This window comes from Lolium perenne, chromosome 6 (assembly GCF_019359855.2).
Source record: "Lolium perenne isolate Kyuss_39 chromosome 6, Kyuss_2.0, whole genome shotgun sequence".
NCBI lineage: Eukaryota > Viridiplantae > Streptophyta > Magnoliopsida > Poales > Poaceae > Lolium > Lolium perenne.
Genome location: NC_067249.2, coordinates 135,653,909 through 135,725,997, shown reverse-complemented (window position 1 = coordinate 135,725,997; position 72,089 = coordinate 135,653,909). Strand labels below are relative to the sequence as shown.

The window sequence follows — 72,089 nt, the reverse complement described above, 5'->3', positions numbered from 1 at the left end:
TGATCCAAACTGTAGGATGGTACATGATCACTCATTTTTCCAAATAATGCAAATGAAGGACAAAAATGAGCGATTTCCCATAAGAACAAGGAGATATCAAATAAAATTCAATTAAGATCCAAATAACTCCAACTCTTCACAAAGAAGAGTGTGGTGGCCTAGGCCACCATATATGAGTGTTATGGCATGGCACCGCGAAGATATATCTTGGGTTCAAACCACTACTCATAATTGAAGCTCACATATCAACATATGATATAACGAGAATGATTTCTTTAATGTTGGCATTATGGGGGGAGGGATAGCTCAATAATTTAAACCGCACTCCCCCTATTTCCATGCCCACATCTAAACCAAATAAAGTTTTGAGACAAAGGTGTGTTTCCAAGATGGTCAAGCTATACTCCTTGAATCAATGATATTTAGCTCATTCCTCAAATAGCAAAACCTTGCTTCATCAAGAGGCTTCGTGAATATTGATAACCCACAAGTATAGGGGATCGCGATAGTCTTCGAGGGAAGTATAACCCAAATTTATTGATTCGACACAAGGGGAGGTAAAGAATACTTATAAGCCTTAACAACTGAGTTGTCAATTCAGCTGCACCTGGAAAAGCACTAGCAACAGGGGTGATGTGAAAGTAACAGTAATATGAGAGCAGTAGTAACAAGATAACACAGCAAGAATAGCAATATGAGAGCGATGGCACGAGAAGATAGTTGATACTACTTCCAATGACATGTAGAACAGGTATATTATGATGAGAGATGGACCGGGGTTCCCAGCGATCTACACTAGTGGTAACTCTCCAATAACAAGTGTTGGGTGAACAAATTACAGTTGGGCAATTGATAGGAATCAAAGGCATTAAGAAAGAATATCAGGCTTATTAATTATGTAGGCATGTTTTCCGTATATAGTCGTACGTGCTCGCAATGAGAAACTTGCACAACATCTTTTGTCCTACCAGCCGGTGGCAGCCGGGCCTCAAGGGAAACTACTGGATATTAAGGTACTCCTTTTAATAGAGTACCGGAGCAAAGCATTAACACACCGTGAAAACATGTGATCCTCACATCACTACCATCCCCTCCGGTTGTCCCGATTTCTGTCACTTCGGGGCCATTGGTTCCGGACAGTGACATGTGCATACAACTTGTAGATACAATCTAAGCAACAATATAGAGCTTAAATCTAAGATCATGGCACTCGGGCCCTAGTGACAAGCATTAAGCATAACAAGATTGCAGCAACAATAACTTCACAAACTTTATAGATAGACTAATCATAATGTATCATCCATCGGATCCCAACAAACACAACACCGATTACATCAGATGAATCTCAATCATGTAAGGTAGCTCATGAGACCATTGTATTGAAGTACATGGGGGAGAGTATACCGACATAGCTATCGCTAGAACCCGTAGTCCATGGGGGAACTACTCACGGAGCATGATGGAGGCGATGGCGTTGATGGAGATGGCTTCCGGGGCACTTCCCCGTTCCGGCAGTGCGGAACGAGTTGTCCCCGAATTGGAGTTTCGCGATGGCGGCGGCGCCCTGGAGTCTTTACGGAGTTTCGTCAATTCGTCCGGTGTTTTTAGGTCGAAAGGGATTTTATAGGCGAAGAGGCGGCGCAGAGGGTGCACAGGGGCTCCACACCATAGGGTGGCGCGGGCCCAGGCCAGGCCGCGCCGCCTTATGGTCTGGTGGCCCTCTGGCCCCTCTCCGACTCCCCTTCGGTGTTCTGGATGCTTCCGGGAAAAATAGGAGGTTTGGCGTTGATTTCGTCCAATTCCGAGAATATTGCCCGAACAGCCTTTCTCGGAACCAAAAACGAGAAAACAGAACGGCACTGTGGCATCTTGTTAATAGGTTAGTTCCAGAAAATGCATAAAAACATCATAAAGTGCAAGCAAAACATGTAAGTATTGTCATAAAACAAGCATGGAACGACATAAATTATGGATACGTCGGGGACGTATCAGCATCCCCAAGCTTAGTTCCTGCTCGTCCCGAGCAGGTAAACGATAAAAAGAATAATTTCTGTAGTGACATGCTACTTACATAACCTTGATCATACTATTACAAAGCATATGAAATGAATGAAGTGACTCAAGGCAATAATCTATAGTTGCTAACAAATAGATAACATATAGCAAAACTTTTCATGAATAGTACTTTCAAGACAAGCATCAAAAGTCCTGCACAAGAGTTAACTCATAAAGCAATAAATTCAAAGTAAAGGCATCGAAGCAACACAAAGGAAGATATAAGTTTCAGCGGTTGCTTTCAACTTTCAACATGCATATCTCATGGATAATTGTCAACATAAAGTAATATGATGAATGCAAATATGCAAGTATGTAAGAATCAATGCACAGTTGACACAAGTGTTTGCTTCTAAGGTGGAAGGAAGTAGGTAAACTGACTCAACATAAAAGTAAAAGAATGGTCCTTTAAAGAGGAAAGCATCGATTGCTATATTTGTGCTAGAGCTTTGGTTTTGAAAACATAAAGAGAGCATAAAAAGTAAAGTTTTGAGAGGTGTATGTTGTTGTCAACGAATGGTAATGGGTACACTAACTACCTCGCCAACCGGACTTTCAAGAGCGGCTCCCATTTTATTTAATTTTTGTGTGGCACTCCTTCCAACCTTTCTTTCACAAACCATGGCTAACCGAATCCTCGGGTGCCTGCCAACAATCTCATACCATGAAGGAGTGCCTTTTTATTTTAGTTTTATTATGATGACACTCCTCCCAACCTTTGCTTACACAAGCCATGGCTAACCGAATCCTTCGGGTGCCGTCTAACAATCACATACCATGGAGGAGTGTCTATTTAGTTTGATTAATTTGGGACTGGGAATCCCATTGCCAGCTCTTTTTGCAAAATTATTGGATAAGCGGATGTGCCACTAGTCCATATGAGAGTCCGTCAAAAGTAAATGACAAGGTTGAAAGCTAAACACCACATACTTCCTCATGAGCTATAAAACATTAACACAAATCAGAGGTAATAAATTTTGAATTGTTTAAAGGTAGCACTCAAGCAATTTACTTTGGAATGGCAGGAAATACCACATAGTAGGTAGGTATGGTGGACACAAATGGCATAGTGGTTGGCTCAAGTATTTTGGATGCATGAGAAGTATTCCCTCTCAATACAAGGTTTAGGCTAGCAAGGTTGTTTGAAGCAAACACAAGTATGAACCGGTACAGCAAAACTTACATAAGAACATATTGCAAGCATTATAATACTCTACACTGTCTTCCTTGTTGCTCAAACACTTTTACTAGAAAATATCTAGACCTTAAGAGAGATCAATTACGCAAACCAATTTTAACAAGCTCTACAATAGTTCTCCACTAATAGGTTTAAACTACATGCAAAAACTTATGATCTACTTGAGAGCTCAAAACAATTGCCAAGTATCAAATTATCCAAGACATATGAGGCATTTTCTTTTTCCAACCAAACAATAAGTATTGTAGCTTCCAACTTTTATCATTGAACATTAAAAGTAAAACGAAGAACAAGTGTTCATATGAAAAAGCGGAGCGTGTATCTCTCCCAATCAAGGATTGCTAGGATCCGATCTTATTCAAACAAACAAAACGAAAATAAACACACAGACGCTCCAAGTAAAGCACATAAGATGTGACTGAATAAAAATATAGTTTCAGGGGAGGAACCTGATAAGTTGATGAAGAAGGGAATGCCTTGGGCATCCCCAAGCTTAGACGCTTGAGTCTTCTTGAAATATGCAGGGATGAACCACGGGGGCATCCCCAAGCTTAGACTTTTCACTCTTCTTGATCATATATCATCCTCCTCTCTTGACCCTTGAAAACTTCCTTCACAACAAACTTCTCATAAACTTCATTAGAGGGGTTAGTACTCAAAAAATTTGAATCCACCTTGGTCCTATAGTGGCACATTGCAAGAACTCAATAAAACATTAGCTACAGCTCTCTATGTCTAGAAAAGCTCGCTTAAAGTCCACAAGAGACAATGCAAAAAACAGAGACAGAATCTGCCAAAACAGAACAGCCAGTAAAGACGAATTTTAATAAAATACTTCCGTTGCTCAAATCAGAAAACTCAAAACTAATGAAAGTTGCGTACATATCTGAGGAACACGCACGTAAATTGGCATAATTTTCTGAGTTTCCTACAGAGAATTGGACCAAGATTCGTGACAGATAGAAATCTGTTTCTGCGCAGAAATCCAAATATAGTATCAACCTTCGATTAGAGGCTTCACTTGGCACAACAAAACACAAAACTAAGATAAGGAGAGGTTGCTACAGTAGTAAACAACTTCCAAGACACAAATATAAGACAAAGTACTGTAGCAAAATAACACATGGGTTATCTCCCAAGAAGTTGCTTTCTTTATAGCCATTAAGATGGGCTCAGCAGTTTTGATGATGCACTCGCAAGAAATAGTATTTGAAGCAAAAGAGAGCATCAAGAGGCAAATTCAAAACACATTTAAGCCTAACATGCTTCCTATGCAAAGGAATCTTGTAAATAAACAAGTTCATGAAAAGCAAAGTAACAAGCATAGGAAGATAGAATAAGTATAACTTCAAAATTTTAAGCATATAGAGAGGCGTATTAGTACTATGCAAATTTCTACAACCATGTTTTCCTCTCTCATAATAATTTTCAGTAGCTTCATGAACAAACTCAACAATATAGCTATCACATGCAGCATACTTTTCATGATCCACAAACATATAATTTTTATCAAGTTCAAGAATAGTGGATTTAATGCTTTCAAACTTACTTTTATTAATAATATAACAAGGTAGTTGATCATTCTCAAGAGATATGGGACTCATAGAATAAGTCAAGAACTCTCCAATCCCATTTTCATTAGTAGCACAATTAATATTATCAAGTAACATAGGACCATCATCTAGAGATTTATCATAAACATTTGCCAAGCAAAATTCTTTAGTACCATGCATTTCGACATCGTGCACAAACAAAGCATTATCATAAGATTTATCAAAGTAGCATGGATTATCATAAATAACAGTAGCATAATTATTCTCACAAGTATTACTCATAGGTACTATTTCAAGAGAATCCACAGGAACATAACATTCAACCTCTTAGGTAAGCATGGAGGACAATCAAATAGTGTAAGGGATAAAGAGTTACTCTCATTAGAAGGTTGGCATGGGTAGCTAATCCATTCTTCCTCCTTTTGTTCGTCGCTCTCCTCTTCTTTTTCATCCAATGAGCTTTCAGGTTCATCAATTTCCTCCTCTTTTTCATCCAATGAGCTTTCAGGTTCATCAATTTCTTCTTCCACCGGTTCCTGCAAATTGTGAGTGCATTCTTGTGCATTAATGTGTCTCTCTTTATAATCAATGATATAAGGATTATTACCGAAGCATTCTATGCAACAATTAAGGATAGAAGAGACATAATCTTTAAGGTCCTTACAAACAACACAAGTTTCATAATTCTCAACCATGAAGGATTCGATCTCAGAGGCTCCCATAAACACGACAAATTGTTCTACCTCTTCGAACCCATAATGAATATAGCAATTCCGATTATAGTTCTTAATTAAAAATTCCTCACTAAAGCCACATTGAAATTTAAGATGTTTAGTATCCTGTTGAGAGCAACAGTTTATATCATGGCGTTTAAGCAAGATTTTAGCAATTGTATCCACTTTTTCTATCATAGCACTCATTATTTCACCAGCTCTTGATTTCCTATAATTATTATAACATTCTATGAGCTCCAAGTAGGTTGTTGGTTCTCCCATAACAGTAGTTTTTAATTTTTTGGTTTTTCAAATTTTTATGGATTTTTGGGTATATGAGACAAATAAAACAAGACAAAAATAAACTAAGCAAAAGTAAACTACGCAAACTAATACTAGACAGAAATAAACTAAGCAAAAATAAACTAGACAAAAGTAAACTAAGCAAAACAAAATAAAATAAAACAGAGAGAGAGGTAGAGTGTACTCCCCAGGTGAACTTATGAGTAGAGCTATGCCTCCCCGGCAACGGCGCCAGAAAACAGTCTTGATAACCCACAAGTATAGGGGATCGCGATAGTCTTCGAGGGAAGTATAACCCAAATTTATTGATTCGACACAAGGGGAGGTAAAGAATACTTATAAGCCTTAACAACTGAGTTGTCAATTCAGCTGCACCTGGAAAAGCACTAGCAACAGGGGTGATGTGAAAGTAACGATAATATGAGAGCAGAGTAACAAGAACACAAAGAAAGTAATAGCAATATGAGAGCGATGGCACGAGAAGATAGTTGATACTACTTCCAATGACATGTAGAACAGGTATATTATGATGAGAGATGGACCGGGGTTCCCAGCGATCTACACTAGTGGTAACTCTCCAATAACAAGTGTTGGGTGAACAAATTACAGTTGGGCAATTGATAGGAATCAAAGGCATTAAGAAAGAATATCAGGCTTATTAATTATGTAGGCATGTTTTCCGTATATAGTCGTACGTGCTCGCAATGAGAAACTTGCACAACATCTTTTGTCCTACCAGCCGGTGGCAGCCGGGCCTCAAGGGAAACTACTGGATATTAAGGTACTCCTTTTAATAGAGTACCGGAGCAAAGCATTAACACACCGTGAAAACATGTGATCCTCACATCACTACCATCCCCTCCGGTTGTCCCGATTTCTGTCACTTCGGGGCCATTGGTTCCGGACAGTGACATGTGCATACAACTTGTAGATACAATCTAAGCAACAATATAGAGCTTAAATCTAAGATCATGGCACTCGGGCCCTAGTGACAAGCATTAAGCATAACAAGATTGCAGCAACAATAACTTCACAAACTTTATAGATAGACTAATCATAATGTATCATCCATCGGATCCCAACAAACACAACACCGATTACATCAGATGAATCTCAATCATGTAAGGCAGCTCATGAGACCATTGTATTGAAGTACATGGGGGAGAGTATACCGACATAGCTACTGCTAGAACCCGTAGTCCATGGGGGAACTACTCACGGAGCATGATGGAGGCGATGGCGTTGATGGAGATGGCTTCCGGGGGCACTTCCCCGTTCCGGCAGGGTGCCGGAACAGAGTTCTGTCCCCCGAATTGGAGTTTCGCGATGGCGGCGGCGCCCCTGGAGTCTTTCTGGAGTTTCGTCAATTCGTCCGGTGTTTTTAGGTCGAAAGGGATTTTATAGGCGAAGAGGCGGCGCAGGAGGGTGCCTGGGGGCTCCACACCATAGGGTGGCGCGGGCCCAGGCCAGGCCGCGCCGCCTTATGGTCTGGTGGCCCTCTGGCCCCTCTCCGACTCCCCTTCGGTGTTCTGGATGCTTCCGGGAAAATAGGAGGTTTGGCGTTGATTTCGTCCAATTCCGAGAATATTGCCCGAACAGCCTTTCTGGAACCAAAAACAGCAGAAAACAGGAACTGGCACTGTGGCATCTTGTTAATAGGTTAGTTCCGGAAAATGCATAAAAACATCATAAAGTGCAAGCAAAACATGTAAGTATTGTCATAAAACAAGCATGGAACGACAGAAATTATGGATACGTCGGGGATGTATCAAATATATCGGCAAGTTGATCTTTGGTAGGAACATAGATAAGCTCAATATCACCACGGGCAACATGATCCCTAATAAAATGATTCCGGATCTCAATATGCTTCGTTCTTGAATGTTGCACCGGATTATAGGCAATCTTGATAGCACTTTCATTGTCACATAAAAGAGGCATTTTGTCACAAATGACACCGTATTCCTTTAAAGTTTGCCTCATCCATAACAATTGAGTGCATCCACTTGCGGCGGCAACATATTCGGCTTCGGCGGTGGAGAGAGATATACAATTTTGCTTCTTAGAAGACCAACACACCAAGGACCTACCAAGGAATTGGCAAGCGCCGGAGGTTGATTTCCTATCATCCTTGTCTCCCGCCCAATCCGCATCGGTGTATCCATTGAGAATAAACCTTGAGCCTTTAGGATACCAAATACCATATCTTGGGGTATCAACTAAATATCAAAAGATTCTTTTGAGAGCCATCATGTGACTCTCATTAGGAGAAGCTTGATACCTTGCACACACACCAACACTCAACACTATGTCCGGTCTAGATGCACAAAGGTAAAGTAAGGATCCAATCATGGAGCGATATACCTTTTGATCCACCTCTTTACCATTGGGATCTAGTGCAAGATGACATTTAGTAACCATAGGAGTGGCTACACCTTTCATCTCGGTCATCTTGAACCTCTTGAGCATGTCTTGGAGATATTTTGCTTGATTGATGAAGGTCCCTTCTCTCAATTGCTTGATCTCAAAACCAATAAAGAACTTCATCTCTCCCATCATAGACATCTCAAACCTATCGGTCATAAGCTTTGAAAATTCATCATTGAAAGCTTTGTTAGTAGAGCCAAAGATAATATCACCAACATATAATTGGCAAACGAAAAGCTCCCCATTGACCCTCTTAGTAAAAAGAGTGGGATCGATTAGCCCAACATCAAATCCACGGTCTATCAACAATTCTTTAAGGTGCTCGTACCAAGCTCTAGGAGCTTGTTTGAGACCATAAAGTGCTTTATCAAGCTTATAGACTTGGTTAGGAAAGTTGAGATCCTCAAACCCCGGGGGTTTCTTAACATAAACCTCATTCAGGCAAAGGACCATTAAGAAATGCACTTTTCACATCCATTTGTTGTAACTTAAAGTTATGATGCGATGCATAAGCAAGAAGGATACGGATGGACTCAAGGCGAGCCACAGGAGCATAAGTTTCTCCAAAGTCAATTCCTTCAACTTGAGAGAAACCTTGAGCCACCAATCTTGCCTTGTTCCTCACAACATTTCCAAACTCATCTTGCTTGTTCTTGAAAATCCATTTAGTGCCTATAACATTGCGGCACCCCTTTGGCTTCTCTACTAAAGTCCATACTTTATTGTGCTTGAAGTTGTTGAGTTCACATGGTTCAAAAAAGCGTTCCTGAGCGTACGCTTAAGCGTAGATTAGAGCTAAGCGGAGCCCTTCCGCTCAGCTTTCGGCCTGAGCGAGAGGAAAAGCGAGGAGGAGCTGTGGAGGCAGGCTCTCACGCGTTGTCGAGGCAGAAGCAAGAGGGTTAGGGTTAGGAATTCCGTACGCATCCCAATTCTACTCCCGCGTCGAGGCAGAAGCAAGAGGCTACAACACTGGAGCTCCTCCGCGCCAGTGGTCAAGCTACTCTTTCGTGCCGCCCTCTAGATCTTCCTCAAGGCCGCCTAGACAGGGTCCCCTTCCTCCAGCAGCTCGTTCCCCTCGTCCCCTTCTAGTCCAGATCGAGGGGATCAAAGTGAGAGAGGCAGGCGTGCGTGAGTGGCGGCTATGACCTGGGATCTGGAAGGCTGGAAAGCACGAGGGGATCGATTTATTTGCAGTGCGTGAGGTTATTGGGCCTTTTGGAGGGGGTCATGTGTTTGGCTACGACCTGAGAAGCAAGAGGCATCATGTTGGGCCTTTTGTTGGACCAGAAATAACACAGAACTAAGTGAGGTTATTCAATATTTTCTATTTTAGATTTACATATGCCTGTTTTGCCATGCACGCTTAAGCGGCGCTTAAGCTCGCTTAAGCAGTAGTTCCTCTAGGCAGAGCCTCACCGCTCACTTAGCGCTTAGCGCTTTTTTGAACCTTGTGAGTTCATCGTGCATAGCTTCCAACCAATCCGAATCTTCGAGGGCTTCAAGTACTTTCTTGGGTTCCACTAAGGAGATATAGGCATGATGATTGCTAAAGTTAGCCAATTGCCTTCTTGTGGTAACACTTGCCCTTAAATCACCAAGGACCTTGTCATGAGTGTGTTCACGAATTTCAAGGTTCCTTTCTCTTCTTGCCAGACGACGGGCCTCGATCTCCTCCTTGGTTCTTCTTGGCCTTGGAGGTATCACTTGATCAACTTGATCATTTGGGTCCCCGTCTTGACCTTCAACTTGAGCTTCCTCAATTTCTTGAGATTGCTCAATATCATGTGCTTGATCTTGGACATTATCCGGTGAGAGGAGAATATTGAATGGATATTCGTCGGATCCATCATGAATCCTTGATTGGTCTTGTCCTTGATCTTGTACATGAGAGGGAGGGTTTTGTTCTTGTTCTTTGGTTGGTGCATCATTAGCTTCAAGAGATGGAGTTTGTTGATGTTGAGAAGATGAGGGCTCCACCGTGGTAGAGCATATTCCTTCCCGAGACGCCACACCGTGTCCCTCAATGGGGTGGAAAAATCCCACACCCATTCTTACTATGGCATCTTGAGGTATTTCATCACCTGCACATACATCAACTTGCCCCACTTGGGAGCCATCATTTTCTTCGAACTTCACACTACAAGATTCGATGATAATCTTGGAAGATATATCAAAGACTCTATAAGTGTGAGATTCGGCACCGTAACCATCAAATATACCCTCCAAAGATTTTGGAGCAAATTTAGATAAACGAACTCCTTTGATTTTATAGAAATACTTACACCCGAACACCTTGAAGTATGAGATATTAGGCTTGTTGCCGGTGAGTATTTCATATGGAGTCTTGTTCAAGCCCTTACGGAGATAGAGCCGGTTAGAAGAATGGCAAGCGGTGGAGATAGCTTCGGCCCAAAAGTTATAGCGGGATTTGTATTCCGCCATCATAGATCTTGCCATATCCAAGAGAGTCCGGTTCTTCCTCTCTGCAACACCATTTTGTTGAGGGGCGTATGCAGCGGAATATTGATGTCTTATCCCCTCATCACTAAGAAAATCATTGAGTGTGTAGTTCTTGAACTCGGAGCCGTTGTCACTTCTTATTGCCATAATGAGGAGGTTGTGTTGGCGTTGCACCTCGGTAGCAAAGTCAATGAATATTTGTTGAGTCTCATCTTTCGTCTTGAGAAAGTAGACCCAAGTATATCTTGAATAGTCATCAACAATTACCAAGCAATGTTTCTTCGCACCAAGACTGGCATGAGAGGTAGGACCAAAGAGATCCACATGAAGGAGCTCCAAGATCCTCTTGGAAGAGATGATAGTCTTGCTTGGGTGCGGAGAGTCATGCATTTTGCCTTCAACACAAGCCCTACAAACACGATCTTTGGCAAAAGAAACATTTTCCATTAGTCCCACAATGTGGTTCCCCTTGTGAAGACTTTGCAAAGTTCTCATGTTGACATGGGCCAAGCGGCGATGCCACAACCAACCCACATCCGCCTTTCCGAATAGGCACATCGCACTTGAGGTGGTGGCCCCCGAGAAGTCCACCACATACAAGTTATGTTCGCGATACCCAACGAAAGTGACTTTTAGAGTCTTGCTCCACAAGAGGACCACAATATCATTATCAATAAAGACGGTGAAACCCATCTTGCCAAGGGAGGAAACGGAAAGTAAATTGTAACCAAGGGTTTTGACAAGCATGACATCCACAAGAGTAATGTTGTGTGCAACCACAACCTTGCCAAAACCGAATACCTCGGATGTAGATTATCGCCAAAGGAGACGGTGATATTATTTATGTTGGGCCTCAACTCCTTGACGAGGTTCTTGCCGCCGGTCATATGACTTGTACATCCACTATCAAGTACCCATTTTGAACCTCCGGCGGCATAGTCCTACATGAGATCAATTCTTGGATTTAGGTACCCATTTCTCAATGGGTCCTCTTTTGTTAGCAACAAGGGTCTTTGGGACCCAAATAGACCAAGCAACATAACCATCATATGGGCCAACATATTTTGCATAGACATCACCATAATAATCTTTAAATAGAACCTGCATCATTATCATTAATGGTTTTGCCCTTGAAGGCTTCACCATTAGTGATAGCTATTTTCTTTTCTTGTGCGGGCTTGGCCTTTTTCTTGTTTGCCTTCTTTGCCATGGCATTATAACCAAGGCCCTCCTTCCCATTGTTTGACCTTTTCTTACTCAAAAGATCATCCAACGAAAGTTTACTTTGGGGAGAGGAGGCCTTAGCAAGTTTATCCTTCAACCTAGCATTTTCCTCAATAATATTTGCATGATCACATGAAGAGGTAGAGGAACTAGGTATGTCATATGAAGCAAGCCTAATTTGAAGTTGCTCATGAGACTTGGAGAGTAGAGAGTATTCACTCTTCAAGGCCTTGTGAGCCTTGTCTAGTTCATCTAGATCCTTCACAAGTTTCTCATGATCAACACCAAATTTGGCATTCTCCTTTTTAAGCACTTTAGTCTTAGCCCTAGCAAGAACTATAGCTTTAGTGATCTTGTTAATTTCATCTTGAGGTTCTTCAAGGTCTCTAGCCTCTCTTCAAGAGAAGCTATAGTTTCTTGACTTTCCTCAAGAGCATTTTTAAGAGCATGTATTTCAAGAGAGTCTTCTCTCTCTATTTGACATTTTTTTATCAAGAGTATCATCTAGTTGTGCTAGATGAACCATGAGATGTGAGACATGCCTTTTAGTGTCACCTTGTAAGTTAAGAATGAACTCATCAAAATCAAGCATTTCTTGTTTCACTTTTAAACTAGCATGATCAACCCCTAGATCGTTTGATATGTTAGGCAAAGAGGGGTAAGGCCTAAGGGGATGATACCTCGGAGGATTTAGCCATGAGGCAACTTTCTTCCTCCACATGAATGACTTCATTGGGGGATACACTTGGTGATGAAAAGTTTGTGGAGAGGGAGGCAAGAGCGACCAATCCATTTGAAGTTGCATCTTCTTCATCATCAACATCATCATCTCCGGAGGTATATTCTTCTTGAGTTGATAGCACAATAGATGTGTCCAAGGTGGACCTTGCCATGAAGCAATGTGCATTCTTGGTATGAGGATTCTCATTGGGGGATTCAAAGAGAAATGAAGAAGGAATGTTGGTGGTTGATGTCTACTTCCCCCTCCTTTTCCTGTAGACAGTGTTGGGCCTCCAAGAGCAGAGGTTTGTAGAACAGCAGCAAGTTTTCCCTTAAGTGGATCACCCAAGGTTTATCGAACTCAGGGAGGAAGAGGTCAAAGATATCCCTCTCATGCAACCCTGCAACCACAAAGCAAGAAGTCTCTTGTGTCCCCAACACACCTAATAGGTGCACTAGTTCGGCGAAGAGATAGTGAAATACAGGTGGTATGAATAAGTATGAGCAGTAGCAACGGTGCCAGAAAATAGCTTGCTGGCGTGTAGTTGATGGTGGTAGTATTGCAGCAGTAGTAACGCAGTAAAACAGTAAACAAGCAGCGATAGCAGTATTTAGGAACAAGGCCTAGGGATTACACTTTCACTAGTGGACACTCTCAACATTGATCACATAACAGAATAGATAAATGCATACTCTACACTCTTGTTGGATGATGAACACATTGCGTAGGATTACACGAACCCTCAATGCCGGAGTTAACAAGCTCCACAATAATGCTCATATTTTAGTAACCTTTAGTGTAAGATAGATCAAAAGACTAAACCAAGTACTAGCATAGCATGCACACTGTCACCTTCATGCATATGTAGGAGGAATAGATCACATCAATATTATCATAGCAATAGTTAACTTCGCAATCTACAAGAGATCATGATCATAGCATAAACCAAGTACTAACACGGTGCACACACTGTCACCTTTACACACGTGCAGGAGGAATAGAACTACTTTAATAACTTTGCTAGAGTAGCACATAGATAATAGTGATACAAAACTCATATGAATCTCAATCATGTAAAGCAGCTCATGAGATTATTGTATTGAGGTACATGGGAGAGAGATGAACCACATAGCTACAGCGGAGCCCTCAGCCTCAGGGGTGGATTACTCCCTCCTCATCATGGAGGCAGCGATGGCGGTGAAGATGTCGGTGGAGATGGCAGCGGTGTCGATGGAGGAGCCTTCCGGGGGCACTTCCCCGTTCCGGCAGCGTGCCGGAACAGAGACTCCTGTCCCCCAGATCTTGGCCTCGCGATGGCGGCGGCTCTGGAAGGTTTCTGTGGTTTTCGTCGAACGCATCAGGGTTTTCGATCCAGGGGCTTTATATAGGCGAAGAGGCAGCGCAGGAGGGTCGAAGGGGCGACGACACCATAGGGCGGCGCGGCCAGGGCCTGGGCCACGCCGGCCTAGGGTCTGGGGGCCCAGTGCCCCCCCTCTGGTCCTTCCCGGGTGTTCTGGATGCTTCCGGTGAAAATAGGAACCTGGGCGTTGATTTCGTCCGATTCCGAGAATATTTCGTTACTAGGATTTCTGAAACCAAAAACAGCAGAAAACAGAAGCGGCACTTCGGCATCTTGTTAATAGGTTAGTTCCAGAAAATGCACGAATATGACATAAAGTGTGCATAAAACATGTAGATAACATCAATAATGTGGCATGGAACATAAGAAATTATCGATACGTCGGAGACGTATCAGCATCCCCAAGCTTAGTTCTGCTCGTCCCGAGCAGGTAAAACGATAACAAAGATAATTTCTGGAGTGACATGCCATCATAAACTTGATCATACTATTTGTAAAGCATATGTAGTGAATGCAGCGATCAAAACAATGGTAATGACATGAGTAAACAACTGAATCATAAAGCAAAGACTTTTCATAAATAGCACTTCAAGACAAGCATCAATAAGTCTTGCATAAGAGTTAACTCATAAAGCAATAATTCAAAGTAAAGGCATTGAAGCAACACAAAGGAAGATGAAGTTTCAGCGGTTGCTTTCAACTCATAACATGTATATCTCATGGATATTGTCAACATAGAGTAGTATAATAAGTGCAATATGCAAATATGTAGGAATCAATGCACAGTTCACACAAGTGTTTGCTTCTCGAGGTGGAGAGAAATAGGTGAACTGACTCAACATTGAAAGTAAAAGAATGGTCCTTCAAAGAGGAAAGCATCGATTGCTATATTTGTGCTAGAGCTTTTATTTTGAAAACATGAAACAATTTTGTCAACGGTAGTAATAAAGCATATGTATCATGTAAATTATATCTTACAAGTTGCAAGCCTCATGCATAGTATACTAATAGTGCCCGCACCTTGTCCTAATTAGCTTGGACTACCGGATCATCACAATGCACATGTTTTAACCAAGTGTCACAAAGGGGTACCTCTATGCCGCCTGTACAAAGGTCTAAGGAGAAAGCTCGCATTGGATTTCTCGCTATTGATTATTCTCAACTTAGACATCCATACCGGGACAACATAAACAACAGATAATGGACTCCTCTTTTATGCATAAGCATGTAACAACAATTAATAATTTTCTCATATGAGATTGAGGATATATGTCCAAAACTGAAACTTCCACCATGGATCATGGCTTTAGTTAGCGGCCCAATGTTCTTCTCTAACAATATGCATGCTTAACCATAGGGTGGTAGATCTCTCTTACTTCAGACAAGACGGACATGCATAGCAACTCACATGAAATTCAACAATGAATAGTTGATGGCGTCCCCAGTGAACATGGTTATCGCACAACAAGCAACTTAATAAGAGATAAAGTGCATAATTACATATTCAATACCACAATAGTTTTTAAGCTATTTATCCCATGAGCTATATATTGCAAAGGTGAATGATGGAATTTTAAAGGTAGCACTCAAGCAATTTACTTTGGAATGGCGGAAAATACCATGTAGTAGGTAGGTATGGTGGACACAAATGGCATAGTGGTTGGCTCAAGTATTTTGGATGCATGAGAAGTATTCCCTCTCGATACAAGGTTTAGGCTAGCAAGGCTTATTTGAAACAAACACAAGGATGAACCGGTGCAGCAAAACTTACATAAATGACATATTGTAAACATTATAAGACTCTACACCGTCTTCCTTGTTGTTCAAACTCAATACTAGAAATTATCTAGACCTTAGAGAGACCAAATATGCAAACCAAATTTTAGCATGCTCTATGTATTTCTTCATTAATGGGTGCAAAGCATATGATGCAAGAGCTTAAACATGAGCACAACAATTGCCAAGTATCACATTACCCAAGACATTAATAGCAATTACTACATGTATCATTTTCCAATTCCAACCATATAACAAATTAACGAAGGAGAAACTTCGCCAAGAATATTAAAAGCTAAGAACACATGTGTTCATATGCAACAGCGGAGCGTGTCTCTCTCCCACACAAGCATGATGTAATCCAATTTATTCAAACACAAACAAAAATAAAAGCATACAGACGCTCCAAGTAAAGCACATAAGATGTGACCGAATAAAAATATAGTTTCAAGAGAAGGAACCTGATAATTTGTCGATGAAGAAGGGGATGCCTTGGGCATCCCCAAGCTTAGACGCTTGAGTATTCTTGAAATATGCAGGGATGAACCACCGGGGCATCCCCAAGCTTAGAGCTTTCACTCTTCTTGATCATAGTATATCATCCTCCTTTCTTGACCCTTGAAAACTTCCTCCACACCAAACTCGAAACAACTCATTAGAGGGTTAGTGCACAATAAAAATTAACATATTCAGAGGTGACACAATCATTCTTAACACTTCTGGACATTGCATAATGCTACTGGACATTAGTGGATCAAAGAAATTCATCCAACATAGCAAAAGAGGCAATGCGAAATAAAAGGCAGAATCTGTCAAAACAGAACAGTTCGTATTGACAAATTTTAAAATGGCACCAGACTTGCTCAAATGAAAATGCTCAAATTGAATGAAAGTTGCGTTCATATCTGAGGATCATGCACGTAAATTGGCTTAATTTTCTGAGCTACCTACAGGGAGGTGGACCCAGATTCGTGACAGCAAAGAAATCTGGAACTGTGCAGTAATCCAAATCTAGTACTTACTTTTCTATCAACGGCTTTACTTGGCACAACAAAACACAAAACTAAGATAAGGAGAGGTTGCTACAGTAGTAAACAACTTCCAAGACACAAAATAAAAACAAAGTACTGTAGCAAAATAACACATGGGTTATCTCCCAAGAAGTTCTTTTCTTTATAGCCATTAAGATGGGCTCAGCAGTTTTAATGATGCACTCGCAAGAAATAGTATTTGAAGCAAAAAGAGAGCATCAAAAGGCAAGTATGAAACAAATTTAAGCCTAACATGCTTCCTATGCATAGGAATCTTGTAAATAAACAAGTTCAAGAAGCATAATGCAACAAGCATAGAAAGATAAAACAAGTATAGCTTCAAAAATTTCAGCACATAGAGAGGTGTTTTAGTAACATGAAAATTTCTACAACCATATTTTCCTCTCTCATAATAACTTTCAGTAGCAACATGAGCAAACTCAACAATATAACTATCACATAAAGCATTCTTATCATGAGTCTCATGCATAAAATTATTACTCTCCACATAAGCATAATCAATTTTATTAGTAATAGTGGGAGCAAATTCAACAAAGTAGCTATCATTATTATTCTCATCAAGTGTTGGAGGCATAGTATAATCACAACAAAATTTACTCTCCATAGTAGGTGGTACCAAAAGACTACTATCATTATAATCATCATAAATAGGAGGCAAAGTATCATCAAAGAAAATTTTCTCCTCAATGCTTGGTGGACTAAAAAGATCATGCTCATCAAAACCAGCTTCCCCAAGCTTAGAATTTTCCATATCATTAGCAACAATGGTGTTCAAAGTATTCATGCTAACATGTTCCATGGGTTTTTTAATTTTCGCATTAAACCATTCATGTCTTGACTCAGGAAATAGTACAAAGAGCTCACAGATGTTTTCCATTATGCCTAACTAGTGTAAACAAGAAACAAAAAGTTGCAATTGCAGGATCTAAAGGAAATAGCTTCGAGCACAAACACAATGGCGCCAGAAAAGTACTTAACCTGGAACCGAAGTATGAGTGCCTTTTACCTTTCCTCCCCGGCAACGGCGCCAGAAAAGTGCTTGATGTCTACTTCCCCCTCCTTTTCCTGTAGACAGTGTTGGGCCTCCAAGAGCAGAGGTTTGTAGAACAGCAGCAAGTTTTCCCTTAAGTGGATCACCCAAGGTTTATCGAACTCAGGGAGGAAGAGGTCAAAGATATCCCTCTCATGCAACCCTGCAACCACAAAGCAAGAAGTCTCTTGTGTCCCCAACACACCTAATAGGTGCACTAGTTCGGCGAAGAGATAGTGAAATACAGGTGGTATGAATAAGTATGAGCAGTAGCAACGGAGCAGTAAAATAGCTTCCGGCGTGTAGTTGATGGTGGTAGTATTGCAGCAAAGAGTAACGCAAAGAAACAAGAAACAAGCAGCGATAGCGATATTTAGGAACAAGGCCTAGGGATTACACTTTCACTAGTGGACACTCTCAACATTGATCACATAATGTAATAGATAAATGCATACTCTACACTCTTGTTGGATGATGAACACATTGCGTAGGATTACACGAACCCTCAATGCCGGAGTTAACAAGCTCCACAATAATGCTCATATTTTAGTAACCTTTAGTGTAAGATAGATCAAAAGACTAAACCAAGTACTAGCATAGCATGCACACTGTCACCTTCATGCATATGTAGGAGGAATAGATCACATCAATATTATCATAGCAATAGTTAACTTCGCAATCTACAAGAGATCATGATCATAGCATAAACCAAGTACTAACACGGTGCACACACTGTCACCTTTACACACGTGCAGGAGGAATAGAACTACTTTAATAACTTTGCTAGAGTAGCACATAGATAATAGTGATACAAAACTCATATGAATCTCAATCATGTAAAGCAGCTCATGAGATTATTGTATTGAGGTACATGGGAGAGAGATGAACCACATAGCTACAGCGGAGCCCTCAGCCTCAGGGGTGGATTACTCCCTCCTCATCATGGAGGCAGCGATGGCGGTGAAGATGTCGGTGGAGATGGCAGCGGTGTCGATGGAGGAGCCTTCCGGGGGCACTTCCCCGTTCCGGCAGCGTGCCGGAACAGAGACTCTGTCCCCAGGATCTTGGCCTCGCGATGGCGGCGGCTCGGAAGGTTTCGTGGTTTTCGTCGAACGCATCGTGGTTTTCGATCCGGGCGCTTTATATAGGCGAAGAGGCAGCGCAGAGGGTCGAAGGGGCGACGACACCATAGGCGGCGCGGCCAGGGCCCGGGCCGCGCCGGCCTAGGGTCCGGGGGCCCAAAGGTCTCCCTCTGGTCCTTCCCGGGTGTTCTGGATGCTTCCGGTGAAAATAGGAACCTGGGCGTTGATTTCGTCCGATTCCGAGAATATTTCGTTACTAGGATTTCTGAAACCAAAAACAGCAGAAAACAGGAACTGGCACTTCGGCATCTTGTTAATAGGTTAGTTCCAGAAAATGCACGAATATGACATAAAGTGTGCATAAAACATGTAGATAACATCAATAATGTGGCATGGAACATAAGAAATTATCGATACGTCGGAGACGTATCAGTGGTGACAATGGCGGCCACTTCCTTTGAGCTTTCTTCTTCTTCATCACTACAACTTTCAACTTCATCGGAAGAATATTCTTCCTTAGTCACTAGCACAATCCTTGGTGGCCTCTTGCCCTTCTTGCTCTTGTTGTAGAATTTCTTGTTGGGGGCCTTTGAATCTTTTCTCTTGTCCTTGGGGATGAGCCTTCCACCATGAGTTTCTCTATGCTCATAGGGACAATCGGCTATGAAGTGGCGCTTGTCACCACAATTGTAGCACAATCTTGTTTTTGGGCCCGAGCTCTTGAACCCACTTGAGTTGTTTCTCTTGATGTTGTCTTCCTTGGCCTTGGACGGATCAACCCAAAAGGTTTTTGCATGGAATGCCATGTGGTCATTGTAGTGGTATTCCAAATCATCCGGATAGGACATACTCCAAGATGTCCTATATGGTTCTTGAGGGGTCACTTCTTCCACGGAATTGACCGCCAAGGCAAGGTTGGTCCCTCTAGACATTCCAATGGCATGATTGCGAGAATCATGAGAGTTTTGCTCGAGCACCTTGAGAGCTTGCAACTCGTGCACTGCTTGTTGATAGGTGAGAAAGGGAAAGCATTGTCTCCCAACAAGAGTCTTGACATCAATGGGTTCAAATGGCATCATGCAATCAATATACTTATCTTTGATCCAAGAGTCATCAATGTGTTTGGCACCCACGTTCCGGAAACCATCGGCAAAGGTGATGAGTCTTCTATACATGACTTCATGATCTTCATCCGGTAGCCTCATGAATCCTTCGGCTTGATTCCGAAGGGAATTATACTTGTTCCTTCTCATGCTATCACTTCCCATGCAACTAGCGGCCAAACCATCCCAAGCTTCCTTGGCGGTGGAGAAATTCCGAACACGAGACAAATCCTTTGTCCCCACACTAGTTTGAATCATGTGCAAGGCAATGTCATTGAGTTGATTATCAACCGCTTCTCTTCTAGTCAACCTGTCGGGGTTGTAAGTCTTGAATCCTTCTATGATGATTCTCCAAAGTTCATTGGAGGCACTGCGAACATGAGAGCGAAACTCAAATTGCCATGTATCGAAATCTTTCTCATTAAACTTAGGTGGGTCGCCCCGAATGTTTATATGAGGATGGGGAACCGGTATATTGGGAGAGAGGAAAGGCGGAGCCACATGATTGTAGCTAACCCCTCCACTAGTTCCCCTAGGAGATGCAATGGGGTTTTTAATAGTGGTTAAGTTATCACCATTCAAGGATTGGTAGAGGAGGGTAATACCGAAGTATCTCTCTCTTCTACTGCACCCTTGTCCTTTTCCTCTAAGGTGGGAGCCATGGGAGGGACCGGAGTCAAAAGCTCAGAAATTTCATTTTTCTCATGCTTCCCATTTGAGCTTCCATGGCGGACCTCAAAGATTTTTCCAACGACTTGAGATCATCCATGGAGACCGTCTTTGCGGCCCTTTCCGAAGGTGCGTCATCCGGCATACTCTTAGGCGGTTAAGCCCGAAATAAGAGCCGAGGCTCTGATACCAATTGAAAGGATCGTATGCCGCACCTAGAGGGGGGGGGGGTGAATAGGTGCTACCCAATTTTTAGTTCTTTTTCAATTTAGGCTTGACACAAAGGTAAATTCTCTAGATATGCAACTATGTGAATTTACCTATATGACAAGGTCAACGATTAAGCAAGATATGGCTACGCAATATATAGAGGAGATAAAGCATATAGGTAACCGAGAGTGGAGCACACAGAGACACGAAGTTGATTCCCGTAGTTCCCTTCCTTTGCAAGAAGGTACGTCTACGTTCGGAGGAGTGTGGTCGCTACGAAAGCCAGACCAACATCCACGAAGGCTTCACTCGGGTCTCCTGTGAGCAACGCCACGAAGGCCTAGCCCACTTCCACTAAGGGATTTCCTCGAGGCGGAAACCGGGCCTTTACAAGGTTCTTGGGGCACACATCCACAACCAAATTGGAGGCTCCCAAATCTGTAACAACCCAACAAATCAACAAGAATACATCAACAACAACAACTAGGGATCCAAAGAGGAACACTAGCAAGGGGGACCCTCAAGCATATGAGGGGGAAATGAAAATCGCTTCGGTGAGGATGTAGATCGGTGTCTTCTCCTTCGAATCTCCAAAGATCAAGAGTTTTGGTTGGGTGAAGGAGGAGATCTTGCAAATCTTGTGTTCTTGAGGTGGCTCTAATGGTGGTGAAGCTTGGCAGATTTTTGTGCAATGATTGAGCAACTTGTCCCAATGGAGAAGAAGGCCTTTTATATGAGAAGGACTTCAGATCTGACCGTTGTGGTACTTTTCGTGTAACACCGGAAGTTCCGGCTGGATGCTTTCGTATCAGACGAGCTGGCAGGCTGAGTTCGGGTGGAACTAGGGCGGAACTTCCGGTGACCGGAACTTCCGGCCAAGTTCCGGCCAAGTTCCGGAAATCCAAGAAAACCATACTGGATGTTCTGTGGCACAAATGCATCGTTTCCAGAACTTGCCCGGAAGTTGGGCGGAAGTTCCGCTGACCGGAACTTCCGGCCAACTGCACCGAAACTTCCGGCCAGCATCCGTCGAGCCTCAACGTGAGGGGCGCTGTGAATCTGCTGAGAGAAGCATCTGGGTGGAAGTTCCGCCAGCAGGGGCCGGAACTTCCGCCACAAGAGAAAAAGCAGCAATGGCTTCAGTTTTGTCAATCCAATCCACCAGTCATGTATATATAGTTAGACCATGTACCTGTCTACATCAACACACATAAATATATACCTAGTGTTGACATCAAACACACAAAACCTAAAAGGGCGGGAAATGTTCTTTCAATTGCCTTATTGGGTTAATGGCTAGCCAAGTTGCTAACTGAAGAAGAGGTTTGGCAAACATTACTAAGGTGAAAATATCTTGGCTCAAAAGCGATATCTCGGGTCTTCTGGAAACCTGGAGATTCTCACTTTTGGTCTGGCCTCATAGCCACGAAGCAACATTTTTTCCCTTTTGGCTCTTTTTCTATTAAGGATGGATTTTAGATTAGGTTCTTGGAAGACAAATGGCTAGCTAATTCTACTCTCCGGGAACAATGTCCAATATAGTTCAACACAAAGGTGAAACCTTAGCTAAGGTTATGGACTCTTCTCCACCAAAAGTGTCGTTTAGAAGGGATCTTGTCGGGGTTGGGCTTCATAATTAGAACACACTGCTTCAACGCTTAATGTTCATTCAATTATCGCTCGGACGGGATGAGTTCCGTTGGAATCTTAATGAGAATGGGAAATTCTTTGGATTCTATGTATCGAGCTTTGATTCAATCTTCACAGCCGGTTATTAATAATAAGAAAATTTGGAAGATGAAGATACCATTGAAAATGAAGATTTTTGCATGGTATCTTCGTCGAGAGGTTATCCTTACCAAGGACAACCTCGCCAACTGCAAATTGGCAAGGAAGTAAGAAGTGTGTCTTTTATCATCATGACGAGACTATAGAACATCTATTTTTCTAGTGTCAGTTTACGAGATCTATATGGTCAATCATCCAAATAGGTTCTACCTCATATCCACCACGGAGTGTTGCTAATATATTAGGAAATTTGCTTAATGGGGTGGATCAAAGGTTCAAAATTCTTATTAGGGTGGTAGCGTTTGCCATTATTTGGTCGCTTTGTCTATGTAAAAATAATGTTATTTTTATTGATAAAATTCTTCTCTTATGCAGGTCATCTACCGGTGCAGTACGTTGCTCCATTCATGGTTGTTCTTCAGCTTATGGAGAACTACGACCTATTTATGGAGACCTCTACACGGTTGGAGGACACGTCGAGGGATTTTATTATCTAACATGGGTGGCAGCATAATCTCAGGATTGATCCATAGTCGCATTAGGAGTTGACGCAGTATCTTGTTGATACATGTATCGACAATTATGTTTTTTCGCTTTTATGTAACTTGGTTCATTTGGACGGCTGTGTGCATCTTCGTTATGAAGAGGCTGGATCTAATGCTTAAAAAAATTTAAGTAATAAAGCGTCGTTTATCAAAAATGCTAGTTCAATGTCTTGCCTGCTAGCATTAGTAGGGAAAACATTACAGGGGCACCCTCATAGCGCGTCATCTGAATGGACGCGACTGGGCCGAAAACGCGCATGTGATTGGTGTGCTCGTACTAGGTGGGCCTCAGATGCACTTGGATTCAGAAACTTACGGGCAGCACGTGCAAATAGAGGCATGCGGCTGCTATGTCCATACAGTCACGTGTGCCTTTGCCCGGCCACTTCCAACATATTTGACTGGTGAGACGCGGGTGAGGCCAAAATACTGGCATCGCCCGCCATACTAGCGCACACGACATGTATTACTATTATTGATAGCAAGTGGCATTTCATCCCGCGATCACTAGTAGAAGAAATTTGAACAACTCATGGATCGATATCGTCTTTTCAGTTTTGCAAAAAAAAGGAAATGATAGAAAAAAAATCAAAATTCTTCGTCCATATGTTATGTCATCTAGTTGCTAGGAAAATTAACAAACATAAATTTCAATTTTTTTGCAAAATAGCGTCATGTTTCGATAAAACGACTCTCGATTTTGCATATGATCTCCGATGAAAAAGTTTTTATATATGAAGTTTTAGACTTTGATGAAAAAATAAATTCAAATCTGAAAATTTCCAAAAAAAAAATAAAGTTTTCCTATCTATCCTTTCTCACTTTCCCCTCCTCCTCTACCCCTTCTCCATCTTCCCCTCTTTCTATTCCACTTCTCCACCTTCTTCTCTCTTCCTCTTCTCCTTCTCCACCTTATTTCCCTCCTCCTCTTCTACTTCACCACCTTATCCCGAAAGATGACCACCACCTCCAGCGACCACCACATCTCCAGCGACAAGTACACATCCTCTCTGACGACGGCAACCACCTCCTCTCCAATGACGGCAACCACCTCTGACGCCCTGCTTTGCCACCGCCGACTACCTCCTCTGACACCCACCTCCGACGCCCTGCTCCGCCCCGCCGACTACCTGCTCCAACGCCTACCTCTGCTCTGACACCACCGACGCCCTGCTTTGGCGACCTGCTCAAAGAGGCGCCATGGACTCGATTTTGTTTTTGTTTTTAGAGTGTTTTGTGTAAAATTACATGGACAAGTATGCACATGTCCTTTTTTGTCCTACATTTTCTTTAAATTGCAAAAAAAACACTAACAAAGGACCGGACCAGCACACACAACTAATACTTTATTAGCAGTGAACCAGCACACGCGACTAATTACATGAACAACTAGGCACGGGTCCTTTTTTGTCCTAGATTTTCTTTAAATTGTAAAAAAAAACACCAACAGCAGACCGGACCAGCATACGCGACTAAAACTTTATTAGCAGCGTGCCAGATATGCACGCGACTAATACCTGTCATACTAGTCGTATGCGAGGTATGTCAGGTATACACGTGACTAATAGGACCTTACCACTAACGAGGCTGGTGGGAGCCCGCCGCGACTGGTATTCATATTCCACACGCAGAGTGTGGTGCATATTTTCTACGAAGCCCGCGACTGGTAGTCATATTCCACACGCAGAGTGTGGTCGCATTTTCTACGAAGAGGTGATGGGGTTTTTGTGGAATCCAGCCACAACTCGCGTCAAAGAGAAGGAGATTATGCAAGTGATTAGTGATTACTGTAACGATCGCCTTGCCTATAAGATAGCAAGTGGCTTCGCTAAATCTTGGCATCCACTACTGAAGTACCGAGTGTATGAGGTGTCTCTCTCACTCTCCCTCTCTTTAAACATTTCGGGGAGGAATAAGGATCCTGAAGTACAGTCTAAGGTTTTTCTCTCTCTCAACATAAACATTTTGGGAAGAAATAAGGATCCTCAAATTAGAAATGCCAGTTCATATACTTCGTGTTGTTTTTGGTAGATATACGTCAATCTTATGACCAATTGTGTAGATATTGACATGATGTATGATTTCGTTTCTACTTTCACAACTTCCACAGCAACGTTACACCTTGGTTTGGTAATACACACGTATACATATTTAGATCTGTCTCCTACTGTACTGGTAACATACTAATATTTTCTTGTCTCCGAGTAACATTCATCTTATATCAATAAAATTCATGTTGTTTGACCTGTATTTTTTTCTATATATGTTTAAGAATATTAAACTTCATAGGCGACCTCTATCTAATCTTAACATCAGCGTTGTTTTGTTGTTCAGGCTTGTCGGTTCCACAACGCTACATTAGTTGTACCACATAATGGATCTTATAACTCTTACTGCTACGATAGCAGTTTTGTTTCTCACTATGATTATCTTCAGAAAATTTGTTGCTTCGACACGGGAAACAGCATCACCCCAGCCACCTGTGGTGGGTGGTGGTTATCTTCTAACAGCTCTGCATACACTTCGGACCAAGGGTGTACAACCAGTACTCTATGATCTGTATACAAATCTGGGCAGTGTGTTCACAATAAACATATTTGGTCTGAAGAAGGTGACTTTCTTGATTGGGCCAGAGATCACGGCTCATTTCTTTCAAGGGCCACAATCGGAAATCTGCCTATCGGATATGTATAAACTCACCGTTCCCATTTTTGGAAAAGGCCTTTTTCTCGATGCGGATTTCACTAGTTATATGAAGCAGATCAAAGTATGCAGAGATGTAGTGAAGTCAGCACATATGAAGAGCCACGTCGATTCGATGGTTCGTGAAGTGGAGGTAAGCAACACATAGATGCATGCTTTTCCAGAAAGCGGTACAAATAGAGCACGGGTTCCTGGGGGCACCTTCTCAAATAGAAAACACATTTGGAATGTTAAAAATTGTGAATTATTTCCACAATTACATATAGATACTCATTATGCTCTTATAGCCTATAATAGATGTTCTATTTGCTGGTATTAGATTCACACATATTTTTGTAGTGCACAAATGAACATATTAAATTAAACGAACTGTAATATTTATTTAGAGAGGAACATCTTGATTTATATGTCAGATTTAGATTTTATCAAAATCTCAGGATCAAGGACCCCGAGATCCAACCCTAAGCTCAATGTATTAATTATTATTATTATTATTATTATTATTGTTGTTGTTGTTATTATTATTATCATTATTATTATTGTTATTATCTAGTTAATTATTTCTTTTAAACATCCACTAGCACACTCCTTGGAGTTTGTACTGGAATACGATAATTATAACACGAGGAAACAAATAGTCCTTCTGATCTGGTTTATTGGGCGCTTAATGAGCTGCATCGTGACCAAGCACTACCAAAAAAATCGGGTCCTTGAGAGTGAAAGCCCATCACGGAATTGTGATTCCCCATCAAGTTAATAAAATATTGCGGTAAACCGCCGACCCATTGCCAAGAAAATAGAATTTGCTCAAGGGCTGACCACCAAATTTTATTAACCTAACGAGAATTATCGTCAATAAATTAACTGACTAAGTACCTATATTCCCATCAAGTTTTATTTTTTCTAGCATGAATAAACCATCAAGTTAATATGCTCAAACCGGACAGGCTTTGCAAAATGGCCAAGCCAAATGTATTAGCTTGGGAGGTATATGGAAATTGTCAAGTTAATGTCATTTAACCTGAGCGGCATAAGTTGATGGTCAAGGAAATGTATTTATTTGATAGGTATATTGGAACCTTCAAGTTAATATGATTTATCTTGAGTGGCGTAACATTATGGCCAATAAAATTGATTTCCTTGATGGCCCAATGCGAGCCCCCTACGAGGAAATTCCATCCCGTCAATGACCCGAGGTTTTCTGATAGTGAACCTAGGTGTACAATAAGTTTAATTTGTTAACTTTAACTTTTTTTTAATTGGCAGCCTCTCAACCCGTTTATAAGCATAATGTTTGATAACTTAAACCTATGACTAAGTTTCTACGTATCGATTCGATTTCATTCTTCCATGATGAAATATATTTCGCTCGAGCACTCTGACCAGCCAAACTACTTTTCCATATTCCTAGCTATTTAGTCCTGTTATTCTGACGAAGTTATATGTCACTATACACATGATGGTCTTAATAAATAAGCAAAGAAAAGCACGATGCACCTCCACGTACATATGTCGTTTCATACAATCCGCTTCTGAATATCTCATTTCTGGAAATACTATGGCAGGGTTTTTTTTTTCTTCATTTTTTTAGTTTAGAAAACGAGGTTGATCGAGACTCCCAGCCTCTAAGCAGAGTTTTTTTAAAAAAGTTTAGGAGTAATAATTTAACAAAGAGGAACGGGTTATATGTCTTTGTAAGACTGTTACATTTACAGAGATAATAAGTACAATTTCCTGTATGAGCTAGAGAGGTTTATCTTTCATGATGACGTTTGCAGGACTACTTCGGAAAATGGGGTCAAGAAGGCATCGTCGATCTAAAGCATGAACTCGGACAGGTGATTCTGATGATAACAGCCCGATGCTTCCTCGGGAAAGAGATTCGTGAGAAGATGTTTGATGAAGTCTCTATGCTTTTACGTGATGTTTTTGAAAATGGCACTCACTTGATCGCCCTTTTCTTCCCATATTTCCCAATTCCCGCTCACCAACGACGTGATAAAGCACGCGCTAAGTTGGGAGAAATATTCAACGAGATCGTGAGATCACGTAGGATCTCACACCAAGCTGAGGATGATGTGCTACAAAAATTTATAGACTCAAAATGCATGGAGAATGGCCGCCCCATGACTGACCATGAGATCACTGGGCTACTCATTGGCATGATGTTTGCTGGTCAACATACTAGCTCGAGCGCAAGCTCCTGGACGGGAGCTTGTCTCCTCAACCATGAAAACTACTTGGCAGCTGCTATAGAAGAGCAAAAGAAACTCATCGAACAACATGGAGAGAACATCAATTACAACATCCTGTTGCAGATGGGCACCTTAGAGCATCCCCACTCGTTTGGGCTCCCCACGCCCAAATCCGGGTGAATTTAGCGCCGGATGGATGTAGTTTTTGGCCTGGGGAGGCCCATTTTTCCAGCCGCGAGCCCATGGACGCGCACCCACCGCGTGCAAAGCGACGGCGCAGTCACCGGGAAGGGCAATCGTCGGAGTTCCCTCGACGCATTGAACCGTCGCGAAGTGGACTGGAGAGCCGGAACGACTCGTCGGGAAAGGTCGAAGTGGCCTCGATGCGAGAACCGCCGTAATGGAGCACGAACTCCGCGGAAGAGCAACCGGCGCTCTCTGTCGTCGAGAGACCTACATATACGGTTTTCGACGGGCGGCGCCATTCATCTGTTCTCTCGTCACCATCCTCCGTCAACCATGAGCGATATCTCTTGGCCATCGGACACCGACAGCGAGGGGAAGCCGCCTGGATGGCGCCATTGGTGGGAACCAGCTGCATCGTCCAGCAGCGACGATTCCCCCCCGCCGGCCAGCGAGGACGAGTGGGACGACGAGGAGGAGGACGAAGAGGCCGTGGAGCAGGCCGAGGAGCAGGCCGAGGAAGAGGCCGAGGAAGAGGAGGAGGAGCAGGAGCAGGAGGAGGAGCAGGAGGAGGAGGACGAAGAAGCTGATGAGGACGACGACGAGGACTCAACTTCCTCCGACGAGGAGGTGGCGAGCCGGAAGCGTCGCCGCGACGACGATGAGGCGGGGCCTTCTAAGAAGAAGAAGAAGTAGTTTAGTTTTAAAGTTTTTATATGTAATTTTTATGTTTATTCGAATTATATTCGAAATATATATATAATCTATCTATGTTGCACCACTTGAGAGTTCAAAGCTTTCGTTCGACGAGGGTATTGCCGTAGATCGGGAAGACGAGGGTTTTGCCGTAGATCGGGAAGACGAGGGTTTTGCCGTAGATCGGAGGCCATTGTCGCCGACAAGTTGGGGTCACGCGCGCTTTCGTTTCGTCCGGAGTCCCCGAGCGCTCCCCGGGGGGCCGGGGATGTCGTGGGATCGCCGGATGGATTTAGGCCCAAATCCGGACGAAAACGAGGAACCGGGGGCGCGACTGGGCCGAATTACGCCGTCCGGATGGAAAAAACGCTCGCCGGGGGCCTGTTCGGGGGGACGAGTGGAGATGCTCTTACACTTTTCCATCAAAGAGGCTATAAGGATGTACTCTCCATCAACAATTATAATCCGCCATGCAAAAAAGAACTTTACTGTACAAACTAGAGAAGGCTACAAATATGAAATACCAAAAGGGCATACCGTGGCGACCTCTGTAGCGGTTGGCAACAAGCTATCCTACATTTATAAAGATCCTCACGTATATGATCCATATCGGTTTGGTCTAGGGAGAGAGGAGGACAAAGTTGGTGGAAAGTTTGCATACACATCATTTAGTGGTGGAAGGCATGCCTGCGCGGGAGAGGAGTTTGCATTCATGCAGATACAAGTGATATGGAGTTGTTTGCTAAGGAACTTTGAGCTTAAAATGATTTCTCCCTTCCCGGAGGAAGAATACGATAAACTTATTCCAGGACCTAAAGGGAAAGTGATGGTTGGGTACAAGAAACGGCTTCTGCAAGTTAGCCCATGAATAATAAGATAATAAGACAAGAAAGCACCTAATTATAATAAAAGTCGTTATGTGTCTGTGTGTGTAAGTGAGTGGAGGAATGGTGCAAAAGTTAAATTGAGAGTCAAATTATGTAAGCAGTCATCTTGTTATCTATCCCCTTATTGTGAAGTACCTGCACATGAATATATTTATTTGCTACATTTAATATTTTATGTCAATTTATCATCACAAACGGTTTAGAAAATCCCATAATATAGGTGATTTTTCGTACTATCTCACATGATCAAGCGGCTATGCCTCAGTGCCCTCTTCCACCTCCCTATGTATGCCTTCCTACACTTTCTTGATGCCCCCCACCGCCCTCTCCTCCCTCCTCTTCATTTCAGTTATTACTTTACTTATAAAACAACTCTCTTTAAAACACTCTTAGTTGAGATCAAGTGCAGCTTACAAGTATCCTTTTATAGATAGTGATGAGGGGCATAATTAAAGACCTTAACCAAATATCTCTTAGTGGTTTGATACTCTTTTATCAATAATACATTGGTTCGATACTTTTACTTTTGAAACTAGCTACAATATACTTGTGCACTTGCAGTCATCACCGGCCCGGGGAGGTGCGGTATTGTTGCGTATTCGACGGTATTCCAGTGAGAGGTGATTCACGTAGCGGAGAGAGGGGGGCCATCGGGCGAGGAGTCACCGGGACATGACACACAAGTTACCCAGCTCCAGAAACCTCACGACGGTGGTGAGGCCCTACTGCTGCTTGTCTGTAATTGTTGGGAAACTATTGCGAGATTACAATGAGTTGTGTTCTGCCCCAAGGGCTCCCATGATCTGGCTTATAAAGGTGCACGGATCTAGGGTTACATGTCAGAGATCCACCTGGATATGAATAAGTCTAGATTACATTACATTATCTTCTCCTTGCTCGTCAAGGATCCGACCTGCCATCTATGTGTGCACGGATCCGACCTATCAGTTCCGGGCTGGACTCCTCCATCTTGACACTACTAGGAAAAGGCTTATAGCCGCACTCCTTACCGCCGGCGAGTTCGATTTGAAGGTGCCGGCGGTAAGGCCTTCCAGGGTGGCCTAAACCTACCGCCGGCGAGGTCGAAAGGAAGATGCCGGGGGTACATGCGTTACCGCCGGCGAGTTTGATTTGAAAATGCCGGCGATATATTGGGCCGCGGGGCCTCTGTCCAGACTGACCTTACCCCCGGCGAATTCAGTCCAATAACGCTGGGGGTAGCGGGCCTTACGCTGGCCAACACACTTCGAGGGCGCCGGCGGTACCACCCCTTCCACCTCCCCACCTATCAGCCACACGATCCAACCCTCACCGCACCCACACATCACACACCCACGACTCTAGATCCATTCTCGATCTCCTCCGCCCGCCCTCCTCCCCTCGACCAGATCGACGCCGCATCCGCCCTCCTTCCCCACGACCTCGCCCAGCTCCGGCGCTCCATCCTGGCCGCCTACCGACCCACCCCGACCTCACCACCGCAGCCCTGCCGAATCGCTCGCCAACTCGCCTCCAATCGACCTTCAAACCGCGCCGCCGCGAAATCCTGCCTCGCCGCCGGCCGTGTGCAAGATTTCGATCTTTAGTGCGGTTCTCGGTTCCACGGCGACTGACGACGGTTTCTTGGTTTCTTGGCGGCGGTTGCTCGCTCGCAGCGGCCGTGGAGCGTGGAGATTCTACTGGCGTACCAGAGCCTCGGGGTGGTGTACGGCGACGTGGCCACGGCGCCGCTCTACGTCTTCAAGAGCGCCTTCGCCGGCGGGGACATCGAGCATTCGGCGGGGAACGAGATCTACGGCGTGCTCTCCCTCGTCTTCTGGACGTCCGCGCCGACGACCACGGCAAGGGCGGCACCTTCGCGCTCTACTCCCTCATCTGCCGCCGCGTCCGTGCCGGCCTCCTCCCGGGCGGCGGCGGCGAGCTCGCCGTGCAACCGCGCGAGGGCGCGGCGCTCCGACTCTCGAGGGTGCGCGCCGCCCTGGAGCGGCACAGGGTCCTGCAGAAGCTGCTGCTCCTGCTCGCCCTCCTCGGGACCTGCATGGTCATCGGCGACGGCGTGCTCACCCCTGCCGTCTCCGGTCGGCGCCCTCCTCCCCCACAGATTTAGTTGCCTTCCTGTTATTGCATTGGTACAGCCCGCCTGATGTCCTCTTCTTGCTCTGTTTTCAGTGATCTCCGCGGTGTCCGGGCTCGAGCTCTCGCTGGACAATAAGCAGCATGAATGTAGGTCAATTGCTTCCCCTGCTTGCGTTTACGATTCCTCGATACCGATGTGTGCTTCCAGTACTAGTGGATTCCAATTGAACACATTCTAGCAATGGAGTTACTTGTTGCTCTTAGAAAAATTCTGAAACCTGAATATACGATTGTTGAGTAGTGTGTCTGAATGTGTTGTGACATGTTGGTTTTCAGATATACTGCTACCGGTAACCTGAATATACGTGATTCCAAAATTGTTCCTTGACTATTTGAAACAAGCCGGCTCCCAGTATAATATCTCGTACCTAGTAAGTAGTAGGTTTAGTTCAGCTAGATTTGCATGGATGCATCAGTAAGTCTGCTTTTACTTGACAATGTGCTATGTTTGTCAGTTTAGTTATGCTCCCTCCTTTTTGGGCCAAAGCTGCTATACAAATTTCTTTTGGCATCCTAGATAGAAGCTATAAAAGTGAAACCTGTATTGTGGAACAGTTAGCAGTGTTTTCCTTGCTTAATTTCTTGAGATGAATACTACTTTGCTTGCATTGTACAGCTGGAAACAATGGCCGTTGTTTCTATCCTCTTATTAGTGCTTCTGTTGATAGGTGTGTGATAACTCAAAACTGTTAGTTCTATACTATCTCCTCATGCATGCTGATTTATGAAAGTAACTTGTATTCTTACATAATCTACTGGCATCTGCTTTGAGATGATCTGAACACTTTATAATTTACAAACCTGCTTAGTCTGAATTATGCCAGGCACATATATCAGCTCACTTTTGTGTCTCATGGGTAGTCTGAAACTCCCATGCATTTCATTTACCGCTCTTCTTCAGACTTGCCATTAGTGTTTTCTGTAGCTTACTCCTGGATAATAATTCAGTAGCAGTAGTTGGTAGTAATAGCAGGAAGATATTCCTTACTATTTTTTCTTTCAAATTGCCTTCTAAACATAAATGCTGCCATAGTATACTCCTTAGATGGCAGGTCAGTTATCTTGTTTTTTCATGATGTTGTAGTGTTGTTTGGCCGGAATCGGAGACGAACATGGCGGAGGCGAGCAGCAAGAAGAAGCAGCCCCCAGGTGCTCCTGGGCTTGACAGTTCAAGATCAAGGACATTTCACAGGTGGCGTCAGCAGACGGCGTTCACTCCGATTACCGGCCGCTGCAATATATGCCTGCGTTGGGCGTGGTCGGTGGCTGGTATGCAATACTAGCCATGACCGTCTCGGTTGTTCCATGTGACAGTATTCTTGGTCTATATTCTTGTATTCAGGATTATTGTATATATTCTTGTGTATATTCAAACAATTGAAAATGCGTCTAATGGGTACACCTAGTTTTTGTGTATATTCTTGTATATGTTGTGTATATTCTGCATATTCTGTGTAATTCGAGCATTTTTTTTTTTTGCTCCTGCTTAATGTTACCGCCGGCGGATTGGAAAGTGCCGGCGGTAAGTATTACCCCTGGCAGATTGGATGGGGGCGCCGGTGGTAAGCTCGGTTACCCCCGGCGTTTTCGAAAGCGCCGGCGGTAGGCCATTACCACCGGCGAGGTGATCGCCGGCGAATACGAAAGTGCCGGCGGTAAGCCTTTCAAGGTCGCCGGCGGTAAGCCTTTTCCTAGTAGTGTGATTCTCCAGCAACTGGACCGCCCGGTCGGTCCATAGGCCTTACCACCATTTGTGGGCCACCTAGGCTTGCCGGAATTGAGACCCCGATGTGGTATACCTAGTTAGCATATCCACAGCAGTAGCCCTGGAGTTCTCCGAGACTCACAATTCTTCTGTCCAGCTTAGTTTGTGCTTGTGTCTTCGTCTTTGCTCGGAACGAATAACATAGAATCTTGAAAGACTCCCAATCTTCATATCTCTGACCTAATTAGTTGGAAACTTCATCGTGTTGACCTCAATGGTCATCTTGCAAAATTTGTGTGTCTTACATGGCTAGGTTCTATTGAGAATCTTCCTAAAATCCAGGGCGGAAATTCCGGCATAGATAGATTTCTTGGATAAGGTGATTTCAACAGCGGCAATTTCACCGCTCAAGACCTAGGACATGTGGCGGTAATACAACGGAGCGACCCTTGCGTTCCTATCGTAGGATTGATGCCCTCAAGTGCAAGGGATCAATGAAATATTCAATGGAAAGTACTACCCAAATTTATAGTTCGACACAAGGGAAGCAAACGAGAATATCAGTAAGATTTTAGCAATTGAGACATCACTCTCAACCGCACATGTGTATCAATATTCTCAAAAAGCAAGTGGTCTTTATTGCAGTTGAAACAAAAGCAGTAAATAGTAGTAGCAGATTCCTAGTTTTCATCGGAAGAGAAAACTTATAACTTTCAGTGATTAAAAGCATAGGCATGAGGCAACTAGCGGGGCAGTGCATGAATAAGATTGATCATATAATGAAAATATAAATAACATGTGTTTACCTCTAATTCTTTGACTGTACGTGTGTGGCCCAAATTTAGTTATGCGTACTAGACGGGGGGGGGGGGGGGGGGGGGGTGAGGGGTTGCATAACATCTATTGTCCTACATGCCCATTTCACGGAGGCCAACTTGAAACTACATGTAATTAATGTCTACCCTTTCTAATAGCCCGAAACAATGCATTAACACTTCATGAACACACATAATCCTCAAACTAAAACATATCCTCCTTCATATCCCCATTTGTCACCTTGGGGATCAAATGATCAACATAATAGCAGGTAATACACTTTGCAGATAGATACCAACACTCATATATATATGATAAAGCAATAAGAGTTCGGTAGTGAAATCATGCCACTCGGGTCCTAGTAATAAGCATTAAACATAGCAATAGTGCATCAACCCGATACAAGAATATTCTCAAGACAAAAATCTCAAATCTCAACTTCTATAAATTATTACATGATCAATATCATCCAATTACCATGCACCTCACATGCCTACAGAGAACTACTCACACATGATGATGGAGAATAGGAACATGGTTGATGGAGATGGTGTTGGTGATGATGGCGGTGAAGAAACCCTCGAAATTCCCTTCTCCGGAGTGGAGAGCAGGATCAATTTGACCCCGAAAACGAAGATCATGAAGGTCGCATCGCTCTGTTTCGTGAAAAGCTTCCTCCTTCTGGAGGCGTAGGTTTCCGGGGTATATAAGGACGTGCCCTAAAGGAGAGGTCGAGTCTACGTCCTAGGCCCGAACGGGCATGGGTGGCGCGGTCCCCCTCCTAGGCCACGCCACATGTGCTCGTTCTCGGCCCGTGTGGCCCCCGATCTCCGGTTTCTTCTGAAACTCCTTCTTTTCCATAAAAAACTTTCGCCAGAATTTCTCGAAATTTATTTCCAACGATACCCACGTCAAAAGACAGAAAATAAGATTTTTTTTTGCTAAAAACAGCATGAGATTTTGCAGGTTTATTTCATGTTTGATGAGATTCCAGAGCAAAACAATGAGCAAAGTACTTAGAAAAAAAAAGTAGATGCAATTTGGATGCATCAACTCCCCCAAGTTTAGCTCGTTGCTTGTCCTCAAGCAACTCAAACGTGGTGCAGAAGCGATAAAAAGCCTTTGACAAAAACTTTGCTCTAACTATGCATGACAGTTGAATAAGAATAAGTATCCACAGTATAACTTCTTTAATGAATAGAAAAATCCTAGTGGGTATGCATCTTGTCAATGTTCCAAAGGTTATAAGGTTGCAACAAAGATACTACGCAGCAATAACATTCAGTCAAGTTTAAAATCATAGTTGCAAACAACAAAGCTCTTGCATCACTTTTTGATTTGAATCAATATAGATAAGGTTTTGAAGCTTCCAATGGAAAATTATGATTTCATCATAGTTGTAATACCCCAGAAATTTAGATCGGACATCTGACATATTTTGGATAGCCGGAATAATCTCAGCTGTTGGATTAGTTTTGGGAATACAAACAGGAGAGTCCTGGATGCTGATAAAATGTCTTTTACCCCTCTTATTCTCAGGCATGCACCAGACCACCAAATTACTGCCCCGCCGACACAGCTTGGGGTTCGTATGTCATCGCCAGCGATCGGCAGGTTGCCGCTGCAGCCTTCTATCTCAATCTGCAGTATGGATGCGCTACTAGTGTTTCCCAGGTCGGCTTGAAGGAAAGGGTCCATTGAATCGATTTGTAGTACTACACAAGCAAACCTGACTTTTTATTAAGAATTTGAACTTAAGTTCAGGGATGCTCTGTCCGACTAGATACAAGTAGAGGAATAAAGATGCATGTGTGACCTCCTATTTTGTGTACATGACTTGGTTGCCAACGATCATCTTTCAGCATAAAAGTTGTTTATGATTAACAGCTATGTTACAATTCCAGTTAACAACTCATAAACATGTGAACGGTATAGCTTTTAATTTGTTTATTTTTCATCCTTTACCGCACAATGCTGGCTACCTGACATCATATAGCACAATTCAAACAAACTGGCAGCATCATTTTGCACCTTGCTCAATTTCACCCCTTTCATTTCAGTATTCGGAGTTTTAACATCCAGTAGCCACTATAGTTATATACACATGCTACAGACAATGCAACGGCTTGCAGGCAGCCGGACCGTGCTAGGGCTTGAATTAGCAATGGACGATTGGTACACTGCACATTTTTTTTCTTTACAAGGTAATACTTACATCAACACAGCTAAGAGATTTTACAGGTTACACTGGTGCTATGGGAACCATGCAATCACATGCTCACGGCTCTTGATGGGGAAAGATCAGTTTCCCCATCCACTTCGGTTCCTGCTCCATCTCCCACTGCCTGCGGCATTTTTAGTCCACAAAATATTAGTGGCGGTAAATGGTATGGCCCTAGATATACATTCAGCAACATCACAAGGCAAACAATGATTGAGGTTAGCAATTCTCACCTTTACCTGGGAGAGATAAAGATCAAAAGCACCATCACCGTAAAGGATCTTGGCTCCACAGCCAGGTCGATCCAGTGATCCTACTGCATCCTCATCTACAACCACTGCATCAATTCGCTTCTCTCCAGATTTAGTATCTGGAATCTGCGTGGCAGAAAATTCATAAATTTATGGTTTAGGGACATGCCAGTTCCATCGAGTTTGTGTGCAAGTTCAAGAAAAGGTATACAAAATTGTCATGGGACAAACCTCATACATGGAATCCATGAGAATATTCTCAAGGATAGTCCTTAGGCCCCGTGCACCCGTATTTTTGCACATTGCCTTCTGCGCAATTATTCTTAGTGCAGCATCTGTAAAGTGAAGCTTAACCTGAAAGGAACATCGAGGCAATATGAGACACATAATAGGTTGTATATTTCCAACGCAAATATACTTAGATAATAGGTTGCAAGTTTCCAATGTAAATATTCTCACATTGTTCATGCTGAACAATTTCCTGAATTGTTTGCCTAGAGCATTCTTTGGCTCAGTGAGAACCTTGCAAGATATCATTGTATCAGTGACCCATTCAAAGTTCCATAACATCATATAAAAATACAGGCACATGCCTTTTCTCACTAATATGGCAAATAACTAGATCACAAGATGATCTAGGAATTGTTTTGTCCTACAGCATATAATCATGCTACCTGAACAAGTTGGTCCTCATTTAGTGCTGCCAAGCTGACAAGGATAGGAAAACGTCCAATGAACTCCGGAATGAGTCCATATGCTATAAGATCACCACTCTCAACCTGATAACAAAGCGATTTTACAAAATGAATAAATTCGCGTTCTCCCTGAAACAAAGACTTCCGAAAATATCTGGCTCCTGAACTCATGGTACTCACTGATTCCAGCAAGGACGATGTCACTTGAGCGCTTGAAATACCACCAGCCCTCATGCTTGCACGGACAGGTGCCCCAAATCCAATAGAAGAATCCTGTCGCCTATTTACGAGAAAATGTGGTCGGATACATCTTAGATGAAGACTGGCAGAAAACACCAGAGATAGCAGCTTCCAAGCGGGTAAAAACAATAAATACCTCTCCGATATAGTTTTCTCCAAGTCAATAAAAGCACCCCCACATATGAACAGAATGTCCTTTGTATCTATCTGTATGGCAACGAAGACCACAAAGTTAAGCTAGCCCATGATTACGTACCTTAAACAAGCAATGGCCAGAAAAGTGGAGCATAGTTTAGATGGTAGAAGGAAATTAAAATTGCTAGTTAAAGGTGACATTTGTGGTGTAAACAGCAGTGTAGCTTTGTAAAAGCTGTGGATGACCCACAAATTTTCCAAAAGAATCCCAGACTTAAAAATATGCATTAGTCCCAAAAAGTTGCTACCACCCCATGTCCTAGCTCCTGGCACCACCACTGTGTATAAAGAAACAATATGATATGTGCATAAAGCAGCACTAGATGAAACCTATCCCATATGCATTCATAATAAAGTTATCTTTTCTGCTAAATATGTATATGAAGACAAGGTCATAACCTATATATTTTCGCTATCATACAGGACATGGGAACAACAGGCAGGATGTAATTATTCAGGCAAAACACATAGCATGGATGCTTTCTTGTGGAATAATGTCATGCACAATTATGCTTAGTGCTAACAATACCTGTATATTATCACCACGAGGATGCTTCCTTGCTCCTTTCTCAGGGACATTGACTATCTAAGCATTTCAACATCAGAAAAAAAAAGTTATGTAGAGATAATTATCAAGAAATTTTACATTTAAGTAAAGACACTGTTCTTAATACTTAAATCTATAACTAATCTGTTTTCATCCCAGAGATCCTATAGGTACCAACATCTGCTTACAACAGTTAAACTTTATGCGTAATTAAGTAGGCTAAGAGCCACATGAGCTGACTGGGTCATCCGGAGGTTAACGCATATGACTCACCGTGCCTTCCAGCATTTTCAACAAAGCCTGCTGAACACCTTCACCTGATACATCTCTACTGATGTTAAGGCTCTCAGCCTGCGTGTTGAATACATCAACTGATTAATGCTGTCCATACCAAGGAGAACTGTTCAATGGAAAGCTAATCAGGAGTTCAGGACAGACCTTCTTAGTTATTTTATCAACTTCATCAATATACACCATCCCTTGTTGTGCTGCTTGCACATTAAAATCCGCCACCTAGTCAATGTACAAATATAACACCCATGGTTCACTTTCAAATACAAGACATTAAGATTTCAGAGAACCATAAGTTCTATTTTTCAAAATATGTGTAGTCAAAACCATACCGTAAGTAACTTGTATAATATAGATTCTACGTCTTCTCCTACATATCCTGCCTGCAGGGAGTTGAAAATTCAAGCCCTGGTGTCAGAACAAAACGGTCTTGGTTGTGTACAGACATCATTATGTGCTTTCGCTATTCTCCAGAACATAAGCATCATTGAATAGTGAAGACTTGCCTGGGTCAATGTTGTTGCATCAGCAATTACAAATGGCACATTCACAAACCGAGCTAATGTCTTTGCAAGTAAAGTTTTACCTGTGAAACAAATGAAGCATTCAAACAAAATATTACTGAGCGCTCTCTTTTTACTATAGTTCATCCAATATAGAAGAAACTAGAATTGAATGTCACATTGACAGTGATTAGTCGCAAATGTTACCTGAACCAGTAGGCCCCATTAACAGTACATTGCTTTTCTCCAGTTCGACATTGTCTTCGGCATCAGCTTCACCATCAGAACCCAAATCTGCTCCAGACCTAATGTTTTAGCTTATATACCACATAATTAGTCACTGAATGATATGCATAAACCTAGTTCTGCAGGTGCAGTAATAAATATCCTCAAGTCATTTTGTAAATGAAGGGAAAAAATTGAGGTGGTATAATGGAACTGACCCTTTCTGTACAGATTGATGGTATATACGTTTATAGTGGTTGTATACTGCAACAGATAGAACCTGCAAATTTAAATGGCAAGTACTTGAGCTTATCATCTATAGTGGTTGACTGTTGAGTAACACCACTGATCAGGAGTACTTGAGCTTATATGCGGATTAGAGTAAATAAATATCTAGGTAAAACTTCTGCTGCTCTCTGCTCATGGCTAATACAACTTAAAAGTGAGAAAGCAACATTTGGACAGTTTGATTGGCAAAACCTCATCAAAACTATATGTACCATATTACCATATTTTGGTTAGATGACAGAGATCAAGGGAAGGTGCACACAAATTAAGGTTGATTGAAGGTGAAATCATCAAGGTTCTTCAGTACAATTTTTTTGTAGAGAACTGTTTGCACTGGCGGATAGGCAGGAGCCTTGGGCCATGTCTCCCGCAGAATGCAAGATCTCCGTCTTTCTATCACAAAAAAAGAAATGTTGCTATTTTATTTTATAGTCCTCTCCAACTTCCAAGCATTGTTATTCATGTACACATTAGATCCTACAAGAAGAGATTATTGACTTCTTTTCACGTTTGAGCCTTGCCAGCCATCCCTTCGTTTCTTTCTATTTTGTTATCTCTCTTGTCCATCAATGGTCGAAAGCAACTCTACCCACTGAGCACATCCCTTCTTTTCTTCTGAGCATAGCAAGAAGCAAAGAACAGGTGCTAGCAAGAAGACGGGTGCAACAATTTGACTGGAGTTAATAGTTTCTTCTCATTAATTGTTTCAAAAATTTCAGCGGTAAGTATCTATGTTATCAACAAATAATGGGTGTGTATTTGTTGTGGACATTAGCACATTGCCTCCCAACGAGACACAGGGAAAGGAGTCGCCTAGGGAAGAGTCCATGAAGGGGATGAGTTGAATTAGGAAGATGAGTTAGAGAAAGGATTAGGAAAGGTAAATTCGGAAGAGTAAGGATTAGGAAAGTATAGCGCCTTGGGTGTCAAGTTAGGAGGTATTATATTCAGCACGGTAGTAAGTCCACAACAGTATTAGTCAGTATTTTGCTAATCTCATAAATGAAAAATTCCAGTCACAGTGTGTGAAAGGTGAGACTAAGAGACCAACGGGTTCTGTGAGGAATGCATATCCTATTACGCCAAATAGACCATATTACCATTCATAAATTTCCTCAGTTGGCTGGTCTGATCAATTCGCAGGTTCAGCCTAGACATCGAACTAGCTAAAATGACGTAAGTAATAAGTAGTTGGTATAATCCCACACTATGGATCTGCATCGATACTAGAAGCAGTGCATTGGAGCAAAGCTTAATGAAGTTTCTTCCATTATTAGTTTATGACTCAGCATAGGTCAAAAAGGATAAATCCCTACTTTAAATTGCCAAATTCAGATGGATCACGATATTGAAGGAAGAACACCCCTCCTAGCCTGCCATCATTTCAGGGCGTTACAAGTTTCAAACAGAAGAAGAGTCTGAAAATGCTTTTGCCATAACCTATAGTCTATAGGTGGCACATATGCATTTAGCATTAAATTAAACACCTAACGTTTCGCACAAGCTGACCAAGCATCTCTAACATAAACGGTTAGTTAAAACAAGTGCAGCCGTCTAAACGATTGTACATGCCCTACTCACAGAATGCCAAAAAATTGTGAGAATCCTCACCTTCTTGGCTCTGTCTTGCCCAATTACATACTTATCGAGCCCCCTGGAGATCTCCTTAGGCGTGGGAAAATCCTTGCCAAGGTTGGAGCCTCCCCATCCTTCCTTCCCCTCCCCCTCCTCGCCCCCAGCGCCTCCCCCGCCACCACCACCGCCGCCGGCTACGCGGACGACGTTAAGGTTGGGATGGAACGGCGGGCCCGGCGGCACGTGCACGGCGACGCCACTCCCATCCCCGTCATCCCGCGAAGAGGAGGCCTCCCACGAGGCGGGGTCCCTGGCCCTGAGACCGTCCGGGGGCAGGTCGGCCCGGAGGCGGCCGATCTCGACGAAGGTGCCCTGGAGGGGCACGAGGAGGTTGGGGCGGAAGAAGTAGGCGGTGCGGCAGTTGGGGCAGAGGTTGAGCGCCTGGTAGCCGCCGGCGCCGGGGGCGGCGGCGGGGGGAGGGGCGCGGTGGGAGAAGAGTATGTCCATGTGCTTGGAGCAGCGCGGGCAGTGGGCCTCCGCGCGGATGCGGCGCGGCTCCGGGTCCTCGGTGGAGGAGGAGCCGCCCCGGGAGGAGGAGGAGGAGGAGGAGGGGCCCTCCCACTTGCGCCGATCGTGGAGCAGCCGGTGCGGCGGCGCGGCGGCGGGGGAGCACTCGGCTGCGGTGAGGGTGGAGGCGGCGCGCGTGGCGGTGGCGGCGAGGCGCCTCCACCGGAGCAGGCCGGACATGGCGGGAGGCGAGGCGAGGAGGGAGCTGCGGATTGGGGCGGAGTCGAGAGAGAAAGAGAATCAGAGGGGGAAAGAGAGTGTGCTGTTTGTTGTTGCGGTTGCGGGTGTGGTTAGCGAATTTCTGCGTTGTTTCTCTCGTGTGCGGGAAAGATAGTTTTTTTTACGTGGTGGGGGCCCTCGCCTGGGGAGGTGGATACGTGGATTCCGGGACGGCGAGGCTGGAATCTTGGGTTCGGATAAGGGACCTTGCTCTGCACGTTCCCATTTTCTCCTTGTTAGCTGGAGATTCGTGTCTATCTTGCAGAAACCGAAAAACTCGAGTTTAGTCTTCCAAAAATGTGTTTACGGGTCGTAAAACAGCTAGCGCAGAACAGATCCCGTAAACAAAAACTGAAAAACGAAATATTCGGAAAACCATCATCTTTTTCACAAGAACTGTCTGCGTCACTGCCTAGTTACGTCTCCCCGCGCGGCCGCCACCCGCGCCCCTAGCTGCAGTCGCGAGATTGGGGGTCATGTGAGGACAGTCGCACACAGGGAAGAGCCGAGCGCGAGGAGCCAAAGGTTCGGGCGGCGTAGCCAGATTGATGCGGCCGGACGCGCACGGCCGTGATGCTGCTAGCCAACTGCCTGCGTGCATGGTGTGGAGCTGCTCGCCTGCCACCGCGCCGCGCTGGCGCCATGGCCTGCCGTATCCGGTCGCCGCACGCTCCGCCTGCAACCACGAGTTTGGTCGTGGTCGCATAATTTTAGCAAAGCAGCCAGAAATCAGTAGCTGAGGCGGTTGTACGAACGGCGGCGCTGGAGGAGCGGTGAGAAATCCGTTCAGTTTTGGGCCTGTAAACCGCTCTTCGGTCTGTATTACTCCCCCCATCCCAAAATGTAAGGGGTCTAAGGACTGGTTAAAAGTTAAACTTTACTAACTTTAACCAAATATTTAGAAAAATATATTTACACCTACAATATCGAATCGACATATTAAGAAAATATATTTTATGGTGAATCTATTCATGTTGATTCAGTACTGTAAATATTTATATTTTTGTGTATAAACTTGGTCAACCTTAAAAAACATTGACTTTTGACTAATCCTTAGACGCTTTACATTTTGGGACGGAGGGAGTAATAGGGATCGAGTGTGAAATTTTTCGGGCCCCTGAAAAAGTTTTTCGGGCCGGGCAGGGAGTTCAGTCTCTGTTCTGCGCCACTTTTGACACGAATCCGTAAATTAGCCGAAAAAATAAGGTTCTGGCATGATTTATAGGCTCTGTTAGAGATGCTCTTATACAGCTCAAAAAAGAGTCTAAATATCTTACATTATTACCGTCAAACACACGTGAAAATTAGATGTAAGCTAGACACAAGTACATGGCTTACTCGCAGTAGGTGTCTGTCGGATGATAATTGTGATCCATTTGCCACCTCACCAACCAGGGACGGAGATAAGGGGGGACGAGGGGGTCTACGCCCCCCCCCCCCCCCCCCTATGCTCATGATTTTCCTTTGAACACAAGCCATGACAGCTCCTTATTTCTGTGATTTTAGCTAATTCTACCTCCCTTATATACTAAGATTGCCCCCCTTATACTTCATTCCTGGCTCTGTTCTAATCGCCAACTCCGTGCGATAGAATCAGTGATGTGGATACATTTTACCCAGTAGATCAGTTACAACGGTTGCAAGCTTCTGCCGACGATCACAAAGGCATGGACCAATACTCCAGCGATCAAGAAGATTGCAACATAGAAATAACATATGCGACAGAGTATTTAAAATGGAAAGCCTATGTAATAAAAAGCACGGACGATCATAGAAAAAACAATCAATTTATGCAACCGGAAATTTGTTTGATTGCAACTCTAGTAATAAAAACTAACTGAACATACACTTATGCATCCGATTATTTGAAATGAGACCCCAATGTAGCATATAAATTACAGATGATCACAAAAAAAACAATATTTTCATGTGGGAGTAAATTTGTAAGTTTGCAACTCTAGAAACAGAACATACGACTATACAACTCATTAAATACCCTGTGTAACATAAATAATAGTTGATCCTAGCAAAAAAAAAGTTTGCAAGACAACATCGATTGTTGTACGCGGCTGGTACAATAGATGTGCATTTTGCAAGATGGCTACGTAATAAAATCAACAAACTCGAATACAACAAATAGTTTTTCTCGTGTCCAACAAAAAGATCTCATGTACCAACACACTATTGTTGGGCAACAAGGGATGCAACCTTGCAAATAAAAAAATTTCCCCTACACGATAGTTGAGATCCGACCGAGGTTTTACGCAATGAGGGTTACCACTAGAAGCGCGGTTGCGAAACTCGATGAAGTGCGTCGGGACAGTGCAATCCTCGTTCCGCTCAATCCAACGGATATGAGGCACACTCGGCCTTTGCATAACACAATGTTAAGATCTAGGTGGAACATTGATAATGCACGCCACAGAATTATTACAAAATAAATAAAAACATAAGCATCATGTCGATACTTTGGTGCCATGATCACCACGGCGGGGATGCATACAACATGGACTCACGATCTAGAATCTCCGACCACATCCATGGTTTAGGATCCGGAAGATAGACTCACATTGTCACACGAGCAAAACCGTGTATGTACATAATGCTTTGCCGAAATGCCGAGCTATGTCTGTCGAGCTTCATACACTAGCTAACCAAACTAAGAATTCTGACAAATAAAAAAGGCTAGGCAATTCATGTATACCGTATACACTTCAATAACCCTCTCTTGTGTGACCCAAAGAAGTCAACACGGGCTATGCAATCCATATATTCACTCTAACATCTTTCTCACATGTGACACCGGGAAAACCATAACTGAAATTCGAGAGCTTAGTCTTCGATAACATGTCAACCTAAGCTCCAACCTGTCTGACAACTCGATCATATGTGGGGCAAGAAAAACCAAGTCAAAGACCATGGACCGCCATGTGAAGCCAGAGTGGACGCCAACTCTGTTGGCAACGGCGACATGGTCTGGTCTCTGATATTGTACACACCGCAGTTGCGGAAATCATCCTCGGGCTTTCCGTCAGTGCTAGAGTGGAGTTTATGCTCGTTCATAAAGTAGACACAATCTTCCTGAGCTCCGGCAACCGCGCGGCCGTAATGGCTGGCAACAGGGATCGACCAAGAGCAGTCCAGGCTGATAAAAAGAGCATGCCCCATCAACGTATCAACCTTCCGCCAGCGCGCATGGCCTGATCCGTCCAGCAAGCCCGTTGCCTCGAAGACCTCGAGCCGGCGAGTCCGTCTGGGTACATTGCCGGCGGGCTCCATCTCGACCTCCCGTTCAACCATGAGCAGCCGGTCACCGGACACCACCAAGTAGTAGTGGCGCTTATACAAGTAGGCCGGCAGGGTATGTCTGCGGTGCCGGGTATGACGCATTGCAGGACGCGTGCATGATGCGTGTCGTTGGCTATGGCTTGGCCCAAGTCCATGGCGTGGAGCTTGCGATGTAGTTGTAGAGTAATGGGAAAATGTCGTGAGGTGAGTAGGTAGAGCTTCCCTTGGAAGAGCACGATGTCGTCGGCGGGCAGCTCACACTGGAAGCAGGCCGAGCAAGTCTGCGGCGCGCGGGAGCAGATGCTCGCTTTGAGGCAGCTGATGCCTATAGCGGCGACGACACGGTCGGATACCACCACCTTGCGGACGTTGTGTGTCCTCATCCTCATGTCGGACCAGAGAATGTCGGGGTCGATGTGTTCGCTGGTCGTCTCCCCGGTGAGAGGGTTCGTCCGGTAGCAGGTGGCGTCGCGGTGGACGGAGAAGAGCGTGTCGCCCATGGAGACGCGGTGGGAAACATCGGCCGGAAAGGGCAACCGGTAGAGTGCTCCGTCCGGGAGGCTGAGGAAGGCGCCGTCGCGGAGGGCGACCCATGGGAGCAGCGGGGGCAGGTCGCACGGTTGCACCACGGAGCGCCAGGAGCTGCAGACGGCACGGAAGCGGACGCGGTCGGCGTGGGACGGTACGCGCAGGAGGACCTGGACTAGCAACTCGGGCAGGAGGTCTGGCCATGAGCTGCTGCTCGGTCCTAGGCCAGCGCTCATCGCAATCGTATGAGAGCCTCGTTTCATCTTGCGGGGCTCAGCACAACTACGGTCTACGGAGCACTATATCTAAGATTTCTATCCTAGTTCGACTGGAACTCTATCTAGACTAGGCATTTACCGGCGGACATTGTGTTTTGGCTTACAGGTATAGATGCTTTTGTTCTGGAAAAAATGCATTGAAATTGTATTTCAAAATGTTGAAAAAAATCTGGAAAAATCTCATGTGCACATCCGGACATGCATTATTTCTTTGGACAAACTTTTGAGGGAAAACGATATTTTTGGCTGCTTTTGTAAAAGAGACAAAAGAAACTAGCGAAAATCTAGTTTGGAGCACCACAAATTATGCTTTTTACACAAGGCACAAAAATATTCTTTTCAGAATTTTTGAAATTTTGAATTATATTTTTTATGTAGTGGGTACGTCTACACTTATGAGCTAAAGTGGATTTCCCTGAGATTTCATGGCTACTTAAATCTTGTGGGAAGATGAATTCATTTTAATTGTAGCAATTTTTTTCATGAGTTATGATCTGATAATATTTTTCTATAGGATTACGCTACAATGATTTCTATAGGATTAATTTATATTGGATATGTTCCTATAAATCAAATAGTTTGTGCAGAAAAATTTCTATATGATCTATATCCTACACAGTTTTTATATAAATCATATGAATCAAATGAGCCCTCCTATTGTTGGCCATGGATTACATTCAAGATACATGATTGTATGTGATGCATTGTTGCTCGGTGTCACTTTTATAGGTTGTGGCCTTGTGGGTTACGTTGCTTTCAGACTTTTAGTGCCATGCTTTTTCTGACCCCTAGCTATGGCTCGAGTGTTTGCATTAACCATGTGGCGGTGATTGCTGTGTTTGGGTTCTTTGCATGGTTGTCACCTGTGTCATTATGCATGTGTGATGTTGTGACATGCTATGTTTTTATGTTTAAAAGGGTTATTGGGGTTGACTACTCTATCGAATGCCTTGCCGAGAAATGACATTGCCTTGATGTGTTACCCATTGAGAATTCCTCTGTGGATTATCTTGCATCTCTCATTCCAAATAAGACAATGTGTCTCATGTTAGATGTATATATTTGTATATTGTTGTTTCCCCAGATGTTAGGGGGTTTCCTGCATATTTGCACCTATACATGTACTATATATTGTGGCCTTTGGACCCCTGGTAATACAACAAGCATATTGCCCTAACATGGTATTAGAGCAAAAATTGATCCTCTAGTTTTCCCGGCTGACGTTGCTTGTTCGTCTCCGTCTGTCGCCCGTCCGTCTGCTCTTCGTCCTACTCCCGATCCCGATCCCTGCCTGCTGCTCTTCCTCCTCCTGATCTCGATCTCGATCCCGCTCAGGCGCTCGCCATCCGATCGCCAGGCTCCCTCGACGCCAGGCCCGCTCCCGACGCCAGGCTCCCCCGTCGCCAGGCTCCCTGATGACGCGTAGAGCACACGACCGTTGGGAACCCCAAGTGGAAGGTGTGATGCGTACAGCAGCAAGTTTCCCTCAGTAAGAAACCAAGGTTTATCGAACCAGTAGGAGTCAAGGGCCACGTGAAGGTCGTTGGTGACGGAGTGTAGTGTGGCGCAACACCAGGGATTCCGGCGCCAACGTGGAACCTGCACAACACAATCAAAATACTTTGCCCCAACGTAACAGTGAGGTTGTCAATCTCACCGGCTTGCTGTAAACAAAGGATTAAATGTATAGTGTGGAAGATGATGTTTGTTTACGAAGAACAGTAAAGAACAATGTTTGCAGTAGATTGTATTCAGATGTAAAAGAATGGACCGGGGTCCACAATTCACTAGTGGTGTCTCTCCAATAAGAAATAGCATGTTGGGTGAACAAATTACAGTTGGGCAATTGACAAATAGAGAGGGCGTAACAATGCACATACATATCATGATGACTACTATGAGATTTAATCAGGACATTACGACAAAGTACATAGACCGCTATCCAGCATGCATCTATGCCTAAAAAGTCCACCTTCGGGTTAGCATCCGCACCTCTTCCAGTATTAAGTTCCAAACAACAGACAATTGCATTAAGTATGGTGCGTAATGTAATCAACACAAATATCCTTAGACAAAGCATTGATGTTTTATCCCTAGTGGCAACAGCACATCCACAACCTTAGAACTTTCACATCGTCCTGCATTAAATGGAGGCATGAACCCACTATCGAGCATAAATACTCCCTCTTGGAGTTACAAGTATCAACTTGGCCAGAGCCTCTACTAGCAACGGAGAGCATGGAATATCATAAACAACACATATATGATAGATTGATAATCAACTTGACATAGTATTCCATATTCATCGGATCCCAACAAACACAACATGTAGCATTACAAATAGATGATCTTGATCATGATAGGCAGCTCACAAGATCTAACATGATAGCGCAATTAGGAGAAGACAACCATCTAGCTACTGCTATGGACCCATAGTCTAAGGATGAACTGCTCACACATCAATCCGGAGGCGATCATGGTGATGAAGAGTCCCCCGGGAGATGATTCCCCTCTCCGGCAGGGTGCCGGAGGCGATCTCCTGAATCCCCCGAGATGGGATTGGCGGCGGCTGCGTCTCTGGAAGTATTTTCGTATCGTGGCTCTCGATCATAGGGTTTTCGCGACGGAGGGAATAAATAGGCGGAAGGGCAGCGTCGGTGGAGGCGCGAGGGCCCCACACCATAGGGTGGCGCTGGCCCCACGCAGGCCGCGCGGCCCTGTGGTCTGGGCGCCTCGTCGCCCCACTTCGTATCCCCTTCGGTATTCTGGAAACTCCGTGGAAAAATAAGACCCTGGGCGTTGATTTCGTCCAATTCCGAGAATATTTCCTTTGTAGAATTTCTGAAACCAAAAAAAGCAGAAAATAACAACTGGCTCTTCGGCATCTCGTCAATAGGTTAGTGCCGGAAAATGCATATAAATGATGTAAAGTATGTATAAAACATGTGAGTATTGTCATAAAAGTAGCATGGAACATAAGAAATTATAGATACGTTTGAGACGTATCAAGCATCCCCAAGCTTAGTTCCTACTCGCCCTCGAGTAGGTAAACGATAAAAAAGATAATTTCTGAAGTGACATGCTATCATAATCTTAATCAATACTATTGTAAAGCATATGAGATGAATGCAGTGATTCGAAGCAATGGTAAAGACAATGATTAAACAATTGAATCATATAGCAAAGACTTTTCATGAATAGTACTTTCAAGATAAGCATCAATAAGTCTTGCATAAGAGTTAACTCATAAAGCAATGGATTCTTAGTAGAAAGTTTTGAAGCAACACAAAAGAAGATATAAGTTTCAGCAGTTGCTTTCAACTTCAACATGTATATCTCATGGATAATTGTCAACACAAAGTAATATGATGAATGCAAATAAGCAAGTATGTAGGAATCAATGCACACAGTTGACACAAGTGTTTGCTTCTAAGATAGAAAGAAGTAGGCAAACTGACTCAACATAAAGTAAAAGAAAGGCCCTTCGCAGAGGGAAGCATGGATTACTATTTTTGTGCTAGAGCTTTTCATTTTGAAAACATAGAAACAATTTTGTCAATGGTAGTAATAATTCATATGTGTTATGCATAAGACATCCTATAAGTTGCAAGCCTCATGCATAGAATACCAATAGTGCTCGCACCTTGTCCTAATTAGCTTGGATTTACATGGATTATCATTGCATAACATATGTTTCAAACAAGTGTCACAAAGGGGTACCTCTATGCCGCCTGTACAAAGGTCTAAGGAGAAAGTTCGCATTGGATTTCTCGCTTTTGATTATTCTCAACTTAGACATCCATACCGGGACAACATAAAAAACAGATAATGGACTCCTCTTTAATGCATAAGCATTCAACAACAAAGAATAATATTCTCATAAGAGATTGAGGATTGATTGTCCAAACTGGAACTTCCACCATGATTCATGGCTTTAGTTAGCGGCCCAATGTTTTTCTCTAACAATATGCATACTCAAACCATTTGATCATGATAAATCACCCTTACTTCAGATAAGACGAACATGCATAGCAACTCACATGATATTCAACAAAGGTGTAATAGTTGATGGCGTCCCAGAAACATGGTTACCGCTCAACAAGCAACTTATAAGAAATAAGATAATAAGCTACATATTCAATACCACAATAGTTTTTAAGGCTATTTTCCCATGAGCTATATATTGCAAAGACAAAGAATGGAATTTTAAAGGTAGCACTCAAGTAATTTACTTTGGAATGGCAGAGAAATACCATGTAGTAGGTAGGTATGGTGGACACAAATGGCATAGTTGTTGGCTCAAGGATTTGGATGCACGAGAAGAATTCCCTCTCAATACAAGGCTTTGGCTAGCAAAGTTGTTTGAAGCAAACACTAGTATGAACCGGTACAGCAAAACTTACATAAGAACATATTGCAAGGATTATAAGACTCTACACTATCTTCCTTGTTGTTCAAACACCTCACCGGAAAATATCTAGACTTTAGAGAGACCAATCATGCAAATCAAATTTCAACCAGCTCTATGGTAGTTCTTCATTAATAGGCGCAAAGTACATGATGCAAGAGATTAAACATGATCTATTTGAGCACAACAATTGCCAAGTATCAAATTATTCAAGACATTATACAGATTACCACATGAAGCATTTTCTGTTTCCAACCATATAATGATGAACGAAGCAGTTTCAACTTTCGCCATGAACATTAAAAGTAAAGCTAAGAACACATGTGTTCATATGCAACAGCGGAGCGTGTCTCTTTCCCAAACAAAGAATGCTAGGATCCGATTTTATTCAAACACAAACAAAAATAAAAACATACATACGCTCCAAGTAAAGCACATAAGATGTGACGGAATAAAAATATAGTTTCACTAGAGGTGACCTGATAAGTTGTCGATGAAGAAGGGATGCCTTGGGCATCCCCAAGCTTAGATGCTTGAGTCTTCTTAAAATATGCAGGGATGAACCACGGGGGCATCCCCAAGCATAGACTTTTCACTCTGCTTGATCATATTGTATCATCCTCCTCTCTTGATCCTTGAAAACTTCCTCCACACCAAAATCAAAACAAACTCACTAGAGGGTTAGTGCATAATCAAAAATTCACATATTCAGAGGTGATATAATCATTCTTAACACTTCTGGACATTGCACAAAGCTACTGAAAATTAATGGAACAAAGAAATCCATCCAACATAGCAAAATAGGCAATGCGAAATAAAAGGCAGAATCCGTCAAAACAGAACAGTACGTAAAGACGAGTTTTTCTGCGGCACTTAACTTGCTCAGATGAAAAAGCTCAAATTGAATGAAAGTTGCGTACATATCTGAGGATCACGCACGTAAATTGGAAGATTTTTCTAAATTACCTAAAGACGGGGCTGCTCAATTTCGTGACAGTAAGAAATCTGTTTCTGCGCAATAATCCAAATCTAGTATCAACCCTACTATCAAAGACTTTACTTGGCACAACAATGCAATAAAATAAAGATAAGGAGAGGTTGCTACAGTAGTAACAACTTTCAAGACTCAAATATAAAATAAAAATGCAGAAGTAAAATAATGGGTTGTCTCTCATAAGCGCTTTTCTTTAACGTCTTTCAGCTAGGCGCAGAAAGTGTGAATCAAGTAACATCAAGAGATGAAGCATCAACATCATAATTTGTTTTAATAATAGAATCATAAGGTAACTTCATTCTCTTTCTAGGGAAGTGTTCCATACCTTTCTTGAGAGGAAATTGATATTTAATATTACCTTCCTTCATATCAATAATAGCACCAACAGTTCGAAGAAAAGGTCTTCCCAAAATAATGGGACAAGATGCATTGCATTCAATATCCAAGACAACAAAATCAACGGGGACAAGGTTATTATTAACCGTAATGCGAACATTATCAATCCTCCCCAAAGGTTTCTTTGTAGAATTATCAGCAAGATTAACATCCAAATAATAGTTTTTCAATGGTGGCAAGTCAAGCATTGACAAGGGATTAACTTGTCAATGCCTACGGGTTGTAGACTAGGGTTTTAGCTAGAAGTAGAGGGCAAGTAGATCTCGAAGGTTTCAGCCGAAAAGTACTCGACGATATGAAAACTAGGGTTTGTGAGACAATGAATCGATGCTTTCTTTGTCCCTCGGCTCCCCTTTATATAGGAGGTGGAGCCGAGGGATTCGTGATACATAAGTTACAGAGTCCGGGAGGGTTTCCAACTCATCCCGCAATATTATAAGTGTTCTCTCCTAATACAACTCTAGCTTTCCTTAACTAGCAACTTGGGCTTCCGATTCTTCTTATCCTTCGAGTCGTGGGCCTTCAGTAAACCCCGGGTACCATCTTCGGCAGGCCTATTGGGGATGCCTATGTCAAGCATATCATTGATTTTCTTAGGCATAACAGAAATACTAGCACCAAGATCACATAAAGCATTACAATTAAAATCATTGACCTTCATCTTAATGATGGGCTCCCAACCATCTTCCAACTTCCTAGGAGTAGAATTTTCAAGTTTTAGTTTATCTTCTCTAGCTTTTATGAGAGCATTTGTAATATGTTTTGTGAAGGCCAAATTTATAGCACTAGCATTGGGACTTCTAGCAAGTTTTTGTAAGAACTTTATAACTTCAGAGATATGACAATCATCAAAATCTAAACCATTATGATCTACAGCAATGGGATCATTGTCCCCAATATTTTGAAAAATTTTAGCAGTTTCATCACAAGCAGTTTCAGCAGTTTTAGCAGTTTCAGGCAGTTTTGCACGCTTTGCATTAGGAGTAGAAACATTACTAACACCAATTATTTTACCATTGATAGTAGGAAGTTTAGCAACATGTGAAGCATCAACATTACTAGTGGTGGTAATAGTCCAAACTTTAGCTACATTATTCTCTTTAGCAAGTTTTTCTTCTTTTTCCCACCTAGCATGCAATTCAGCCATCAATCTAATATTTTCATTAATTCGAACTTGGATAGCGTTTGTTGTAGCAAAAGACTTAATATCTTTAGTTTCATTAGGCATAGCTTTCAATTTTAAAATATCAACATTGGCAGCAAGACTATCAACCTTAGAAGCAAGAATATCAATTTTACCAAGCTTTTCTTCAACAGATTTATTAAAAGCAGTTTGTGTACTAATAAATTCTTTAAGTATGGCTTCAAGACCAGGGGGTACACTCCTATTATTGTTGTAAGAATTCCCATAAGAATTACCATAACCATTGCTATTATTAGAAGGATATGGCCTATAATTGTTGTTACCAAAATTATTCCTATAAGCATTGTTGTTGAAATTATTATTTTTAATGAAGTTCACATCAACATGCTCTTCTTGAGCAACCAATGAAGCTAAAGGAACATTATTAGGATCAACATTAGATCTACCATTCACAAGCATAGACATAATAGCATCAATCTTATCACTCAAGGAGGAGGTTTCTTCAACAGAATTTACCTTCTTACCTTGTGGAGTCCTTTCCGTGTGCCATTCAGAGTAGTTGGTCATCATATCATAAAGAAGCTTTGTTGCGGCGCCTAAGGTGATGGACATAAAAGTACCTCCAGCAGCTGAATCCAATAGGTTCCGTGAAGAAAAATTCAATCCTGCATAAAAGGTTTGGATGATCATCCAAGTAGTCAGTCCATGGGTAGGGCAATTCTTTACCAAAGATTTCATTCTTTCCCATGCTTGGGCAACATGCTTATTATCCAATTGCTGAAAATTCATTATGCTACTTCTCAAAGATATAATTTTAGTGGGAGGATAATATCTACCAATGAAAGCATCCTTACATTTAGTCCATGAATCAATACTATTTTTAGGCAAAGATAGCAACCAATCTTTAGCTCTTCCTCTTAAGGGGAAAGGAAACAATTTTAATTTTATAATGTCACCATCTACATCCTTATACTTTTGCATTTCACAAAGTTCAACAAAATTATTAAGATGGGCAGCAACATCTTCAGAACTAACACCAGAAAATTTCTCTCTCATAATAAGATTTAATAAAGAAGGTTTAATTTCATAAAATTCTGCTGTAGTAGCAGGTGGAGCAATAGGTGTGCATAGGAAATCATTATTATTTGTGCTAGTGAAATCACACAACTTAGTATTCTCAGGAGTACCCATTTTAGCAGTAGTAAATAAAGCAAACTAAATAAAGTAAATGCAAGTAACTAATTTTTTTGTGTTTTTAATATTGAGAACGCAAACAAAGCAGTAAATAAAATAAAGTAAAGCAAGACAAAAACAAAGTAAAGAGATTGGATGTGAGAGACTCCCCTTGTAGCGTGTCTTGATCTCCCCGGCAACGGCGCCAGAAATTTAGCTTGATGATGCGTAGAGCACACGCCCGTTGGGAACCCTAAGTGGAAGGTGTGATGCGTACAACAGCAAGTTTCCCTTAGTAAGAAACCAAGGTTTATCGAACCAGTAGGAGTCAAGGGCCACGTGAAGGTCGTTGGTGACGGAGTGTAGTGCGGCGCAACACCAGGGATTCCGGCGCCAACGTGGAACATGCACAACACAATCAAAATACTTTGCCCCAACGTAACAGTGAGGTTGTCAATCTCACCGGCTTGCTGTAAACAAAGGATTAAATGTATAGTGTGAAAGATGATATTTGTTTGCGAAGAACAGTAAAGAACAATGTTTGCAGTAGATTGTATTCAGATGTAAAAGAATGGATCGGGGTCCACAGTTCACTAGTGGTGTCTCTCCAATAAGAAATAGCATGTTGGGTGAACAAATTACAGTTGGGCAATTGACAAATAGAGAGGGCATAACAATGCACATACATATCATGATGACTACTATGAGATTTAATCAGGGCATTACGACAAAGTACATAGACCGCTATCCAGCATGCATCTATGCCTAAAAAGTCCACCTTCGGGTTAGCATCCGCACCTCTTCCAGTATTAAGTTGCAAACAACAGACAATTGCATTAAGTATGGTGCGTAATGTAATCAACACAAATATTCTTAGACAAAGCATTGATGTTTTATCCCTAGTGGCAACAGCACATCCACAACCTTAGAACTTTCTGTCACTGTCCCAGATTAAATGGAGGCATGAACCCACTATCGAGCATAAATACTCCCTCTTGGAGTTACAAGTATCAACTTGGCCAGAGCCTCTACTAGCAACGGAGAGCATGCAAGATCATAAACAGCACATATATGATAGATTGATAATCAACTTGACATAGTATTCCATATTCATCGGATCCCAACAAACACAACATGTAGCATTACAAATAGATGATCTTGATCATGATAGGCAGCTCACAAGATCTAACATGATAGCACAATTAGGAGAAGACAACCATCTAGCTACTGCTATGGACCCATAGTCCAAGGATGAACTACTCACACATCAATTCGGAGGCGATCATGGTGATGAAGAGTCCTCCGGGAGATGATTCCCCTCTCCGGCAGGGTGCCGGAGGCGATCTCCTGAATCCCCCGAGATGGGATTGGCGGCGGCTGCGTCTCTGGAAGTATTTCCGTATCGTGACTCTCGGTCATAGGGTTTTCGCGACGGAGGGAATAAATAGGCGGAAGGGCAGCGTCGGTGGAGGCACGAGGGCCCCACACCATAGGGCGGCGCGGGCCCTACCCAGGCCGCGCGGCCCTGTGGTCTGGGTGCCTCGTCGCCCCACTTAGTATCCCCTTCGGTCTTCTGGAAGCTCCGTGGAAAAATAAGACCCTGGGCGTTGATTTCGTCCAATTCCGAGAATATTTCCTTTGTAGGATTTCTGAAACCAAAAACAGCAACTGGCTCTTCGGCATCTCGTCAATAGGTTAGTGCCGGAAAATGCATATAAATGATGTAAAGTATGTATAAAACATGTGAGTATTGTCATAAAAGTAGCATGGAACATAAGAAATTATAGATACATTTGAGAAGTATCACTCCCCCGACGCCAGGCTCCCGCTCGCCTGACGCGGCAGGACCTGCTTCCTCCGCCCGTCGCCAGGCGCTCGTCTCCGCCCGACGTCAGGCTCGCCTCCGCCCGCCCGGGCCGCAGGGAACCGCCGATCGGCCGGGATTCGCCGGGAAAAGGTCGCCGGCGTCAGCAATTGGCTTCCATCGCCGGGAATCGGCGGGATTCGCCGGGATTTGGCCTCGCGCTAATCCGCTCTCCATCTATCTAGTTTCTCTCTGCTCCCCGATCCGGTCTTCGATCTGAGAAAAAAAACAAAAAAACAAATAAATAAAAAATACTGTCGTCGTCTGTTGTTTCCCGATGTCTTCTTCCGCTGATCCCGCCTTCTCTTTGGGCCCACCTTCGGTACTTGGTATTTGTCCGCTGCCTCCGTGTATGACGGCTAGCCATTCTTCGTCGTCGTTTGCGGCCTCTTCACGCGGCTCTGCCCGCGCTTCACCGACTCCGTCTACGTCGGCTCGCCACTCTATATCGACTTTCGCGGCCTCTTCCCGCGGCTCTGGCCACGCTTCGCCGATTTTTTCTCCCTCGGCATGCCGCTCTACATCGACTTTTGCGGCCTCTTCACGCGGCTCTGCCCGCGCTTCGCCGACTTCGTCTATGTCGGCCTGCCGCTCTACATCGACTTTCGCGGCCTCTTCACGTGGTTATGACCGTGCTTTGCCGACTCTGTCTTCATCGGCGTGTTGCTCTTCGTCGCCCCCTTTGGTGGCCTCTGTGCGTGTGGGTGATAGCTCCACGTCGGCACCTGATTGTACGTCGACCTCTCCAGTCGCGCCCCTCTCTGCGCATGAGATAGCGCAGCTTCACTGTCTGCTTGATACTTGGGATTCCAGTTTACGTCAGCACCCTCGCGGTCCGAGTCTCCGCCCTCGTCCCCATTGCACCTACTGTGGCAAGGTTGGCCACACTTCCTCCACCTGCTGGACGCAGGATCCCAGTTTACGTCAGCAGTTCCAGGATCGTCAGCAGGCTGGCTCTTCAGGATCTTCTACAGTTGCACTCTCTGATTAGGACATTCTCATGGGTCTTCGTGGTCTGCTCGCTACTACAGACTCTTCCTCGCCGGGCGCTGCTGGTTCTGTGATTGGCTCTTCTGGCACTGCGCGACCACCACTTTCTACACAGTAAGGTACGTCCCCGTGGTATCTGGATTCTGGAGCTTCCTTTTATATGACCTCTGAGTCTTCTATTCTGTCTGTTCTTCGGTCTCTTATTTCTCCTGTCCGTGTTGTCACGGCTGATGGTACCTCTATTCCTGTTTCTAGTAGAGGCACCCTTTCTACTCCCTCTTTCTCTGTCCCTGATGTTTCTCATGTTCCTCGCCTTCAGATGAACCTTTTCTCTGCTAGCCAGCTCACCGATTCTAGTTGTCGTGTCATTCTTGACGCTGAGTCTTGTGCGGTTCAGGATCGTCGCACACAGGCCCTGGTTGGAGCTGGCCCTTGTAGCCGTAAGTCTCCGGGGCTTTGGGAGTTAGACTGGCTTCGTGTTCCTTCCGCTGCCACTCCATCTGCCAGTTCTCCTCCGGTTGTTGCCTCTGTCACCGGCTCTTTTCAGCAGTGGCATCATCTTCTTGGTCACCTTTGTGACTCTCGCCTGTCGTCTTTGGTTCATCGTGGCCTTCTGGGGTCTGTCTCTGGAGATGGGTCGTTACACTGTCAGGGTTGTAGGTTAGGCAAACAGATTCAACTTCCCTATCCTACTAGTGTGTCTCTCTCTCAGTGACCGTTCGATTTAGTCCATTCAGATGTTTGGGGTCCGGCTCCCTTCGCTTCGAAAGGGGGCCATCGATACTATATCTTATTTATTGATGATTTTTCACGGTACACCTAGGTGTTTTTCATGCGCTCTCGCAGTGAGGTGCTTTCTATTTATCAGCGTTTTGCAGCCATGGTCCGCACTCACTATTCCTCACTCATTCGCGTGTTCCGTGCTGATTATGCTGGTGAGTATATCTCCCAGCACCTTCGTGGTGTCCTTGCTGAGGAGGGCACCCTCGCTCAGTTTTCTTGTCCCGGCGCGCATGCTCAAAATGGCGTCGCCGAGCGTAAGCATCGTCATCTTCTTGAGACCACCCGTGCTATGATGATTGCTTCTTCTCTTCCGCCACATTTCTGGGCTGAGGCTGTCGCTACGTCGGCCCACCTCATTAACATTCAGCCTTCCGCTGCTCTACAGGGTGGCATTCCTCTCGAGCGTCTCTCTGGTGTTTCTCCAGACTACTCGACTCTCCGTTCATTTGGTTGCGTTTGCTATGTTCTTCTCCCTCCTCGCGAACGTACCAAACTGACCGCTCAGTCTGTTGAGTGTGTTTTTCTCGGATACAGTGATGATCATAAGGGCTATCGCTGTTGGGACCCTGTTGGTCGTCGGATGCGCATCTCTCGTGACGTCACGTTTGATGAGACGCGTCCCTTCTATCCTCGCCCCACCTCGGGTACTTACCCGGTGGATGATATATCTTTTCTTATTTTTCCGGATGCACCCCCTGCTGTCCCTCCTCCTCTCCCTCCTACTTCTGATGCGCCCCCTTCGGCGCCATCCTCTCGTTCATCTAGTCCACCTAGTACTCCTCGTTCTCCGGCTTCGGATCCTTCCGATGCTGTCCCTTCTTCTTGTTCTTCTGCTGAGTTGTCTTCTGCCGATGAGCTTCCTCCTTCACGGCCTGTTCGTCAGCGTTGTGCTCCAGTTTGTTATTCTCCTAGTCAGTATGGTCTCTCTGTTGTTTCTGAGCCGACTTCTTATCGGGATGCCGAGCGTCATCCTGAATGGCAGCTTGCCATGGCTGAGGAGATCGCTGCGCTTGAGCGCACTGGCACTTGGGATCTTGTTTCTCCCCCTTCTGGTGTTCATCATATCACGAGTAAGTGGGTCTATAAAATTAAGACTCGCTCTGATGGATCTCTTGAGCGCTATAAAGCGCGTCTTCTGGCTCGTGGTTTTCAGCAGGAGCACAGCCGTGACTATGATGAGACTTTTGCCCCTGTGGCTCATATGACTATTGTGCGTACCCTTCTTGCTGTTGCTTCTGTTCGCCGCTGGTCTGTCTCCCAGCTTGATGTTCAGAATGCTTTTCTTAATGGTGAGTTGAGTGAGGAGGTTTACATGCAGCCTCCTCCTGGGTATTCTGTTCCCGATGGGATGGTTTGTCATCTTCGACGTTCTCTCTATGGTCTCAAACAGGCCCCTCGTGCCTGGTTTGAGTGCTTCGCCTCTGTGGTGACTGCTGCTGGTTTCTCTCCTAGTCTTCATGATCCAGCACTCTTCGTTCACACTTCTCCTTGATACGTCTCCGACGTATCGATAATTTCTTATGTTCCATGCCACATTATTGATGATATCTACATGTTTTATGCACACTTTATGTCATATTCGTGCATTTTCTGGAACTAACCTATTAACAAGATGCCGAAGTGCCGATGTCTTTTCTGCTGTTTTTGGTTTCAGAAATCCTAGTAAGGAAATATTCTCGGAATTGGACGAAATCAACGCCCAGGGTCCTATTTTGCCACGAAGCTTCCAGAAGACCGAAGAGGAGACGAAGTGGGGCCACAAGGTGGCCAGACCATAGGGCGGCGCGGCCCAGGACTTGGCCACGCCGACCTGTGGTGTGGGCCCCTCGTGACGCCCCTTGACCTGCCCTTCCGCCTACAAATAGCCTTCGTCGCGAAACCCCCAGTACCGAGAGCCACGATACGGAAAACCTTACTGAGACGCCGTAGCCGCCAATCCCATCTCGGGGGATTCAGGAGATCGCCTCCGGCACCCTGCTGGAGAGGGGAATCATCTCCCGGAGGACTCTACGCCGCCATGGTCGCCTCCGGAGTGATGTGTGAGTAGTCTACCCCTGGACTATGGGTCCATAGCAGTAGCTAGATGGTTGTCTTCTCCTCATTGTGCTTAATTGTCGGGTCTTGTGAGCTGCCGAACATGATCAAGATCATCTATCTGTAATTCTATATGTTGTGTTTGTTGGGATCCGATGAATAGAGAATACTATGTTATGTTGATTATCAATTTATGTCTATGTGTTGTTTATGATCTTGCATGCTCTCCGTTATTAGTAGATGCTCTGGCCAAGTTGATGCTAGTAACTCCAAGAGGGAGTATTTATGCTCGATAGTGGGTTCATGTCTCCGTGAATCTGGGGGAGTGACAGAAACCTCTAAGATTATGGATGTGCTGTTGCCACTAGGGATAAAACATTGATGCTATGTTCGAGGATGTAGTTACTGATTACATTACGCGCAATACTTAGTGCAATTGTCTGTGGTTAGCAACTTAATACTGGAGGGGGTTCGGATGATAACCTGAAGGTGGACTTTTTAAACATAGATGCATGCTGGATAGCGGTCTATGTACTTTGTCGTAATGCCCAATTAAATCTCACAATACTCATCATAATATGTATGTGCATGGTCATGCCCTCTTTATTTGTCAATTGCCCAACTGTAATTTGTTCACCCAACATGATGTTTATCTTATAGGAGAGACACCTCTAGTGAACTGTGGACCCCGGTCCAATTCTCTTTACTGAAATACAATCTACTGCAATACTTGTTGTACTATTTTCTGCAAACAAACATCATCCACACTATACATCTAATCCTTTGTTACAGCAAGCCGGTGAGATTGACAACCTCGCTGTTTCGTTGGGGCAAAGTACTTGGTTTGTGTTGTGCAGGTTCCACGTTGGCGCCGGAATCCCTGGTGTTGCGCCGCACTACATCTCGCCGCCATCAACCTTCAACGTGCTTCTTGGCTCCTACTGGTTCGATAAACCTTGGTTTCATACTGAGGGAAAACTTGCCGCTGTACGCATCACACCTTCCTCTTGGGGTTCCCAACGGACGCGTGCTGTACGCGTATCAAGCACTTTTTCTGGCGCCGTTGCCGGGGAGATCAAGACACGCTGCAAGGGGAGTCTCCACATCCCAATCTCTTTACTTTGTTTTTGTCTTGCTTAGTTTTATTTACTACTTGTTTGCTGCACTAAATCAAAATACAAAAAAATTAGTTGCTAGTTTTACATTATTTGCTATCTTGTTTGCTATATCAAAAACACAAAAAAATTAGTTACTCGCATTTACTTTATCTAGTTTGTTTTATTTACTGTTGCTAAAATGGGTACTCCTAAAAATACTAAGTTGTGTGACTTCACAACCACAAATAATAATGATTTCTTATGCACACCTATTGCTCCACCTGCTACTACAGTAGAATTCTTTGAAATTAAACCTGCTTTACTAAACCTTGTTATGCGAGAGCAATTTTCTGGTGTTAGTTCTGATGATGCTGCTGCCCATCTCAATAATTTTGTTGAATTATGTGAAATGCAAAAGTATAAGGATGTAGATGGTGACATTATAAAATTAAAATTGTTCCCTTTCTCACTAAGAGGAAGAGCTAAAGATTGGTTGCTATCTCTGCCTAAGAATAGTATTGATTCGTGGACTAAATGCAAGGATGCTTTTATTGGTAGATATTATCCCCCTGCGAAAATTATATCTTTGAGGAGTAGCATAATGAATTTTAAACAATTGGATACTGAGCATGTTGCACAAGCATGGGAAAGAATGAAATCTTTGGTTAAAAATTGCCCAACCCATGGACTGACTACTTGGATGATCATCCAAACCTTTTATGCAGGACTGAATTTTTCTTCGTGGAACCTATTGGATTCAGCTGCTGGAGGTACCTTTATGTCCATCACTCTTGGTGAAGCAACAAAGCTACTTGATAATATGATGATCAATTACTCTGAATGGCACACGGAAAGAGCTCCACAAGGTAAGAAGGTAAATTCTGTCGAAGAAACCTCTTCCTTGAGTGATAAGATTGATGCTATTATGTCTATGCTTGTGAATGATAGGACAAATATTGATCCTAATAATGTTCTGTTAGCTTCATTGGTTGCGCAAGAAGAACATGTTGATGTAAACTTCATTAAAAATAATAATTTCAACAACAATGCTTACCGGAACAATTCTAGTAACAACTATAGGCCATATCCTTATAATAATGACAACGGCTATGGTAATTCTTATGGGAATTCTTATAGGAATACACCCCCTGGACTTGAAGCCATGCTTAAAGAATTTATTAGTACACAAACTGCTTTTAACAAATCTGTTGAAGAAAACCTTGGGAAAATTGATATACTTGCTTCTAAAGTCGATAGTCTTGCTGCTGATGTTGATCTTTTGAAATTGAAAGTTATGCCTAATGAAAATCATCATAATAAAATTACTACTACAGCAAATGCCATCCAAGTTAGAATTAATGAGAATATAAGATTGATGGCCGAATTGCGTGCTAGGTGGGAAAGAGAAGAAAATGAAAAAGAAGATAATATAGCTAAAGTTTGGACTATTACCACCACTAGTAATGCTAATGATACACAATTTGCTGCACCTCCTATTAATAATAATAAAAGAATTGGTGTTAGCAATGTTTCCACTTCTAATGCAAAGCGCGAGAAACTGCCTGAAACTGCTAAAACTGCTGAAATTGCCTGTGATAAAACTGCTAAAATTTTTTCCAACATTGGGGATGATGATCCCATTGCTTTAGATTATAATGGTTTGAATTTTGATGATTGCCACATCTCTGAAGTTATAAAGTTCTTGCAAAAACTTGCTAAAAGTCCTAATGCTAGTGCTATAAATTTGGCTTTCACGCAACATATTACAAATGCTCTCATAAAAGCTAGAGAAGAGAAACTAGAACGCGAAGCTTCTATTCCTAGAAAGCTAGAGGATGGTTGGGAGCCCATCATTAAGATGAAGGTCAAAGATTTTGATTGTAATGCTTTATGTGATCTTGGTGCAAGTATTTCTGTTATGCCTAAGAAAATCTATAATATGCTTGACTTGCCACCGCTGAAAAATTGTTATTTGGATGTTAATCTTGCTGATCATTCTACAAAGAAACCTTTGGGGAAAGTTGATAATGTTCGCATTACCGTTAACAATAACCTTGTCCCCGTTGATTTTGTTGTCTTGGATATTGAATGCAATGCATCTTGTCCCATCATATTGGGAAGACCTTTTCTTCGAACCGTTGGTGCTATCATTGATATGAAGGAAGGTAATATAAAATATAAATTTCCTCTCAAGAAAGGTATGGAACACTTCCCTAGAAAGAGAATGAAGTTACCTTTTGATTCTATTATTAGAACAAATTATGATGTTGACACTTCGTCTCTTGATAATACTTGATACACACTTTCTGCGCCTAGCTGAAAGGCGTTAAAGAAAAGCGCTTATGGGAGACAACCCATGTTTTTACTACAGTACTTTACTTTATATTTGTGTCTTGGAAGTTGTTTACTACTGTAGCAACCTCTCCTTATCTTAGTTTAGTGTTTTGTTGTGCCAAGTAAAGTCGTTGATAGAAAAGTTCATACTAGATTTGGATTACTGCGCAGAAACAGATTTCTTTGCTGTCACGAATCTGGGCAAACTTCTCTGTAGGTAACTCAGAAAATTATGCCAATTTACGTGAGTGATCCTCAGATATGTACGCAACTTTCATTCAATTTGAGCATTTTCATTTGAGCAATTCTGGTGCCTCAATAAAATTCATCAATAAGAACTATTCTGTTTTGACAGATTCTGCCTTTTATTTCGCATTGCCTGTTTTGTTATGTTCGATGGATATTTTGATTCCATTGACTTTCAGTAGCTTTGTGCAATGTCCAGAAGTGTTAAGAATGATTATGTCACCTCTGAACATGTATATTTTGATTGTGCACTAACCCTCTAATGAGTTGTTCTAAGTTTGGTGCGGAGGAAGTTTTCAAGGATCAAGAGAGGGAGATGATACAACATGATCAAGGAGAGTGAAAGCTCTAAGCTTGGGGATGCCCCGGTGGTTCACCCCTGCATATATCAAGAAGACTCAAGCGTCTAAGCTTGGGGATGCCCAAGGCATCCCCTTCTTCATCGACAACATTATCAGGTTCCTCCCCTGAAACTATATTTTTATTCCATCACATCTTATGTGCTTTGCTTGGAGCGTCGGTTTGTTTTTGTTTTTGTTTTGTTTGAATAAAATGGATCCTAGCATTCATTGTGTGGGAGAGAGACACGCTCCGCTGTAGCATATGGACAAGTATGTCCTTAGGCTCTACTCATAGTATTCATGGCGAAGTTTCTTCTTCGTTAAATTGTTATATGGTTGGAATTGGAAAATGATACATGTAGTAATTGCTAAAATGTCTTGGATAATGTGATACTTGGCAATTGTTGTGCTCATGTTTAAGCTCTTGCATCATATACTTTGCACCCATTAATGAAGAAATACATAGAGCATGCTAAAATTTGGTTTGCATATTTGGTCTCTCTAAGGTCTAGATAATTTCTAGTATTGAGTTTGAACAACAAGGAAGACGGTGTAGAGTTTTATAATGTTTTCAATATGTCTTTTATGTGAGTTTTGCTGCACCGCTTCATCCTTGTGTTTGTTTCAAATAACCTTGCTAGCATAAACCTTGTATCGAGAGTGAATACTTCTCATGCATCCAAAATACTTGAGCCAACCACTATGCCATTTGTGTCCACCATACCTACCTACTACATGGTATTTCTCCGCCATTCCAAAGTAAATTGCTTGAGTGCTACCTTTAAATTTCCATTTTTCACCTTTACAATATATAGCTCATGGGACAAATAGCTTAAAAACTATTGTGGTATTGAATATGTACTTATGCACTTTATCTCTTATTAAGTTGCTCGTTGTGCGATAACCATGTTCCTGGGGACGCCATCAACTACTCTTTGTTGAATATCATGTGAGTTGCTATGCATGTTCGTCTTGTCTGAAGTAAGGGAGATCTACCACCTTATGGTTAGAGCATGCATATTGTTAGAGAAGAACATTGGGCCGCTAACTAAAGCCATGATCCATGGTGGAAGTTTCAGTTTTGGACATATATCCTCAATCTCAAATGAGAAAATTAATTGCTGCTACATGCTTATGCATAAAAGAGGAGTCCATTATCTGTTGTCTATGTTGTCCCGGTATGGATGTCTAAGTTGAGAATAATCAATAGCGAGAAATCCAATGCGAGCTTTCTCCTTAGACCTTTGTACAGGCGGCATAGAGGTACCCCTTTGTGACACTTGGTTAAAACATGTGCATTGCGATAATCCCGGTAGTCCAAGCTAATTAGGACAAGGTGCGGGCACTATTAGTATACTATGCATGAGGCTTGCAACTTGTAAGATATAATTTACATAACACATATGCTTTATTACTACCGTTGACAAAATTGTTTCTTGTTTTCAAAATCAAAGCTCTAGCACAAATATAGCAATCGATGCTTTCCTCTTTGAAGGACCTTTCTTTTACTTTTATTGTTGAGTCAGTTCACCTATTTCTCTCCATCTCAAGAAGCAAACACTTGTGTGAACTGTGCATTGATTCCTACATACTTGCATATTGCACTTGTTATATTACTCTATGTTGACAATATCCATGAGATATACATGTTTTAAGTTGAAAGCAACCGCTGAAACTTAAATCTTCCTTTGTGTTGCTTCAATGCTTTTACTATGAATTATTGCTTTATGAGTTAACTCTTATGCAAGACTTATTGATGCTTGTCTTGAAGTACTATTCATGAAAAGTCTTTGCTATATGATTCAGTTGTTTACTCATGTCATATACATTGTTTTGATCGCTGCATTCACTACATATGCTTACAAATAGTATGATCAAGGTTATGATGGCATGTCACTCCAGAAATTATCTTTGTTTATCGTTTACACCTTTCGGGACGAGCAGAACTAAGCTTGGGGATGCTGATACGTCTCCGACGTATCGATAATTTCTTATGTTCCATGCCACATTATTGATGATATCTACATGTTTTATGCACACTTTATGTCATATTCGTGCATTTTTCGGAACTAACCTATTAACAAGATGCCGAAGTGCCGATTCTTTGTTTCTGCTGTTTTTGGTTTCAGAAATCCTAGTAAGTAAATATTCTCGGAATTGGACGAAATCAACGCCCAGGGTCCTATTTTGCCACGAAGCTTCCAGAAGACCGAAGAGGAGACGAAGTGGGGCCACGAGGTGGCCAGACCATAGGGCGGCGCGGCCCAGGTCTTGGCCGCGCCGACCTGTGGTGTGGGCCCCTCGTGACGCCCCTTGACCTGCCCTTCCGCCTACAAATAGCCTTCGTCGCGAAACCCCCAGTACCGAGAGCCACGATACGGAAAACCTTACTGAGACGCCGCCGCCGCCAATCCCATCTCGGGGGATTCAGGAGATCGCCTCCGGCACCCTACCGGAGAGGGGAATCATCTCCCGGAGGACTCTACGCGGCCATGGTCGCCTCCGGAGTGATGTGTGAGTAGTCTACCCCTGGACTATGGGTCCATAGCAGTAGCTAGATGGTTGTCTTCTCCCCATTGTGCTTAATTGTCGGGTCTTGTGAGCTGCCGAACATGATCAAGATCATCTATCTGTAATTCTATATGTTGTGTTTGTTGGGATCTGATGAATAGAGAATACTATGTTATGTTGATTATCAATTTATGTCTATGTGTTGTTTATGATCTTGCATGCTCTCCGTTATTAGTAGATGCTCTGGCCAAGTTGATGCTAGTAACTCCAAGAGGGAGTATTTATGCTCGATAGTGGGTTCATGTCTCCGTGAATGCGGGGAGTGACAGAAACCTCTAAGATTATGGATGTGCTGTTGCCACTAGGGATAAAACATTGGTGCTATGTTCGAGGATGTAGTTACTGATTACATTACGCGCAATACTTAATGCAATTGTCTGTTGTTAGCAACTTAATACTGGAGGGGGTTCGGATGATAACCTGAAGGTGGACTTTTTAGGTATAGATGCATGCTGGATAGCGGTCTATGTACTTTGTCGTAATGCCCAATTAAATCTCACAATACTCATCATAATATGTATGTGCATGGTCATGCCCTCTTTATTTGTCAATTGCCCAACTGTAATTTGTTCACCCAACATGCTGTTTATCTTATGGGAGAGACACCTCTAGTGAACTGTGGACCCCGGTCCAATTCTCTTTAATGAAATACAATCTACTGCAATACTTGTTCTACTGTTTTCTGCAAACAAACATCATCCACACTATACATCTAATCCTTTGTTACAGCAAGCCGGTGAGATTGACAACCTCGCTGTTTCGTTGGGGCAAAGTACTTGGTTTGTGTTGTGCAGGTTCCACGTTGGCGCCGGAATCCCTGGTGTTGCGCCGCACTACATCTCGCCGCCATCAACCTTCAACGTGCTTCTTGGCTCCTACTGGTTCGATAAACCATGGTTTCATACTGAGGGAAAACTTGCCGCTGTACGCATCACACCTTCCTCTTGGGGTTCCCAACGGACGCGTGCTGTACGCGTATCACTCCTCGTGGACGTACTCTTCTTCTTCTTCTTCTTCTCTATGTTGATGATATGATCATTACTGGTGATGATCCTGAGTATATTGCCTTTGTTAAGGCTCGTCTTCGCGATCAGTTTCTAATGACTGATCTTGGTCCTCTTCGCTATTGTCTTGGCATTGAGGTTTCCTCTACTTCTGATGGCTTTTCTATCTCTCAGGAAAAGTACATTCATGATCTTCTAGCTCGTGTTGCTCTTGGGGATGAGCGCACGGTTGATACCCCTATGGAGCTTAATGTTAAGCTTCGTCCTGCTGATGGTGATCCTCTTCCTGATCCCACCCGTTATCGCCATCTTGTTGGGAGTCTTGTTTATCTTGCTGTCACTCGTCCTGATATTTCTTATCCTGTTCATATTCTGAGTCAGTTTGTCTCAGCTCCTACCACTGTTCGCTATAGTCATCTCCTTCGTGTTCTTCGTTACCTTCGTGGCACTCGGATGCTACTTCTCCTCGTCGCCTTTTCTTTCCCCGTTCCAGCTCTCTCCAGCTCCAGTGCTACTCGGATGCTACGTGGGCGAGTGATCCTACGGATCGTCGTTCACTTTCTTCTTACTGTGTGTTTCTTGGTGGTTCGCTTGTTGCTTGGAAGACGAAGAAACAGGTAGCAGTTTCCCGTTCGAGTGTTGAGGCTGAGTTGTGGGCTATGGCTTTGTTGATTGCTGGGGTGACCTGGTTACGGTGGTTGCTTGCAGATTTTGGGGTCTCTGTTATGACACCCACTCTGCTTTTGTCTGACAGTACAGGTGCTATCAGTATTGCATGTGATCCGATCAAGCATGAGCTGACCAAGCATATTGGTGTTGATGCCTTTTACACACGTGCTCAGGTGCAGGATGATGTTGTTGCGGTTCATTATGTGCCTTCAGATTTGCAGTTGGCGGATTTCTTTACGAAGACACAAACTCGAGCTCAACATGATTTTTTACTCTCCAAACTCAGTGTTGTGGATCCACCATGAGTTTAAGGGGGGTGTTAGATGTATATATTTGTACATTGTAGTTTCCCCAGATGTTAGGAAGCTTCCTGCATATTTGCACCTGTACATGTACTATATATTGTGGCCTTTGGCCCCCTGGTAATACAACAAGCGTATTGCCCTAACATCTCATAAGATATATGCAACAAACTGTAGAATAGGATGTGCAGGACCAGGATACAATTCATTGCGGCTAATTAGAACTGGTGGTTCAGCTCATGGTCGATGCCACACCCCGGCCAACCAAAAAAAGACAGTATATATGCAATGATGAAATAGCAGTCAACCAATCACGCCATAAAACTGAAACACTATTAGCAAAGAGCGGTGTCCTAGAGGGCTCTCTCCGTCCGAAGCGTCGCTTCTGTCTCGGCATTGAAGCCAGCATGGTCCCTAGACATTGCCCGCGGGATAGCCACTACGGGCCCCTCCATCTTGCGGTTCTCCTGGTCCACCCGCACCTGGCTATGTTGGCTAGCCGCCATCACCGCTTTGTGCACCATGTGGTGGGTCGCCGCCAGGGACCCTAGGGTGGCACTAGTACTACCCCTCGCCACCCTCATGTCTGCGGTGGCTTGCCTCTTGGCAGCTCATGGCTACCGGCTGTCGAGCGGCCTCGCCGCGATGGGTAGTGCGAAATGGCTCGAGCATAACTTGTTCCTCGTCGCTCACGTTGGGTGTGTTGCCATCGTCGTCCTCCAAGCGTCGGCTGAGGGCGGATGCACCACGATCCCCGCCAGCTCCTCCAGCGCCGAACGCACCCCAGCTAGCATGGCATGGACCTCAACCAGGTAGTCCTCGGCCACTTCTCGACGAGCGGCTGCCACAACCATCATCTAAGTCGTGTCGTAGACTCCGCCTCGACCGTCTCCTCTCCACCAGTGTGTGCTTCGCATCCGAGCACGCCTGCTCCTCGGCTAAAGCCTCAAGAGTCGCGGCCTGCGCCTCCTCCCCATACCCTCGCGGGCATCGGCAAAGGCATACATGTATGTTTGCTCTGCCTCAAATGCCTCCCGAATGGTGATCACCGCCGTGTCGGCGTTGTCGAGGTAGTGCTCACACTCCATTGTTGCGCTAATCCTCGCCCAGGTAGCGTTGTGATTGCCCACTAATGTTTTTTTAACAAGGGTAGGGCGCATAGCACCCCAATTTTCATTGAACTCATAGACATTGTACATATATGATTACATATCCTGATAATTGTAGCCTCTGCACTGCTACAACTATAGGACATGCTAAATTGCTATGAGTTTCACTCCTGCAAGAACAGATTGGCGATGCTCTGTAAGCTTGCATTGCATGTTGTGCACATGAGTGAGCTATCTGGTTGAGTTGCCAGCTGATGTGAATGGTTCTTGCTCTGAGTGTGTTTGTGATTTCCTGAAATTGCAGAGCTTGCCTCCTTATTTGCCATAGCACTACTGGGTATTTTGATCCGAATGCAGCTACTGCTTTTGCAATTCCCAGACAATCAGTGAAGAAGATGGGATCCTGCAAAATCAAAGAGGAAGCAATCTGTGCTGCCATGACAAGAGCATGTGCTTCTACTTGAAGTGGTGAAGAGACATAAGATGCCTTGGCCTGAACAAATAAATCAAAAAAAATTGAGAGTTATGTTGCCATGTAATGTAGATTCCAAGTCCTGCCTTTGAGAACAGTTTTTCGTTTCTCATTTTCCAGATGCACCAAAGGAAAGTGAATGTATGTTGCTGGTAGAGGCTAGGGTTCTACCGGGTCTAGGGCGGAGGTTGTAGGGGTGGAAGTGAGGGCGGAGAGGTTGGAGAGCTCGGCGCCGGCGGCTGGGCGCCGTCGCGGAGGAAGGAGGCGGCGGCTAGGGTTGGTGCGGCGGGCGCAGGGATCTCCCGTCTCCCTTCAGGAGACGAGACAGTAATGATACTGAATTATTGTCTGATTAATCTCGAAGGGATACAAGTGTTTATATAGGAGGACGGCCTCCTCGAAACCCTAATTTACTTGGGCTAAGCCCCTAATTTACTTGGGCTAAGCCCACAACTAGCCACTAGTGGGCTTCCTGCGCGTATAGGTCAAACCGACCATAACATCTTTCCCCGCCTTCTCAAACAGCTCGTCCTCGAGCTGAACTTCTGGAAACTGCTGGCGGAGATCTTCAAGCTTCTCCCAAGTCGCCTCATCCTCGGGCAAGCCGGTCCAATGCACCAAGACGTGCCAAACACCACGGCGCTGCTGGGCCTTCAACACGCGAGCCACACTCGCCGGGGCAGGCTCGAGACGCCCATCCGAAGTAGGTGGAAGAGCTGGTGGTGCAGAAGGAGGGTCGCCCCGGTAGGCCTTCAGGAGGCCGACGTTGAAGACGTCGTGGAGGCGCGAGCCTGCAGGCAACTCAAGGCGGTAGGCGAGCTTGCCGATGCGCTCCAGCACACGGAACGGACCGGCGTAATGAGGTCCCAACTTGCGCCTGGAGCGCGGGTCCAAGGACTGGGTCATCCGGTGAAGAAGACGTAGCCAGACCCAATCGCCCACCGCAAACTCCGCCTCGCGATGGTGTGCATCATAGTACTTCCTGGCCAGCTGCTGAGCCTGAAGAATTCGCTGGCGCGCCTCAGCCAGTATCTCGTCGCGGGTACGCAGCAGGTCATCCGCCGTCTCAGTACGGGCCATGCCAGACGCATAGGGAAGCATCGCCGGTGGTGGCCTCCCGTAGACCACCTCCAAGGGAGTAGCGTGCAGCGCGGAGTGGTAGGACGTGTTGTAGCAGTACTCGGCCCACGCCAGCCAGTCCACCCAAGCTCGTGGACGATCCCCGGTGAGGCAGCGCAGGTACATGGCGATGATCTTGTTGACGACCTCGGACTGGCCGTCCGTCTGAGGATGAAACACCGTGCTCATGCGGAGCTTTACGCCCGCCAACCCAAAGAGGTCCCTCCAGACGTGACCCGTGAACACAAGATCACGATCACTGACGATGGAGGACGGAAACCCGTGGAGGCGAACGATGCCATCGAAGAAAGCGCGTGCCACGGACGCCGCCGTATAGGGATGACCGAGGGCGATGAAGTGCGCGTACTTGGAGAAGCGGTCAACCACCGTGAGGATGACGGACTTGCCGCCAACCTTCGGCAGCCCCTCGATGAAGTCCATGGAGATGTCCGCCCACACCTGGGACGGCACGTCCAGCGGCTGCAGCAAGCCCGCCGGACGGAGCGTCTCCGTCTTGTTCCGCTGGCATGTGACACAC

General features: G+C 43.8%; 2 protein-coding genes across 3 annotated transcripts; both read right to left on the bottom strand.

The window, feature by feature from the left end:
* Positions 1 to 36,613: 36,613 nt before the first annotated feature.
* Positions 36,614 to 42,472, bottom strand: LOC127334441 (CLP protease regulatory subunit CLPX1, mitochondrial). Of its 2 annotated transcripts, none has more exons than XM_051360888.2 (15): positions 41,658 to 42,472; positions 39,977 to 40,038; positions 39,741 to 39,838; positions 39,533 to 39,616; positions 39,363 to 39,409; positions 39,178 to 39,252; positions 39,013 to 39,090; positions 38,722 to 38,778; positions 38,134 to 38,204; positions 37,938 to 38,037; positions 37,737 to 37,841; positions 37,522 to 37,584; positions 37,294 to 37,416; positions 37,051 to 37,188; positions 36,614 to 36,935 (listed from the first exon to the last, which is right to left on the bottom strand). In XM_051360888.2, exons 1-15 carry the CDS (start codon positions 42,366 to 42,368, stop codon positions 36,861 to 36,863), a joined length of 1,887 nt encoding a protein of 628 aa, XP_051216848.1. In that variant the 5' UTR covers positions 42,369 to 42,472; the 3' UTR covers positions 36,614 to 36,860. The 2 variants fall into 2 exon arrangements, with proteins under 2 accessions (XP_051216848.1, XP_051216847.1); XM_051360887.2 differs by having other exon boundaries at positions 37,045 to 37,188; positions 41,658 to 42,471.
* A 2,818-nt stretch (positions 42,473 to 45,290) lies between these two features.
* On the bottom strand, positions 45,291 to 46,459 carry LOC127329052 (uncharacterized). Its single transcript, XM_051355599.1, has 2 exons — positions 45,819 to 46,459; positions 45,291 to 45,774 (listed from the first exon to the last, which is right to left on the bottom strand). The coding sequence occupies exons 1-2, from the start codon at positions 46,457 to 46,459 to the stop codon at positions 45,291 to 45,293; spliced, it is 1,125 nt and encodes a 374-aa protein (XP_051211559.1).
* Between the last annotated feature and the right edge of the window lie 25,630 nt (positions 46,460 to 72,089).

What these genes read in the sequence shown, in the direction of transcription:
- LOC127334441 (XM_051360887.2), bottom strand. Translation starts at nt 42,368, where the DNA reads ATGTCCGGCCTGCTCCGGTGGAGGCGCCTCGCCGCCACCGCCACGCGC. An exon ending in AATGGGGCCTACTGGTTCAG is followed by an intron (nt 39,617 to 39,740) that starts GTAACATTTGCG and finishes TTTGTTTCACAG; the next exon opens with GTAAAACTTTACTTGCAAAG. An exon ending in CTCGTGGTGATAATATACAG is followed by an intron (nt 38,205 to 38,721) that starts GTATTGTTAGCA and finishes GTTGCCATACAG; the next exon opens with ATAGATACAAAGGACATTCT.
- LOC127329052 (XM_051355599.1), bottom strand. Translation starts at nt 46,459, where the DNA reads ATGAGCGCTGGCCTAGGACCGAGCAGCAGCTCATGGCCAGACCTCCTG. An exon ending in CAAGCCATAGCCAACGACAC is followed by an intron (nt 45,775 to 45,818) that starts GCATCATGCACG and finishes CCGGCACCGCAG; the next exon opens with ACATACCCTGCCGGCCTACT.